The sequence below is a fragment of the Lactuca virosa genome, chromosome 8, assembly GCF_052849685.1.
Source record: "Lactuca virosa cultivar CGN04683 chromosome 8, Lactuca_virosa_CGN04683_v6, whole genome shotgun sequence".
NCBI lineage: Eukaryota > Viridiplantae > Streptophyta > Magnoliopsida > Asterales > Asteraceae > Lactuca > Lactuca virosa.
This window is the reverse complement of record NC_136433.1, coordinates 271,170,152-271,242,240: the sequence shown is the minus strand read 5'-3', so window position 1 is coordinate 271,242,240 and position 72,089 is coordinate 271,170,152. Positions and strand designations below refer to the sequence as shown.

General features: G+C 38.1%; 3 protein-coding genes and 1 non-coding gene across 5 annotated transcripts; 3 read left to right on the top strand and 1 right to left on the bottom strand.

Moving 5' to 3' along the window:
- Nucleotides 1–31,707: 31,707 nt before the first annotated feature.
- On the top strand, nucleotides 31,708–36,579 carry LOC145131517 (uncharacterized). Its single transcript, XM_079066191.1, has 2 exons — nucleotides 31,708–32,256; nucleotides 36,427–36,579. The coding sequence occupies exons 1-2, from the start codon at nucleotides 31,708–31,710 to the stop codon at nucleotides 36,577–36,579; spliced, it is 702 nt and encodes a 233-aa protein (XP_078922317.1).
- Nucleotides 36,580–40,159: 3,580 nt separating this feature from the next.
- LOC145129638 (putative protein phosphatase 2C 52) lies at nucleotides 40,160–44,109 on the top strand. 2 transcript variants are annotated; one of them, XM_079064406.1, is made up of 6 exons: nucleotides 40,160–40,385; nucleotides 41,632–41,722; nucleotides 42,056–42,391; nucleotides 42,491–42,608; nucleotides 42,694–42,917; nucleotides 43,509–44,109. In XM_079064406.1, the coding sequence occupies exons 1-6, from the start codon at nucleotides 40,306–40,308 to the stop codon at nucleotides 43,968–43,970; spliced, it is 1,311 nt and encodes a 436-aa protein (XP_078920532.1). In that variant the 5' UTR covers nucleotides 40,160–40,305; the 3' UTR covers nucleotides 43,971–44,109. The 2 variants fall into 2 exon arrangements, with proteins under 2 accessions (XP_078920532.1, XP_078920531.1); XM_079064405.1 differs by having other exon boundaries at nucleotides 40,163–40,385; nucleotides 41,425–41,722.
- Nucleotides 44,110–44,920: 811 nt separating this feature from the next.
- On the bottom strand, nucleotides 44,921–44,992 carry TRNAQ-CUG (transfer RNA glutamine (anticodon CUG)). The gene has a single exon. It is a non-coding gene; the product is annotated as a tRNA-Gln (tRNA).
- A 91-nt stretch (nucleotides 44,993–45,083) lies between these two features.
- On the top strand, nucleotides 45,084–47,199 carry LOC145133873 (Pentatricopeptide repeat (PPR-like) superfamily protein). The gene has a single exon (XM_079068828.1). It carries the CDS (start codon nucleotides 45,138–45,140, stop codon nucleotides 47,109–47,111), a length of 1,974 nt encoding a protein of 657 aa, XP_078924954.1. The 5' UTR covers nucleotides 45,084–45,137; the 3' UTR covers nucleotides 47,112–47,199.
- Nucleotides 47,200–72,089: the final 24,890 nt, after the last annotated feature.

Here is a 72,089-nt window from a genome sequence, read left to right as displayed (position 1 = left end):
ACAGGATCCTGGCCCAGGATCTTGATACTATAGATGAGCTTAGCGATCTTACCAAGATCTGTATCGCTGCTCATCAACAAAGGATCACCAAGGCGTACAACAAAAATATAAAAGTCAAATGATTCCAAATAGGGGACTTGGTACTAAGGAAAACATTCCAAAATTCCAAGGATCCTAATTCAGATAAACTATCACCTAAATGGGAAGGACCATATCTCATAGATGTTGAAGCAGGAAATGAGGCATATTGGTTGGCCACCATAGATGGAAATGTCTTGCCAAGATCCTGGAATGCCATACATCTCAAAGCTTATTTTATGTAAGTAAGAATTAGTCGTTTTCCAACACACTCAAGGTACACATGTTATTTTACCTTTATCCTTTATTACTATTTATTCTCTTCGAATACCATTATTGGCTTAAGCACCGAGGGGCGTTAGCTAGACTAACCCCCACCCATAGCTAATATTTACTGTACAAAGGAATTCATGATCCTAACACCCAAGGATCCAAACACATAAGGATCCAAACACGCAAAGATCCTGATATACGAGGATCCTAATAAACAAGGATCCTGGAAAATGAAGTCTATGGCACCTGTGAGTTCCATAAATACAGACGTTCTGTGATTCGTAACACAAGTATCCTAAAAATAGAGACTGGTCATCTCTCCTACGAATAAGGGCACTTAATCCCTTCTAAGGTTTAAAGAGTTAATGACTATTTCACACGAGTTAAGGTTTATACACCTCACTAGGATGCACGTTATCTAACTATGGGATGTGAATAAGGGGATCATTTCACGCTGCAGTGACTTGGAAACCCTCTTATTTCTGAACATAGGTTAAGATCCTAAAGATAATACATAAGTTTTATAACATTTTCATGTTATCTCAAATTGGTATTTTCCCCAGAAAACACACGGGGTTCATAACATTTTCATGTTGGGATCTTCCCCATAAAATGAATACAATTTATAACATTTTTTATGTTATCATATGATTTGGGATCCTCCCTATGAATTTACTAAGTTTGGAATTTTCCGAAGGTTTTTCGAATTACGAAACCAACGTATTTCTTGAAGATGGGATACTCCCCAAAAAAATATATAAAGTTTGTAGTATTGTAATGTTGCAAAAGTCCTTTCAGTCATTTTCCAAGTTAGAATCATTACTAGTCGGTTCCTTAAAGTTCACTAAGTTAAATCAAGGATCCTCCTTGACGGCTAAGGATCCTACCATAAACGAACCCTAGGACCCAGTAGAGCAAAAAGAATCGTAACTTTATGCTTCTCCCGAAAGTGGGTCCCAAAGGTTACAAAGTCCAAAGATAATAGGTTCTATCTATCCTTATTCTTATTAATATTTCTTATCGAAGATTTATCCTAAGTAGATCTCAACTATATTGGGATCCTAAATAGGCTAATAGTTGTTTTCGGGTTATTAGGATACTGAGAGTTCTTGTAAACCATGGACTACTTGAGATCCTGATTGTAAAAATTCTTGAAAATCCTACTACTACAACCACACAATCAAGCATGCAAAGAAATATTAAAACAACCATAACATTAAGGGGTTGTCCAACAACCCCACAAAAACAAAAAGAAGAAAAAGAGACGGTAATATTGTCTTACATCACCAAGAAAACCATAAACTACTTTAATCCAAATTTTTGTCGGCCTAAACCGTTAATTGGTTATCATTGTCTGTAACCTTCTCCACGTTATCCACATTTGACGGTTGCTCTTTGGGATCCTGACTAGTATTCACAAGCTTACCAGTTAACTTAGCTAAAGCTTCACGCCACCCCGCCAGATCCCAGGATCCTGCATTGACGATATCCTCAGCTAACCTGATCTTGGTTTCCCAAACAGCTATGGCAGCACTGGACTTCGCCTCCGCAATCACCTTCTCCATCTCAGCAACATGCTCTTCCTCTTTCTTAGCCTTCTCCTTGCTCATCAGATCGGTCCTCTTGAGGATCTCTTCATTGGTCGCCTTCCACTCCTTCTCCTGCTCCTTCAGGACTCGCTCAGCCTCCTCAGCCCGAATCCTTAGATCAACAACAGACTGGGGAACATGAGCAGAAACCTAAAAGGCTGAAACTACTATGGCGTTAAAAAAACAAATAGGAATCAGAAACTAGTGTCACACGAACACTCACAGCCTGGGAAAAGGAAAGCAACTTTTGAAGCATTTCCTCGGCTCTGATATTCTCCAGGTTCAGATCTGTGGCGTCTGAGGTCTTCCTCTTTCGATAACTCGGGGTCTTTATAGTGAGGTCAATGTGAGATTTCTTAAGAGGAAGAGGAAAGGCAGTTTCTCCCTTCTTGACTACGATCAGGCCGCTGGACATATCGTCCTCGAGATCAGATAAACCAAATCGGGCATTGGAGTGAGTGACCCTGGATCCTACACATCGTACAAAGATCCTCATTAGTTCAGGATCCTCAATAGTCTACGATCCTTGCTAGTTCTAAACTATTATAAGCAAAATAAGAACTCTGACCAGTAGCCATGGGTGTAGTGGCAGAGGAACCTTCTTGGAGACTAGAACAATCAAAATTGAAAGACCTATCAGCTGCAGGAATAGCAAGGAACTTCTCTATTTTCCCTTCGGTAACCCCAACAACGGGAATAAGCTCTTCAAACCTGAAAGATGCAAAAAAACAAACAAGATAATGAAAAGTGAATTCCAGGATCCTCGATACAAGAATGGATTATTCTTACCCTTTTTAACCCAGGTCTTCGGCAGGGAATCCCCACCAAGGATTGAATAACGCCTCACAAAGAATTATTTTTCTTTCCATGCTCCGTCATTATGTTTTGTTTTCAGAACGATAGAGGACTTGTGATATTTGAGTCTGAGAAAGAAATGGGAACTTCCAAAGGTGGTAAGATCGTACACATGATCCAACTCAGCCAAACCTATGTCTAGGCCTTTGGACTGGTTCAACTTATCGATCCAAAACAAGATCCTCCAAACAATAGGCATAGCCTGGATGAAGGAAATCTTAGTGACCTCAAAGAATTTGGAGATGATTCCAGAAAAGGGATACCTCAAACCTAGAGAAAAGGGGTATTCGGGAAAGCAGACCCAAAAAGAGGAAGCGAAATCGGGTTGATCCTTAGGGTTGAAGGGTTTGAAAACAGCATCATCGGGGAAAACACCGACCGATTTCAACGATTCTATATCACCATCATCGAAAGAACAAATCTCGTTGTACAATAGGATCTTTTGATCGATAAGATCATTCTCAGGAGGGGCGAGAATGTTCATATGAGAGATGGTCATTTTCTATCCCATGATCACTAAAAAGAAAACTAAGAAGAAGAAGTGAGAAGAATACCTTCAAAGATGACTGATAAACCCTTAGATGAAAGCTAAAAGACACGGGTAAGAATAACTATGATCGATTGCTCCTATTTGTGCCGATGACAGAAGAGAGAGAAGAGTCGATTTGATCGGTTCATGATGATTTTTGAACGGATAAATTCTATCTGTTAGGGTTTAAAATTTAAATTCCCTTATCATTTTTATTACTTTTTTATTTTTGAAATTATCCATTTAAAATTTTGGCAAACTAACTCCAAAATATTTCGTAGGGGCAATTGTTAGGTCTAGGATCCCGGAATTACATTCAGGATCCTCAAGGATACTTCAGGATCTTGACTTTTATCCTTTATTCTCCCTAACATTTATAACGATTATTATTAGAGCTAGGATCTCAGAACTACAGTAATGATCCTCAAACCTAAGGATCCTTAAACCCAAGGATCCTCAAACCTAAGGATCCTTAAACCTCAGGATCCTGACTATTATTTTTCTAATATTTATAACGGTTGTATATTCTCTTATCTTTCTCACATGTGCAGAAATAACGAGCCAAAGGCTTGTTCTCAACAAATAGTCGTCACAACCATGCAAAAGACCCGGAAGACCAAGTCAAGCAATGTCTATAAGTTGATCTCGGAAATTTCGGAGTTCTTGTTGCTTAGCTTTAGACTATAAAAATCACTTGTATTCATCACACTACACACGAAACTTAACAGTACAACAACACTTGTTCTTACACTCTTTGTATTTTCTCTGTAATAAACATTTTGATCAATAAAATCATCAAGACAGGTGATCATTATCACCTCCCAAGGTTTTATGTCGGAGATCCTAGCAAGGATCAAGGGATTTCCTTGTAAACAACTCGTGTCACTTTGATCTTCATTTCATACTTGCATTATTCTGAACATCACAGCCTCTCATACACTTTGGTCGATCCCACCGTGGGGGCGTGGTGTTCAGAATCCTCAAAAAACCATGTCTACTCAATCGACTCTATCCTCTTCCTCGATTCCTCCTGTTTCCTCCAAAAACCTTCCACCACCGCCGGTTGGAGCTCCCAAAAAAAGTCTTTGAAAGAACGAAGAAAAACACATCTCCGGTCGTTACCCCAGGACTCCAGGATCCTGCCGTGTTGATCTCTAACAACGAAATTTTTTCTATAATAAAAAGACTAGAACGAAAAGTCGCCCAGCAGCAGGAGGATAACAGGACAATTCTCAAGGAAGTGGAAAGAATGAGGACAGAAATCCACAAGCCTCAGGAGGCAGCGCCCTCGGTCTTGCAACCCAAGATCCTAAACTTTGATAACTCGGGATCCTCAGCGGTTCATCGCGATATAGGATCCTCAATACCGACTTATGTTCCCACTTGGGGCACGATTCCGAGAAACCAAGCCCATACGACCTAGGATCCCAACGAAACCTTTGCTATTCCTAATAACAAGGATCCTGGTAACCCGGCCAATAATAATATCTTTACTACTAACTCAATGGATCTTGATGCAGGTTTAAGCCCGATCATAGCTAAGGAACAACAACAACAAATACAAATGATCTCAAGCATACCCGGAGTAGTTCAACCTGTACCAGAAGTATCCCCCACAAGCCATAGGATCTCCAAATTCGTTCCATCAATAGCTGATACTAAAGTCCCAAAGCGCTTTCAGACCCCCAACATGAAGCCTTACGACAGAACTACAGATACTGAGGAGCACGTGGCACAATACAGAGAAAAGATGGGGATCATTCCCATCCCCACTCACTTGAAAGTAGCTTGTTTGTGCAAGGTTTTTGGTTCTACCCTCATAGGATCAGCTCTAAAATGGCTTCTTAATGTTCCCCCTTATTCGATTACATCCTTTGGTCATTTGATTAATTTATTTAACAATCAATTTTCTTGTAGCAGAACATTCAAAAAGATCACTAGCGATCTCTATTGGGTGGTTCAGGATCCTAAGGAATCCCTTGGGACTTTTGTGAACAGGTTTGGCATGGAAGCTCGAAGTATCCCCAACATCAACATCGCGACTGCATTTGAAGCCTTTAAAATGGGTTTAAAGAAGGATTATCCCTTCTATGAAGACCTCATAATGACTCCATGCAAGAGAATAGACGAAGTTAGAAGCAGGGCACTAAGATTCATCAAGCTCAAAGAAGATAAGGAGATCCAAAAAAGGAGCAACCTACCAAGCTCTTATGATCACCCCAATAGGAAGGCCGATCCCTCGGCCCAAAGATCCTATAAATCAAAACCTAACTCCAAACCTGACCATCACAGGGTTAATACTCTTGACGATGAGGGAGAAGAAGAATATTTTCCTAAGATTACTGACTATTGTTTTTCTGTGGATATTTCAAGTGTAATATTTTCTCTGTGGGATCTTAGAGACAAAGCGAGATAGCCAAGAGAAGGAGAAATCCACAGCCTGGAAAGACAAGTCCAAATGGTGTGTATACCATGAAGACTTTCGTCACGTCACAGAAGATTGCATAGCTCTCAGGAAGGAAATCAAATATCTCCTAGGTAAAGGATACCTCAAAGAAATCCTTGGAAGGAGAAAGGAGAGATACAATGAAAAAGAACAGGATCCTCAGAAGATCTTCAAAAGACCAGGATCCCCCCTGCTGACGCCAAGGTAATCAATGTGATATCTGGAGGATCTGACCTTTGTGGTACCTCTTACTCTGCAACAAAGAGGCAGACCAAGGTATCCAAAATGGAGAAGGAAAAAGGACCACGGGAGAACACATTGATCAAAAACAAAAATGAGATCACCTTCGACGAAGCAATTAGACAAGACATCCATGATCCTCAACATGACTGATTACTGATCACTCTCTACATCGCCAACCATTTCGTTAGAAGGATCCTCGTCGATGGAGGATCCTCGATTAACATCATACTCATGGACGCATTGAAGAGAATGAAAATCTCGGAGTCTGAGATAGTCGCAAGATCCTCAGTGCTGATTGGATTCAGTGACGAACCAAACATACCATCGGCGAGATAAAGCTACCAATCTACATACTGGGGGTAAATTTTGTACAACGTTTTTGTGTAATTGATACATTATCCTCTTGTAATGACATACTAGGTAGACCATGGATCCATGAAATGAAGGTCGTTCCATCCACGTATCATCAATGTGTAAAGATGCCTACCCCATGAGGGAAAGTGAAGATCATAGGAGACCAACAAGAATCCTAGGAATGCTACAAAACTTCGATGAAATCTTCAACAGTACCACGACAAGCATAGAAATTAAGGCTGGGGGCATGAGACGTGATAGAAGCAAGAGAGAAAGATATAAAAGAAGTGCCCTTGAACCTTGAGGATCCTAAAGCCAAAGTTCTCATAGGATTCTTAATGCCTAAACAAGTCGAACATGATCTCATAAAGTTCCTCAACGCTAGAAGCAAGACGTTTGCATGGAAGCATGAGGACATGAAATGTATTGATAAAAGCATAATAACCCATAAACTTAACATTGACCCACCTTTTAGGCCGATACACCAAAAGAGAAGGAATTTTGCACCGGAAAGAAACCAAGTTATACAAGAAGAAGTAGAAAAACCTCTCAAAACTTGCATGATCAGGGAGGTGAAATTCCTAAGATGGCTAGCAAATGTGTTCGTGGTACAGAAGAAGAACCGTAATCGGTGAGTGTGTGTGTAGATTACACAGATCTTAACAAGGCTTGTCCCAAAGATCCTTTCCCTCTACCACACATCGACTCCATGATACACACAACAACGGGTCATGAGTTACAAACATTCATGGACGCATCATTAAGATTCCTAGAGATCCAGATTGAACCTTCTAACCAAGAAGACACGGCATTTATAACTCCAACAGGTATCTATTGTTACACTGCCATGCCATTTGGTCTTAAAATGCATGTGCAACGTACCAAAGACTGGTCAACAAGATGTTCAAAGAGAAACTGGGGGACACTATGGTAGTCTACATCGATTACATGGTGGTCAAGACCAAAAAAGTTGAGGATCACCTCAAGGATCTCGAAGAAGCCTTCGACATCCTGGACCAATATAACAGGAAGCAGAATCCCTCCAAGTGCCACTTTGGGATGAGATCGGGTAAGTTCCTGGGATATATGGTGACCAAAAGAGGAATCGAAGCAAGCCCGGAGAAAATCAAGGCCATCCTTGACCTAAGATCACCATCCTCGACAAAAGATATCCAGAGACTAACAGGAAGAGTGGCAACCCTAAACAGGTTCATCTCAAGATCCTCAGAAAGATGCAAGCCTTTCTACGACATATTGAAAAAGAACAAAAGATTTGAATGGACCCAGGAACATGAAGATGCTTTCTAGAAACTGAAAAGGTATTTAAGTTCATCACCACTATTGGTGAAACCATTAGACCAGGAACCACTCCTTCTTTACCTCTTAGTATCCTCAAACGCGGTAAGTGTAGTATTAGCTAAGGATCTCAATGGGGACCAGCATCCCATCTACTATGTAAGTAAAATTCTCCTGGATCCTGAGACCAGGTAATCCCACCTTGAAAAACTTATACTTGCATTAGTAACAACTTCTACTAAGTTAAGACATTATTTGAAACACACCCTATAACTGTAAGGACAAATTATCCAATTAAGAGTATTATGAGAAAACCTGAAATGTTAGGAACATTGGCAAAGTGGTCTGTGAATTTAAGAACATATGACATAAAGTAAGAACCAAGATCTGCCATAAATTCCCAAGCATTGGTAGATTTTGTGGCTGAATTTAGTGATGATTTAAGATCTGAAGTTGAAATAGAAGCCAAACAAGTTCTAGAAGAAGAGAACATGGGAAGATAGACGCTATTCACAAATGGAGCATCAAACCAAAGAGGAATTGGCTTGAGGATCATACTAAAATCACCACAAGGGGACATCCTACCCCAAGTAATCATTTGTGAATTCAACGCAACCAACAATGGAGAAGAATACGAGGCACTAATCATGGGACTACAGTTATCCAAAGATCTTCAAGTCAAGGATCTTCAGGTATTCGTTGATTCTTGATTATCAACTAATCATTTTAGTGGGTCCTATGCAATAAAAGGAGAGAAGCTAGCACTATATCTCCAGATCCTCAAAAACCTGGCCTCATAATTCGAAACATTTAGCCTAAACCAGGTTCCTAGAGAAAACAATGTTGAAGAAAATGCTTTGGCCAATCTAGGATTTTCCCTAAGGATCCCGTCGCAAACCAGGATCCCTATAACCCATGTATTGATCCCAGAGGATCCTGCCAAGAGATTGAAGGATCCCAACAATCATGCAGAAACTACTGACGTCGCCACAATCGAAGATCCTGATTCGACGAATCAACATCAGGATCCCAACATCAAGGATCCTTCTCCAACCTCAGGATTCAGGATCCAACCCATTATGGAATACCTCCAGAATGGCACGATCCCTAAGGAAGAGAAAATCAAAAGGGCATTTAGAACAAGGATCTTAAGGTTTGTTATAATCCAAGGTAAGTTGTACAAAAAATCTATGGCAGGTCCATACCTTAGGTGCCCAGAAGATCATGAAGTTGTAGAGGTCCTAAAGGATATACATGAAAGAGACTGTGGCAACCACACTGGGGGAAGATCCTTATGCTCTAAAGAAAGGTTCCTTCCTTCATGCCTAGAAGTATGATGCTTGTCAAAGACATATCAACATCCTGCATCAACCAGCAGGAGTTCTATATTCTATCATCTCCCCTTGGCCAATCATGAAATGGGCAATGTATATAGTGGGCAAATTGTCAGTAGCCCATGGAGGAAAGGTCTTTATGCTAGTGATGACTGACTACTTCTCAAAATAGATAGAAGCCGAAGCCTTCGCCCAAGTAAGAGACAAAGAGGTAGTTTCCTTCATCAAATGTAACATCTTGACCAAGTTTGGGATCCCTGCCGAAGTTATATGCGATAATGGATCCAAATTCATAAGCAAAAGGACAAGGGAATTTTGCACGAGTTGGGGAATCAAGATGGTAAAGTCTACTCATGTCTACCCTCAAGCCAACAGCCAGCCAGAATCCAGCAACAAAATTATAGTAAACAACTTGAAGAAAAGGTTGGATGAGAAGAAAGGGAAATGGGCAGAATAACTTCCTTTTGTATTGTGGGCAGATAGGACCACTTCCAAGGTAGCTACGGGCCAAACCCCGTACTCATTGGTGTTTGGAACAAGAGAAATGATTCCCACTGAAGTGGTGATCCCAACAGCAAGATACCTACTTCAAAACCAAGATCACAACAATAGGATCCTGGCCTAGGATCTTAGGGATCTTGCTAAGATCCGTATTGCTGCTCATTAACAAAGGATCACCAAGGCATACAATAAAAATATAAAAGTCAGAAGATTCCAAATAGGAGACTTGGTACTAAGGAAAGCATTCCAAAATACCAAGGATCCTAGTGCAGGTAAACTGACACCTAAATGGGAAGGGCCATATCTCATAGATGCCGAAGCAGGAAAGGGTGCATATTAGTTGGCCACCCTATATGGAAACATCTTACCAAGATCCTGGAATGCGATACATCTTAAAGCCTATTTTATGTAATTAAGATTAGTTGTTTCACAACACACTTAAGGTACGCATTCTATTTACCATTTACCTTTCATTTTTATTACTATTTATTCTCTTCAAATACCATTACTGACTTAAGCATCGGAGGGGCGTTAGTTCCATCCCCAGCTAATGTTTGCTGCATGTAGGGACTTAAGGATCCTGACCTATAAGGATCTTGACGGATGAATATTCAAAGATCCTGACACTAAAGGATCCCTAAGGATCCTGACCTCTAAGGATCCTAACACTTAAGGATCCTAACCTCTAAGGATCTTGACAGATGAATATTCGAGGATCCTGACGTTCAGAAGACCACTAGTATAGAGGAGTTCCATGACTGCAAACATCCGACAATTCAAAATGTGAATTTCCCAAGAATAGAGACTGATCATCTCTCCTACGAATAAGGGTACTTAATCCCCTCTAAGGCTATTATATTTAACTACCTCTTTCACACGAGTTAAGGTTTATACACCTCGTGTGGATGCATGATATCCAACTATAAGATGTGAATGAGGGGATCATTTCACGCTTTAGTGACTTGGCAACCCTCTCATTTCTGAACATAAGTTGAGATCCTAAGGTTTAAATCTAAGGTTAATAACATTTACATGTTATCTCATGTTGGGATCTTCCCCAGAAAATTCCTAAGGTTTATGACATTTACATGTTATCTCAAGTTAGGATCTTCCCCAGAAAATACATAAAGTTTATAACATTTTCATGTTATCATACGATTTGGGATTTTCCCCAGTAATTCACTAAGGTTTGTAACATTAACGTGTTGCCTTGAATTGGGATTTTCCCTAGAGACTTGCTATAAAGTCGTAACATTAGCATATTATCTAGAGATGGGATACTTCCATGAAAGTAAACAAGATTTATAGCATCATCATGCAAAAAACTTTCCTCAAGTTAAAGTGAATTTCAATAAAGGATCCTTCCTGAAGTTTGCTAATATGAAGTCAAATAAGGATCCTTCCCAACAAACTTCCAAAGCGAAGATCCTTTCGCATAATAGCATGAGGACCATACGAAGATAAGGAAGTCATAACTTCAAATGTTTCCTAAGTCAAAAGATCACCAAGTTCTATCTATCCTTATTTTTGAAAAACTTTAAAACCTTTTCTAATTAATGTCCGAGGATCCCAAACTTTTCAGGATCCCAGACAAATATTATTTGATTATCAGACCTCCAATCTTTAAGCTGGATTTAAAAGGTTACTTATTAAAGCTGGTTTGTTACTTACGGAAAGAGTTTTACCTTGAGACTATTTACAGGAACCAAGTTTTTCAGGAACCTAATTATTTAAGCATCCTAGTACCATAATAGTCATACAAGATAATCAAGAAAGAAATATGAAAGATAAATACAACCACTGAATTAAAAAGGGTTGCGCACCAACCCAACAAAAATTTAATTGTTTTGGATTACTGATGAAACAAAAAACTAGTTAGACTAATTTCTTGCAGGCCTAGACCTTAGCCTGGTCATCATCGGCCGCATCCTTCTTTTTCTCCTCCTCTACAGGCTTCAAATCGGAATCCTCAGTAGCAGTGATAGGCTTGCCAGTTAACTTGATCTTAGCCTCCCATATAGCCACCGCAACATTCCAAAATCCTGAGTTCTCAAGATCCTCTGCCAGCTTGATCTTAGCCTCCCATATAGCCACCGCAACACTCGTATTTGCATCATCAATAACCTCCTCGATCTCCAGGATATGCTCCTCCTCCTTCTCATCCTTCTCTTTGATCAACAGTTTAATCCTCTTGAGGAGATCTTCTTTGGTCGCCTTCCACTCCTTCTCTCGCTCCTTCAGAACTCACTCAGCTTCCTCAGCCCGGATCCTTAGATCAACCACTAATTGGGAAACGTGATAGGAAACCTGAAATAAGCATGGAGTTAGTAAAAACAAGTAGGAATCAGAAACTAATGTCACACGAACAGTTACGACTTGAGAAAAGGAAAGCAACTTTTGAAGCGCCTCCTCGGCTCCGAGATTCTCCAGGTTTAGATCCATCGCTTCTGAGGTCTTCCGAGCTTGGGGTCTTCATGGTAAGATCAATGTGAGGTTTCTTAAGAGAAAGAGGCAAGTCAAATTTCTCCCACTTGACTATGAGCAGGCCGCTGGACACATCATCCTCAAGATCATACATAGCAAATCGAGCGTTGGAACGAGTAGCCTTGGATCCTACACATTGCATAAGATCCTCATCAGTTCCAGATCCTCATTAATTCAGGATGCTCATTGATTCTAAACTATCACAGACAAGACAAGGATTTTTACATGTATCCATGGAAACGGTGTTTGAGGAACCTTCTTAGAGACCGGAGCAATTAAACTTGAAAGACCTATCAGCTACAGAAACAGCGAGAAGCTTGTCTATTTTCTTTTCGGTATCCTTGGCGACAGAGATGAGCTCTTCAAACTTGAAAGCTGCAAAACATCAAAAAAACAATGAAATGTGAATTCCAGGATCCTCAGTATAAGGAAAAACTAGTCTTACCCTTTTTAACCCAGGTCTTCGGCAGGGAATCCCCACCAAGGATCGAATCACGTCCCACAAAGAAGTACTTCTCCTTCCAAGCACCGTCGTTATGTTTTGTTTTCAGAACCGGAGGGGATTTGTGTGGTTTGAGCCTAAGACGAAAATGGGAGTTTCTAAAGGTAGTAAGATCATACACGTAAGCCAAATACACTAAACCTATATCTAGATCTTTAGACTGGTTCAGTTTGTTAATCCAGAACAAGATTCTCCAAACAATGGGCATGGCTTGGATGTAAGAGATTTGGGTAACTTCAAAGAACTTGGAGATGATCCCCGAAAAAGGGTATTTCAGGCCCAAACCAAAGGGGTATTCGGGAAAGCATACCTAAGAGGAGGAGGCAAAATCAGGTTGGTGTTTTGGATCAAAGGGTTTGAAAACAACTTCATTGGAGAAAGCGCCGACTGTTTTCAGCGGCTCGATGTCTTCCTTATCGAAAGAACAGATCTCTTCGTATGATAAGATTTTTTGCTCGATGAAATCATCCTCAGAAGGAGCGAGGATGTTCTTACGAGATACGGTCATTTTCTTGCCCATTGTTAGTGAAAGGAAAAATAAGGAGAATAAGAGAGAAGTGTACCTTCAAAATACGACTGGTAAACTCATAGATGAAAGCTAAAATACGCGGGGAGGAATAGCCCTAATCGATTGCCTCTATTTATGTTGATGGCAGAAGAAAGAGAAAAATCGACCAGACTAGTTATGATGGTTCTTGAATGGATAAATCCTATCCATTATGGTTTAAAATTCAAAATCCCTTATCATATTTATTTCTTTTTATTTTTAAATTATCCCTTTGAATTTTGGCAAACTAACTCCAAAATATTTCGTAGGAATAATTTGGAGGAAATTGTTAGGGTTAGGATCTCGGAACTACAATAAGGATCCTCGAACCTAAGGATCCTCAAACCTCAGGATCCTGACTATTATTTTTCTAATATTTATAACGGTTATATATTCTCTTATCTTTCTCACATGTGCAGAAATAACCAGCCAAAGACTTGTTCTCAACAAATAGTCGTCACAACCATGCAAAAGACCCGGAAGACCAAGTCAAGTAACGTCTATAAGTTGATATCGAAGGATCCATGAATTTTCGGAGTTCTTGTGCTTAGCTTTAGACTATATAAATCACTTGTATTCATCACACTACACATAAAACTTTGCAGAACAACAACACTTGTACTTACACTCTTTGTATTTTATTTGTAATCAATATTTTGATCATTATCGCCTCCCAAGGTTTTATGTCAGAGATCCTAACAATGATCAAGGGCTTTCCTTGTAAACAAATCGTTTCACTTTGATCTACATTTCATACTTGCATTATTCTCAACATCACAGCCTCTCATACACTTTGGTCGATCTTAATTTGTTTGTTTTTTTTTTTACCAAAACAGTTATATGCTTTGTTATTTTTCCACATGTGCAGAAATAATCAGGCAAAGACTTATTCTCAACGAATAATCATCGCAACCATGCAAAAGACCCGGAAGACCAAGTCAAAAAACGGCTATAAGTTGATCTCGGAGGATCCCGGAATTGTTGGAGTTCTTGTTATTAGCTTTAGACTATAAAAAAACACTTGTATTCATCACACTACACACGACACATAGCAGAACAACAACACTTGTACTTATATTCTTCACATTTTCTCTACAATCGACCTTTTTAACCAATAAAATTAATAAGGCAGGTGATCGTTATCACCTCCCAATGTTTTATGTCGGAGATCCTAGCAAGGATCAAGGGATTTCCTTGTAAACAACTTGTGTCACTTTGATCAACATTCTATACTTGCATTATTCTGAACATCACAGCCTCTCATACACTTTGGTCGATTCTTGCTTGTTCATTTTTTGACCAAAGCAACAGGATCTCGAGATTTACTCATGCACTAGCTGATACCGAAGCCCCAAATGTTTCCAAACCCCCAACATGAAACCTTCCAATGGGACTACGAATCCTGAAGAACATGTGTCACAATATAGGGAAAAAACGGAGATCATCCCCATTCTCTCACATTTGAAAGAAGCTTGCATGTGCAAGGATATTGATTCGACACTCAGAGGATTAGCCTTAAAATGGCTACTTAATGTTCCTCCTTACTCTATTACTTCATCTGCACATTTAATTAATCTTTTTAACAATAAATTTTCTTGTAGTAGCACTTTTAAAAAGATCACTAGTGATCTTTACCGGGTAATCCAGGATCCTAAGGAATTCCTTAGGGACTTTGTGAAAAGGTTTAGCAGGGAAGCCCTGACTATCCCCAATATTGGTATGGCAACCACCGTTGAAGCCTTCAAAATTGGTCTGAAGAAGGACTCTCCTTTTTATCAAGACCTTGTAATGACCCCATGTAAAAGGATGGATGAAGTCAGAAGCAAGGCATTAAAGTTCATCAGGATGGAAGAGGACAAAGAGATCCAGAAGAGGAGCAACCCTCCTAACTCATACGATAACCCTAACGAGAAGGCTGAATCCTCGATCCAAAGATCCTATAAGTCAAAACCTTATTCCAAAACTAATCATCACATGGTTAATGTCCTTGAGGATGAAGGAGAGGAAAGTGATTTTCCCAAGATCACTGATTATTGTTTTTTTGTGGATGTTTCAGGTATAATCTATGCTATGAAGGACCTCAGCGACAAAACAAGGTGGCCAAAGACAGGAGAAAAGTCAATCGGATGGAAGGATAAGTCTAAGTGGTGTGCATCCCACGAATACTTTGGCCGCATTACACAGAATTGTATAGCTCTCAGGAAGGAGATCAGCTACCTTCTACGCAAAGCATATCTTAAAGAGATCATAGGAAGAATAAATGAAAGATCCAAAGAGAAAGATAAGGATCCGCATAAGACCCAAGAAAACCCAAGATCCCCTCCTACAGACGCCAAGGTAATCAATGTTATCTTTGAAGGTAATAACATTTGTGGAACTTCTTATTCGGCAGCAAAAAGCATGCCAAGGTGTTTATGACAGAAAAAAAAGACCCTGGAAGAATGCATCGGTCATGAACGATAAAGAAATCACATTCGATGAAGTGGATAGGGAAGGCATCCAAGACCACCACCATGACGGATTGGTGATCACTCTCTTCGTCGCCAACCACTTTGTCAAAATCATCCTTGTAGATAAAGGATCCTCAGTCAACATCATAATCCTAGACGCACTGACAAAGATGAATATCCCAGAATCTGAGATAGTTAAATGGTCCTCAGTGCTGATAGGATTTAGTGGTGAAACAAAGCACACGATCAGGGAGATCAGGCTACCTATCTACATCGAGGGGTAAACTCTATACAAAGCTTTTGTGTAATTGATACCTTGTCTTCCTATAATATTATATTAGGTAGACCATGGATCCACGACATGAAAGCAGTATGATCGACGTACCACCAATGTGTAAAGATACTCGCTCCTTGGGGGACAGTGAAGATCACAGGTGATCAACAAGAATCAAAGGAATGATACAGGACCTCGATGAAATCCTCAACAATACCACAACAGGCATAGAAATTAAAGTAGGGAATGAGATGTGCTAGAAGCAAGAGAACAAGATGTAAAGGAAGTGCCCCTAAAACTCGAGGATCCTGAAGCCAGAGTCCTCATAGGATCCTCAATACCAGAACAAATTAAGCAAGAACTAATAAAGTTCTTGAAAGACAAAAGAAAGACCTTCGCTTGGAAGCATGAGGATATGACAGGTATAGACAAGAAATTTATAACTCATAAACTGAACATAGATCCTTCTTTCAGGCCTATACACCAAAAAAGAAGGAAATTTGCACCCGAGAGGAACCAAATCATTCAAGAAGAAATTGAAAAACTTCTCAAGACAGGGATGATTAAAGAAGTGAAGTTCCCAAGATGGCTAGCCAACGTAATGGTGGTCCAAAAGAAGAACGGAAAATGGAGAGTATGTGTGGATTACACGGATCTCAACAAGGCATGTCCTAAGGATCCTTTCCCTTTACCACACATAAAATCGAGGATAGATGTCACAGAAGGAAATAAGCTACTAACATCCATGGAGGCTTCAGCAGGATTCGAACAAATACAGATGGAACCGTCTGATGAAGAGGATACTACCTTCATAACTCCTATAAGTATATATTGCTATATTGTCATGCCTTTTGGTCTTAAAAATGTAGGAGAAACATACCAAAGGCTAGTAAATCGAATGTTCAAGGACAAAGTGGGGGACACCATGGAAGTCTATATTGATGATATGGTGGTTAAATCCAAGAGAGCTGAAGATCACCTCAAGGATCTTCAAAAAGCCTTCGACATTTTAGACGAATACAACATGAAGCTAAACCCTTCCAAACGCCACTTTGGGATGAAGGCAGGAAAGTTTCTTGAATATATGGTTGCCAAGAGAGGGATAGAAGCCAACCCTGAATATATCAAAATCATAAACGATCTAAGGCCCCCATCGTCGACCAAAGAAATCCAAAGACTTACTGGAAGAGTAGTGGCTCTTAACAAAATCATTTCAAGATCCTCGGAGAGGTGCAAACGTTTCTACGACATCATGAGGAAGTAAAGGAAGATCAAATAGAACAAGGAGCACAAAAAAGCCTTCCAAGAACTCAAAAAGTATTTAAGTTCAGCACCACTACTAGTGAAACCATTGGATGGAGAGCCACTCCTCCTATACCTTTCAGTATCCTCGAACGTTGTAAGTGCAGTCCTAGCTAAGGATCTTGACGGAGACCAACATCCCATCTACTATGTAAGTAAAAGTCTACTAAATGCTGAAACCATGTATTATCATCTTGAAAAACTAATACTAGCTCTAGTAACAGCTTCTACTAAGTTAAGACACTATTTTGAAACTCATACCTTACATGTAAAAACTAACTACCTAATTAAGAATGTTATGAGAAAGCTAGAGATGTCAGGAACAATAGCCAAATGGTCAGTAAAGCTTAGCACATTCGATATAAAGAATGAGCTGAAATCCGCGATAAAGTCACAAGCATTAGCAGGTTTTATGGTTGACTTTTAGTGATGATCTACAAGCCGAAGTGGAGATAGAAACAAGACAACTCCTAGATGAAGAAAACATGGGAAGATGGACGCTCTTCATGGACGGAGCATCCAACCAAAGAGGAACCGGCCTTGGGATCATACTAAGATTCTCTGTCTTTTTCTTCTCTTCGGTTTCCTTCTTCCTTATTCTCTTCTTATTCTCAGCTCTCGCTAACAAACATCGATAGGCCTACCAGTCAACTTGGATAGGGCCTCACGCCACCCAGCTACGCCCTGGGATTCTATGTTCTTGGTATCCTCTACGAACTTGATTTTGTCTCCCAAACCACCTTGGCAGCACTGTTCATGGCCTCAACTATCACCTCTTTGATCTCCGACATATGCTCCTCTTCTTTTTCTGCTTTCTCCTTGACTAATTTATCCACCCTTGTAAAATCTCATTTTTGGCTACATCTTGTACCTTTAAAGCTTGTTCCGTTTGGCTAAGTTTGGCCTTTAGATCCTCAGAGGAATGAGAAATATGGCCATCCACCTGTAAGAGACAATGGTGAGAAAACTAAAGGCAGATATAAGAAAATAATAGGGTACTTACAAATTGCGAGAAAGAGATCAGTTTCTTCAACTCCTCGTCCACCTCGAGATTCTCTAGGTTAAAAACCTCAGCTGATTTCCTCTTTCGGGATCCTGGACTTTTGACAGTCAGTATATGGGAGCTTTCTTATGAAGGAGAGAGGACGAGGAATTTTCTTTCTTAACCACCAATTGGTCACTGGACATGGCAGAGTCAATATCAGGGAGGGTAACTCGAGCACCAGAACGTGTAGAGTTGAATCCAAAACATGGCAAAAAAAATTATCAGTTCAGGACCCTTCATAAAAAATGAAATAAAATTGAGAATCCTTACCAGCAGACATAGGGATAACGGCAGTTGGACTTTCTTGATGAATAGGATGATCGAGCTTGAATGATCTCTCAATCTTGGGCAGGGCAAGGAAAATTTCAATCCTTTCTTCAGCAGGAGGAACGGGCTCTTCAAACTTGAAAGCTGCAAAAAATCAAAAAATAAGGAGTCTGGATTCCAGGATCCTTAGTATTCCAGGATCCTTAGTATAATAATATGAAACCCTAACCTTTTTAACCCAATACTGTGGTAAGAGATCTCCATCAGGAATGAGAGTTACTGAAGAAGTATTTTCGTTTCCAAGTGCCATCATTATGCTTGGATTTCAGAATGAGGGGTGACTTATCAGTTTTGACCTTTAGTAAGAAACGAGAGTTCCTGAAGGTCAAAAGATCATAGACATAAGCTAACTCATTCAAAATAATAGTAAGACCCATGGAGCGGTTCAGTCGATCGGTCCATTAAAGGATCCTCTAAATCGTTGGCATGGCTTGAATATACGAAATTTTGGTAATCTTAAAGAACTCAAAAACGATCCCATGAATAGGATAAGAAAGATCTAGGGTGAAAGGATATTCAGGAAACAGACCCAAGAGGAAGAAATAAAGTCTAGCTAGATCTTAGCATCGAAAGGTCTAAAAATGGTTTCTGCATGAAAAGCCCCAACCGATTTCAGAGCTTCAATTTCGTTGTCATAAAAAGAGCAAGTTTTCTCGTAATACAAGGCCTTTTGATCCAAGAAATCATCATCAGGAACAGCAACGGCGCTCGTGCGAGAGCAAGTTGCTTTTTTGCCCATGATTAAAGACGAAGAAAGTTAAGGAGAAAAGAAACAAGGAAAGTACCTTCGAAGATATTCAATAAACGTCTGGAAGGGAGCTAAAAGAGTAAGGCAAAACCAAGAGATTGAACACCCTATTTATGTGAGAATCGTGGAAAGGTAGAAGGGTGATTTGACATATTACTATGCCTATTTCAATTGCTATAAATCTATCTATTGGGAGTCAAATTACCCTATCCGTTAAAACTTCAAAATCTTTACTTTTCTTTTTTTATTTTATTTTAAAATTATACCTTTAAATATTTGAAATTAACTTAGATATTTGCAGGTATAATTTGGGGACAATTGTTAGGACCAAGATCCTCAACCCTATTTAGGATCCCGGATCTTCAAGAACTTTTAGGATCCCGAACATATCTCGGGATCCTGACCATTATTATTATTATTATTATTATTATTATTATTATTATTATTTCCTAACATTTCTAACGAATATATGTATGGTCTTTTTCTCACATGTACAGAATTAGTGAACATAAGACTCATTCTCAACGAAGAAGCTCTTCAATCAGGCAAAAGACTTGGGAATACCAAGTCAAACCAACATGTTCATTTTTATTTGAGAGGATCCCAGGAATTTCGGACTTTTAGCTACATAACCTAGACTATAAATACACTTGTAAAACTCACACAACAGACACAATTAGCTGACACCTTAGACACCTAGACTTACTGCTACACTTGTACTTGTATATTCATCATTTCATATGTAACTCATATTTCAGTTAATACAAATTAACGTGTGATCTAAAGAATTGGCCAAAGCATAGTTCTTATGACAAAGGTATGCACATTTTAAGTTGGAGGTGGAAGTAGGCTTATGTTAATGAGAGTACATTGCCTAAATGTGCATATTGAGGCAAAACACAACTATGTAATGCAAAATGCAACCATGTTTTGGTGTCTAAGTGTTCAAAGCATGAATAAATCAAGTACCGTGCTATTTTTGGGTATGTTTTGCCAAAAAACATGATCATGATGTGGAAAACACGACGCGTGTAATGCTACCGAATCGTATAAATTTTGATTAAAGGGTATGTCGGTCATTCAAGCTCTAAAAACACTTTAAACACATCGTGAAAGTTCTATGAATATGGTAGAACAACTCTTTAGAGGCCATAATCCATCCACATATTATCAATGAGTGAGTATAATTTACCAATAACAACGCTCATTGAGGTTGTCCGTAAGTATACTCAATGGATGTTTATTTAACACAGTGACTTGGGAGGTAAATTACAATGTAAATAGCGAAATATTGTGTATTTTTTTAAAATGACAAATCAAAATGTTTCTTTTTCAAGGGGTTTACTGGTGTACTCACCTCGTATGTAGAGATGGTGTTTCAAAGGAAGATGTACAAGTCTGTCTAGTGGCATACAAGAAAGATGTCGTCTGAGATGCCTTCCAACATGTTTCAAGTAAGAATTTTTAGGAACACTTTTGTTGTAGATCTTCAAATTTGAACATGTACATGTGGGAAGTAACACAATCGTGGTATAGCGTACGGTCATGCTCTGGCGGCAACATTTTTTTAACCTACACAAACTTTTACCATATGGTTCAGCTGGATTGGAGGTCTAATGTATATCGAGTTTCATACCACACAACGATTGTGCATCCTCTGTCGCTTCCTTTTGAATGGGAAATACCAGACCCAATGATGAACGTTTTAACACCTAGGTAATCGAATATTTTATGTTTGATCGAAATCAATTATGTTTGGACTTGGAATTATGAGAGACAAGTATTATTGTTACTTCTTATTACATACCACAAATAACAAAAAAAAACATAAATTAGAAATACAAAACATCTTTTAAAATATTCCTTGTGTCAGTGTGCAAAGTCAGCCGTGACACTTTGGATTATGTATTACTCCATAGACGCCTCAAAAATTAAATATTCATCTTCATTCGACAATTCATTGTTGATATTGTGATAATTTTTGTTGAAGATATTTACCTCCATTGTTAAATCCTTAAAGTTAGTCTTCACTTCTTATTTTGTTTGATATGCTCTAGACTTAATTCGTAGCGAAACATATTTGTCAAACGGACCCAAAGTGATCCATACATCAAATGTAGGAGATTGGTAACAATAATATCATCCTTAATGATAATCGAAGACCGAACGCGTGCGGTCTCCTCTTCTAAAGTCCATGGAAGGGGTTTATTTGCTGCCATTTTGAGTTGTATAATTGAATAACTCTTAAGTCTTATTTACAGGCGATAAAAACAATTAGTATCAGTTTGACTACGAAATACACTTTGATTACGAAATTTAGATATCTAATAAAAATTGTCATTTCACCAAGTGACTTGACTTTCAATAGGGAGTTGTCGTGTTAATTTGACTACTTTGGACATAAAAAGTATATCTTCCCGACATCCACATGTAAAATTTGATATATGCATAGATAACCTTTGTTACATAGAACACAATGAAAAAAATCACCTCAAATGGACTTCGTATGAAAGAGTTATAAATGTTCAAAGTTGGGTATTATTTCATATTTTTCACTGAGGAGCCTACTTTGGAAGGGACAATGACTTAAAAGGGTAATATACTTTTCGATTTGTACACATTTGGTCACTAAGTTTTTTCGTCCATATTTGCCCCTTCAACTTGTTTAAATGTACACATTTTTTCCTTACAACCGGCAACTCTAGGTAAGCCGAAAAAAATGACTTAATAGGGTAATATATTTCTCACTTTGTACACATTTAGTCCTTAATATTTTTATACACATTTAGTTATTAATATTTTTTATTGCAAAATAAGTCCTTGTTGTTTTTGTACACATTCAGTACTTATGAATGGTTTCTTTAGGTTTTTCTCACGACTTCTTACATATGACAATCATTAATAAGATGTTTAGGGTTGTTTATGCTTATGGCCTCGATTGTTTGGTGATTCGGTCTTGTCTTCCGAACATTGTAACTTCTTCATACAATCTCAGATCTTAACGATATATCCACACCTTCGTATTTGAGTGTACTAAAATTTTCGTTTGGATTACTCCCGTTAAAAAATATATATATTTTTACTTGCGATTTTAGAAAAAAAAATTGTTCATACATTCATTCATAAAGAATGCATATAGATAAAGATCATAAGTAAAAATATATTACTTTTTAACGTGAGTAATCTAAATGAAAGTTGTAGTAGACTCAAATAGAAACATGTTGATATAAATATCGTTAAAATATGAGATCGTATGAAGAATTACGATGTTTAGAACACAAGACCTAAGCAACCAAACAACTTAGATTATTCCCTTTAAAAAGTATATATTTTTACTTACGATTAAAAAAACGTTCATGTATATATTCATAAAGAACGCATGTATATAAAGAACGCAAATAAAAATATATTACTTTTTAATGGGAGTAATCTAAACGAATTATAGTAGATTGAAGTATGAACGCGTGGATATACAGATCGTTAAAATCCTAGAACATATGAAGAAACTACAACGTTTAGAAGACAAGACCTAAGCACCAAGCAATCGAGGTCGAGTTGGCCATAAGCTTGAATAACCTCGAACTCCTCATTAACGAGTGTCCCATTTAGGATATCGTGAGAAAAACCTAAAAAAGTCGTTCATAAGTATTGAATGTGTACAAAAACGACTTATTTTGCATATATATATATATGTTGGGACCAGGATCCTTACTATATCCATGATCCTCAGCTGTATCAGGATCCAGGTTAATTACCATTATTACTTTTATCAATATTTATAACGGTCATATTTTGCCTATAACTAACACGTGTGCAGAAGTAGTCAAGGGAAGACCAATTCTCAATGAAGAATCATCTCAACTATGCTAAAGACCCGGAATACTTGGTCAAATAACGTTCGTGAAGCTGGTCATAGAGGATCCCGGGAATATCGGACATCTTGTTGGCTAAATTAGACTATAAATTGACACTTGTAATCTGCACACGACACACTGTTCTTTAGCTCAAGCTTACTCTACGAAATTCTCTACTCATTCATACTAAGAACTCATTGTAATCTTTACTTTATATCAATAAAATCACCAAGGCATGTGATCATTATCACCTCCCAAGGTTTTATGTCGGAGATCCTAGCAAGGATCAAGGGCTTTCCTCGTAAACCATCGTGTCACTTTTTGTGACATCCCCAATTTCACGGCCAGAAAAGACCGATTTGTTTATGCTTTGTTTTATAAATCAGAGTGATCGTTTAAAGAAAACGGTTGTGGAATTTGTTCCCAAAACAAGATATGATAATAACTTATCAAAACATTTCTCAAAGAGAATGTATTTTTATTTAATAATAAAACCTCGGGATGTCATGTTCCGATACAGAAACATAAGCATAAACATATCATACATTCATTTACACTAGTGATTTACATCTCTTTAAATCTTTCAGTGAAATGGGTCTTCGCATCGATACGTGTGATACAAAGAAAACTGAGTGGGTCAGGCTTGGAAGTCTGGTGAGCATATAGGGTTTTCAACCCACAATAATACATTTATTATATTCAATCATCAAACAATCAACCCAAACACCCATCCCCATATCTCCTTTATTTCTTAAGGGTTTACCCTAAGAATCAACTATCCTTCATCCATTCATTCCTAAGGATTTATCTAAGGAATTGGCACGAAGTCCATTGCTGCCAAAGTTTATCTATCAGGTACTAAATCCATAGTTACCAACATTTATCTCTCAGGTACTAAATCCATAGCTATCAGGCGCTAACTCCATAGTCACCAAGTTTCACTTAACAGTAGGCGCTAACTCCATAGTCACCACGGTTTATACAATAGGCGCTAACTCCATAGTCACCAAGGTTTACTTAACAGTAGGCGCTAACTCCATAATCACCAAGGTTTACTTAACAGTAGGCGCTAACTCCATAGTCACCAAGGTTTATACAATAGGCGTTAACTCCATAGTCACCAAGGTTTACTTAACAGTAGGCGCTAACTCCATAGTCACCAAGGTTTACTTAACAGTAGGCGCTAACTCCATAGTCACCAAGGTTTATACAATAGGCGCTAACTCCATAGTCACCAATGTTTACTTAACAGTAGGCGCTAACTCCATAGTCACCAAGGTTTATACAATAGGCGCTAACTCCAGAGTCACCAAGGTTTACTTAACAGTAGGCGCTAACTCCATAGTCACAAAGGTTTATACAATAGGCGCTAACTCCATAGTCACAAAGGTTTACTTAATAGTAGGCGCTAACTCCATAGTCACCAAGGTTTATACAATAGGCGCTAACTCCATAGTCACCAAGGTTTACTTAACAGTAGGCGCTAACTCCATAGTCACCAAGGTTTACTTAACAGTAGGCGCTAACTCCATAGTCACCAAGGTTTACTCATACCATCTTCCATCACACACCAACTATCCCATCTACCCATGTTCTACCTAACATTTTCGTAGATATAAATACTTACACAATTTAAATCATTTAACACTTATATAAAACATCAATTTCCACGCCCATCTCAAATAGACAAACAATATATAACACCTAGCACGTATCTCATAGAGAATAAATCATATCTATGAGTTAGAAGAAAGTGAATATGCATTCTCACATATAAACAACAATATGTACACATAACACGTATTTCATATGAAATACTTCATAATTATGTGATAGAAGAAAGTGACTATACACTCACTTGATCAGAAGATGATCGGACAACACTACGGCTTGTAGAAGTAGTATTGCTTCGGTGAAACTAGAAGATCTTCACACACCGGGCTTCTCGCAGGCAGAGTTTCGGCTCGGAAACTCTTTTCTTCTCGGGATCTTTGGGCTTCGGGACTTGCTTCGGGTCTCGGGGTTGATACCGGGGCTTCGGGGGGTTAAAATAGGGCTTAGAGAGTGTATCAGGAGTGGGAGAGAAGAGATGGAGCAACCATAATCAATTGGCCCTTGATTTCTATTTATAGGGCAAATTTCTTTCCACGTCGTGAACAGTACTTTCACATCGTGGGCTTGATCATCACTGCATGCGTCATCACAAGTTGGGTCTGGCAGACTCCAAGAGGTGTCAGAAGACATGCCACGTCGTGACCACTGATTTCACGTCGTGGTCTCTGACAGTTTTGGGGTTTCGCGCCCCGAACTTCAGAAATCCATAACTTTCGCATACGAACTCCTTTTTCGACGTTCTTTATATCGACGCATAGGTAAAAACAAGATCTACAACTTGCATTTAGAATTTGTCGGCTAATTTTGACTTTATTTTTATTATATTATTTTTATATTATTTTTAGTAGGCCGGGACAGGAAAACTCTGTTATAAACTCATAACTCCTTCGTCTGACGTCCGTTTTCGTCCGTCTTTCCGTCGTTGCACTACTATCGATGAGATCTTCGATTCTCATTTAGAAAGTTTTGTCTAAATATCGATCGATCCCATATTCGAACTTCGGGTTGTACACTGCTAAGCCGAAACTTCGAAAAATCATAACTTCCTCATACGAAGTCAGATTTGGGCGTTCTTTTTATGCACGCTCTCGGTTTAACGTATTCTACGACTTTCATTTAGATCGCTAAGGCCAAATATCGCTCTAACGTAAATTCACTATTTACGTCGCGATGTGTCGTGCCAGTTCTGTCGCGAAATTTCGACAGGTCATAACTTCTTCGTTATAACTCGGATTTCGGCGTTCTTTATATGTACAGAATCCTTGTAACATATACTACAACTTAGTTAAGATTAATCCTTTTAGATAATCTTCCATCAAAAAGTTATTTTTGATGCTTATCGTCTCTAAATTGACTAGCCCTGATCTACGGGCGTTACAATTATTACCCCCTTAGGATGATTACGTCCCGGAATCATCAACGAAAATAGGGGTTGTATAATGATTCCATACGTTATCTTTCCATCCTAAGTAATAACTGTGATGCTAAATCTTGCACCTGTTCTTCGTACTATGTTGGACTTTCATTTGTAACCTTCAAGTTACAAAATAAATCCTTATTGAGGACTCCTTCTTCTTCTTAGGATAAGTACTTTCCCTTATCTATTGTAACAGACCGATTGGTCATGTTCTAATGACCTCTCATCGTATGATGCAACGTTTAGACTCAGGTCTCTTAGAGTCAAATTCCAGAATGGAATATACCTTCCTTCATATTCTAATGCGAAATAATCACATTTTTGCATGTAGCATTTCTAGCTACAAGCTTCCTTAACAACGAGCGTGATGTCATCGATCGCATTGATTTCAATCTTCTGACTTAAGTCAGATGTTACATCGAACTTGGTCCTCTGGACCATGTAACCAACTCATCGTAGTCGGACTCAATTTAATATGACTACTAGGGTCGGAATAACCATCATCCTACTAGCCATTACCGAAACAAGGGTAATGACATATTTGAATAAAACGAGACCAATCACTAGCTTCTTGGTAACCTTGTGACTTTCCCTGATCCAAGCGTGAGTCCCGTGCTTCCAGTAGTATAGATCTCTACTACTATTCACACCTACTCATACTCGTCCCAAGTATTGTCTCGCAGTCCCCAAGTCCTAAAATCACCAAACAATTTAACACATACTAATGTGTCCAATTAATCAAAAAAAAATTCCTAGACTCTACTAGGACTTATTCCATGCACATCTTCACTCATCAATTCTACTTCAACTTGGTTGGTGATGGAAATTCCAGATTATGGGACAACTTCAAGAATTACACCAATCGTTCCATCATCCTGCCAATCAAAGGTATACTTCAGACGTACCATACTCCTCTAAACGTTCCGTTATTTTATCAGACATAAACTAAACGCAAGACACCACTCTTACGATATCTTCCGATAGGTGTCATTCACTATCATAAGCCTTTCATTTCCTCCATTTACTCAATTCTCTACGAGTCTTCACCATAACGTTTTGTACACCCAAGCAGACGATCGGTGTACCGGGCGAGAATTTAAGATAAGAAAGCTTTATTTACGATAGACGTATAAATCTCCTTATCACTCTGAAACGTTTACATGCTAGTTCTAATATCGTATCAAACGCTTAGAATCCTAAACACATAAGGTCTCCAGATCCGGTCGGCAACAGACCATAGATCCGAACAAATAATAGCATATATGGCAAACATATAACATTTAGCACATAAAAGCATTTTAGGCATCATTCCTAAAATATACTAGTGCTCGTGTCTTAAAATATGGTAGACACTCATCTCACAATCATCGCTTAGCATTCTAAGTTTAAGTCTAGAAATCCTACAACTTTCTAGTTCGCTTAAACTAATGCTCTGATACCAACTGTGACATCCCCAATTTCACGGCCAGAAAAGACCGATTTGTTTATGCTTTGTTTTATAAATCAGAGTAATCGTTTAAAGAAAACGGTTGTGGAATTTGTTCCCAAAACAAGATATGATAATAACTTATCAAAACATTTCTCAAAGAGAATGTATTTTTATTTAATAATAAAACCTCGGGATGTCATGTTCCGATACAGAAACATAAGCATAAACATATCATACATTCATTTACACTAGTGATTTACATCTCTTTTAATCTCTCAGTGAAATGGGTCTTCGCATCGATACCTGTGATACAAAGAAAACTGAGTGGGTCAGGCTTGGGAGCCTGGTGAGCATATAGGGTTTTCAACCCACAATAATACATTTATTATATTCAATCATCAAAAAATCAACCCAAACACCCATCCCCATATCTCCTTTATTTCTTAAGGGTTTACCCTAAGAATCAACTATCCTTCATCCATTCATTCCTAAGGATTTATCTAAGGAATTGGCACGAAGTCCATTGCTGCCAAAGTTTATCTATCAGGTACTAAGTCCATAGTTACCAACATTTATCTCTCGGGTACTAAATCCATAGCTATCAGGCGCTAACTCCATAGTCACCAAGGTTCACTTAACAGTAGGCGCTAACTCCATAGTCACCAAGGTTTATACAATAGGCGCTAACTCCATAGTCACCAAGGTTTACTTAACAGTAGGCGCTAACTCCATAGTCACCAAGGTTTATACAATAGGCGCTAACTCCATAGTCACTAAGGTTTACTTAACAGTAGGCGCTAACTCCATAGTCACCAAGGTTTATACAATAGGCGCTAACTCCATAGTCACCAAGGTTTACTTAACAGTAGGCGCTAACTCCATAGTCACCAAGGTTTACTTAACAGTAGGCTCTAACTCCATAGTCACCAATGTTTATACAATAGGCGCTAACTCCATAGTCACCAAGGTTTAATTAACAGTAGGCGCTAACTCCATAGTCACCAAGGTTTATACAATAGGCGCTAACTCCATAGTCACCAAGGTTTACTTAACAGTAGGCGCTAACTGCATAGTCACCAAGGTTTATACAATAGGCGCTAACTCCATAGTCACCAAGGTTTACTTAACAGTAGGCGCTAACTCCATAGTCACCAAGGTTTATACAATAGGCGCTAACTCCATAGTCACCAAGGTTTACTTAACAGTAGGCGCTAACTCCATAGTCACCAAGGTTTACTCATACCATCTTCCATCACACACCAACTATCCCATCTACCCATGTTCTACCCAACATTTTCGTACATATAAATACTTACACAGTTTAAATCATTTAACACTTATATAAAACATCAATTTCCACGCCCATCTCAAATAGACAAACAATATATAACACCTAGCACGTATCTCATAGAGAATAAATCATATCTATGAGTTAGAAGAAAGTGAATATGCATTCTCACATATAAACAACAATATGTACACATAACACGTATTTCATATCAAATACTTCATAATTATGTGATAGAAGAAAGTGACTATACACTCACTTGATCAGAAGATGATCGGACAGCACTACGGCATGTAGAAGTAGTATTTCTTCGGTGAAACTAGAAGATCTTCACACACCGGGCTTCTCGCAGGCAGAGCTTCGACTCAGAAACTCTTTTCTTCTCGGGATCTTCGGGCTTCGGGACTTGCTTCGGGTCTCGGGGTTGATACCGGGGCTTCGGGGGTTAAAATAGGGCTTAGAGGGTGTATCGGGAGTGGGAGAGAAGAGATGGAGCAACCATAATCGGCTGGCCCTTGATTTTGATATATAGGGCAAATTTCTCATTTTCCACGTCGTGAACAGTACTTTCACGTCGTGGGCTTGATCGTCACTGCATGTGTCATCACAAGTTGGGTCTGGCAGACTCCAGGAGGCGTCAGAAGACATGTCATGTCGTGACCACTGATTTCACGTCGTGGTCTCTGACAGTTTTGGGGTTTCGCGCCCCGAACTTCAGAAATCCATAACTTTCGCATATGAACTCGGTTTTCGACGTTCTTTATATCGACGCATAGGTAAAAACAAGATCTACAACTTTCATTTAGACTTTGTCGGCTAATTTTGAATTTATTTTTATTATATTATTTTTATATTATTTTTAGTAGGCCGGGACAGGAAAACTTTGTTATAAACTCATAACTCCTTCGTCTGACGTCTGTTTTCGTCTACCTTTCCGTCGTTGCACTACTATCGATGAGATCTTCGATTCTCATTTAGAAAGTTTTGTCTAAATATCGATCGATCCCATATTCGAACTTCGGGTTGTACACTGCTAAGCCGAAACTTCGAAAAATCATAACTTCCTCATACGAAGTCAGATTTGGGCGTTCTTTTTATGCACGCTCTCGGTTTAACGTATTCTACGACTTTCATTTAGATCGCTAAGGCCAAATATCGCTCTAACGTAAATTCACTATTTACGTCGCGTTGTGTCGTGCCGGTTCTGTCGCGAAACTTTGACAGGTCATAACTTCTTCGTTATAACTCGGATTTCGGCGTTCTTTATATGTACGGAATCCTTGTAACATATACTACAACTTAGTTAAGATTAATCCTTCTAGATAATCTTCCATCAAAAAGTCATTTTTGATGCTTATCGTCTCTAAATTGACTAGCCCTGATCTACGAGCGTTACACTTTTCTTTTACTACTTGCTATTACACAATCTGAACATCACAGCCTCTCATTCAATTTGGTTGATTAGTACTTGTGTAGTTTTTGACCAAAACAATTTGACGCCCACCGTGGGGCCGTGGTGTTCAAAATCCTCGAAAAATCATGTCTACACAACCGATCCTCTCTTCGTCCTATGTTCCTTCCATTCCAACCTAAAACCTACCACCTCCTCCGAGTGGACCCCCCACTCAGAGGAAAACGCCTGACACTTCCAAGAAAAGCACCCCCACAATCGCTAATCCAGGACGTTTGGGATCCTTAGGGCTCCAGGATCCGACTGCCTCAGTCACTACTGTAGAACTTTTCGCTATGATGAGGAAAATGACGCAACAGGTGACCCAACAGTAGGAGGAGAATAGAGCACTACTCAAAGAAGTGGAGAGGATGAAGGCAGAATTTCAGAAATCCCAGGAAACTACGCCCACAGTTGTGCAACCAAGGATCCTGGACTTCAATAATGCAGGATCCTCAGAAAAATCGCCAGAAGGACACAATTCCTACCACTGTGGCGTCACCCCGGGAGGCAACTATGGACAACCGAGCGTCCATGATCAATGATCTCAATGAGCCTTTTAACACTCCTAGAAACATTGACTCTAGTAACTTCTTAAACAAAAATACTATTAATACTAACTACACTAATGTTGATGCAGGAATAAACCCGAACATGGCTAGGGAACTTCAACAATTAAGACAAATGATCTCCAATGTACCCGGAGTGGTCCAACCAATACTAGAAGCATCCCCTACAAGCCACGGGATCTCGAGATTTGCTCCGACGATAGCCGATACCGAAATTCCTAAGCGCTTCCAAACTCCCATCATGAAGCTATACGATGGGACTACAAATCCTGAAGAGCATATAGCCTAATACAGAGAAATGATGGAGATCATTCCCATCCCAGGGCACTTGAAGGAATCTTGCCTATGCAAAGGCTTTGATTCGACCTTTACAATATCATCCTTCAAATGGCTACTAAACGTTCCCCTATACTCTATTACTTTATTTCAACACTTAGTCAATATCTTTAATAACCAGTTTTCTTGCGACAGAACCTTCGAGAAGATCACTAGTGATCTTTACCAGGTGGTTCAGGATCCTAAGGAAAAACTTAGGGACTTTGTTAACAGGTTTGGTAGGGAAGCTCTGTCATCCCCAACATTGACATGGCCACCGCTGTGGAAGCTTTTAAAATGGGATTAAGAAAGGATTCACCCTTCTACGAAGACCTTGCGATGAACCCATGCAAAAGATTAAATGAAGTCAGGTGTCGGGTGTTGAGGTTCATAAGGCTCGAAGAGGATAGAGAGATCTAGAAGAGAAGAAACTCTTCAGATCAATGTGAGAACCCCAACAGGAAGGCCGAATCCTCGACTCAAAGATCCTACAAATCGAAGCCCTGTTCCAAACTGAATCATCACAGGGTTAATGCCCTTGAAGATGGAGAAGAAGAAGAAGAGCTTCCTAATATCACTGACTATTGTTACTCTATGGATGTTTCAGGTATAATTCATGTTATAAAGGATCTTGGAGATAAAGCAAGATGGCCAAAGAGAGACAGCAAGTCCACCGCTTGGAAAGACAAGTCTAAACGGTGTGCTTACCATGAAGACTTTGGTCACATGACAGAGGACTGCATAGCTCTGCGAAAAGAAATAAACTACCTCCTTAGCAAAGGACACCTCAAAGAGATCCTCAGGAGAAAAAGAGAAAAATCCAAGGAGAACAGCCAGGATGATCACAGGATCCCGGAGAAACCAGGATCTCCACCCTTTGACGCTAAGATAATTAGCATTATCTCAGGCGGATCTAACATCTGTGGTACCTTTTATTCTCAGGCTAAAAGACACGCCAAGGTCTCCAAAATAGAAAAGGAGGATAGGCCACGAAAGAATACCATGGTTAGCAGTGAAAAAGAACTTACATTTAACGAGACTGACATGGAAGGAATTCAGGATCCTCACAATGACAGACTCATGATAACACTATACATGACCAACCATTTCGTTAGAAGGATCCTCGTTGACGGAGGATCCTCGGTCAATATCGTACTCCTAGACACGCTGAAAAGAATGAACATCCCAGAATCAGAGATAGTCAGAAGATCCTCAGTCCTCATAGGATTTAGCGGGGAAACAAAACACACAGTTGGAGAAATAAAGCTACCAATATATATAGAAGGGGTAAACTACATACAATTTTTTGTGTTATTGACACCCTGTCTTCTTATAATGTGATACTAGGTAGACCATGGATCCACGAGATGAAAGCGGTTCCATCAATATACCATCAGTGTGTGAAGATGCCCACTCTGTGGGGGGACAGTGAAGATTATGGGAGATCAACACGAATCGAAAGAATGCTACAAAACCTCTATGAAATCTACGACCAAACCCCAGAACAAATAAAAGCAATCATGGAACTAAGATCCCCGTCTTCAACAAAGGACATCCAAAGGCTAACCAGAAGAGTAGCAGCACTCAACAGGTTAATTTCAAGATCCTCAGAAAGGTGCAAGCCCTTTTACGATATCTTGAAAAATAAAAGAAATTTGAGTGGAAGGAGGAACACGAGAAAGCCTTCCAGGAACTGAAAAAATATCTAAGCTCTGCTCCACTACTAGTGAAACCTATAGATGGAGAACCACTTATTCTCTACCTCTCAGTATCCTCAAACGCAGTAAGTGTCGTTCTGGTCAAGGATCTTCATGAGGAGCAACATCATATCTACTATGTAAGTAAAAGTCTCCTGGATCCTGAAACCAGGTACTCTCATCTCGAAAAATTAATTCTTGCCTTAGTAACTGCTTCTACCAAATTAAGACACTACTTTGTAACACACACTATACATGTAAAAACTAACTATCCTATCAAGAATGTCATGAGAAAACCAGAAATGTCAGGAAGAATGGAAAAATGGTTGGTGAAGTTAAGCACATTTGACATCAGATACGAACCAAGATCCGCCATAAAATCACAAGCATTAGCGGACTTTGTGGCTGACTTTAGTGATGATCTACAAAACGAAGTAGACATGGAAGCCAAGCGACTCCTAGAAGATGAACACCTAGGAAGATGGACGATGTTCACAGATGGAGCTTCAAAATCAGAAAGGAACAGGCCTATGGATCATACTAAAGTCGCCACAGGGGGACATCATACCCCAGACAGTTAGTTGTGAATTCAACACTACCAACAACGAAGCAGAATACGAAGTACTCATCATGGGACTACAATTAGCTAAGGACCTTCAAATCAAGGATCTTCAGGTATTTGTTGATTCTTTATTACTAACCAATCACTACAATGGATCTTATTCAGTGAAAGGTGAAAAATTAGCATTATACCTAGAGATCCTCAAAAAATTAGCTTCTGATTTTGAAAACTTTAGCCTAACCCAAGTTCCTAGAGAGGAAAACACAGAAGCAGATGCATTAGACAATTTAGGATCCTCCCTTAGGATCCCACCAGAGACGAAGCTTCCTATAACTCACATAATAACCCTAGCTATAGAAACCCTCTCCGACAAGTCAGAAGATCCTAAGCGTCCGACAAGCATCGTAACTATTGAATATCCTGACCCTAGGATCCTTCCTCAAAGGGATCCCGACGAACATGATCCTCAAAGAAGTCCACGATCATGAACCCAACCCATTATGTAATATCTCCAAAATGGCAAAATCCCGACAGGAGAAAAAAGTGAAAGAGCGTTCAGGACGAGAGTCTCAAGATTCGTGTTAATACAAGGTAAACTTTACAAAAAATCTATGACAGGTCCATACCTAAGATGCTTGTAAGATCCTGAATCTACAGAAGTCTTAAAGGATATACATGAAGTAGATTGTGGCAATCACATCAGGGGTAGATCCTTTTGCTCCAAAATACTGAGAACATGATACTACTGGCCAACCATGAAGAAAGACTCCTTTCTACATGCTCAAAAATGTGATGCTTGCAAAGACACAGCAACATCCTGCACCAACCGGCAGAACCTCTACATCATATTATCTCCCCATGGCCATTCATGAAATGAGGGATGAATATTGTAGGAGAATTGCCAGTAGCCCCAGGAGGAAAATTCTTCATGTTGGTGATGACTGATTACTTCTCCAAATGGATTGAAGCTGAAGCTTTCGTCCAGGTGAGAGACAAAGAGGTAGTATCATTTATTAAACACAATATCTTGACCAGGTTCGGGATCCCGACTGAAATCATATGCGACAATGGATCCCAATTTATTAGCAAAAGAACAAGAGACTTTTGCACAAGTTGGGGATCAAAATGATAATGTCCACTCCTGTTCATCCCCAAGCTAATGGTCAAGCGGAGTCCAACAACAAAATCATAGTTAACAATTTGAAGAAAAGGTTGGACAAAAAGAAGGGAAGATGGGCAGAAGAACTCCCTCTCGTTTTATGGGCAGATAGAACCACTTCCAAAGTAGCCACATGTCAGACCCCCTATTCCTTGGTGTTTGGGACAGAAGCAGTAATCCCTACTGAAGTAGTGATCCTAACGGAAAGATACTTGCTGCAAGACCAAGAGAATAATGACAGGATCCTAGCATAGGATCTTGACACTATTGACGAGCTTAGGGATCTTGCCAAAATACGCATTGCTGCTCATCAGTAAAGAATCACCAAGGCTTACAATAGGAATATAAGGATCAGAAGGTTTTAAATAGGAGACTTAGTATTAAGGAAAACATTCCAAAACACCAAGGATCCTAGTGCAGGAAAATTGGCTCCCAAATGGGAAGGACCATATCTTGTAGATGCTGAAGCAGGAAAAGGAGCATACTGGCTAGCAACACTCAAAGCAGACATTCTGCCAAGATCCTGGAATGCCACACACCTTAAAGCATACTACATGTAAGTAGGATCGAATGATCCACAACAAAACCAAGGTACACATGTCCTTTACCTTAAAACTTTTATTATTACTGATTTTCTCCTCGAACACATTACTAACTTAAGCATTGGAGGGGCGTTAGCTAGACTAACGCCCACCCTTAGCTAACGTTTGCTATGCAGAACGACATACAGTTAAGGATCCTCAAGAGTGGAGATCTTGAAACATCGGAATCCTCACAATCGGAGATCCCGGAACGTCTGGATTCTCAAGTTTGAACACCCCGAAGCATAAGGATCTTGACACATAAAGATCCCAATACTTTGTAAACTCCATTATATTTAACAATATAATCCCTAAACTATCATGTACACAAGCTAGAGACTGATCATCTCTCCTACGCCTAAGGGTAGTTAATCCCCTCTAAGGTTTAAAGAGCTAATTACCTCTTTCACACAAAGTAAGGTTTATACACCTCGCTTGGACGCACGATATCTAACTGTGGGATACGGATAAGGGGATCATTTCACGATTCAGTGGCTTGGAAACCCTCTTATCTTTGAACACAAGTTGAGATCCTTAAGGTTTATAACATTTTCATGTTATCCAGAAATCGGGATCCTACCCCAATGATTACTCCAGGTTTATAACATTTTCATGTTATCGGGATTTTACCCCAGTAACTACTCAAGGCTTATAACATTTTCATGTTATCAAAGATTGGGATTTTTCCCCAGAAATTACACAAGACCTATAACATCTTCATGCTGTCACACGTTGGGAATGTTCCCCAGAAAATCCGGTCAGATTGTAACATTTTCATGTTACCTACCCAATGAATTATATCTCAAGTAGGGATCCTCCCCAGAATATAACATTAACATGTTATCTATTTTGTCTAAGTCTATAAACATGTTATCCTAAGGATAAATTTCCCTTACAAGATCCAAAATCTTTAGGATCTCTGATGGTAGGGATCCTTACCCTTAAGGATCCTCATCAACCTTTGTTGGTAAAGGACCTCGTTCCTAAATTTGAACCAAAATTCTCTCCTAAGTTGGAATTTACCCTCAGTAAACTCTCAAAGACTTAAGGAGAAACCCGAAGACAATCAGGTTCTATATTTCCTTAATTTTGAAGTTTTAAAACCAAGAATCCTGAATTTTCCAGGATCCTGAATTAATCGCTGACATATGAACTTTCGGAGTCATTCGTTATTTTCACAGAAGTTCCAAAAGCGTAATAGAAACTTTTATGAGTTGCAAATTAATCAATAAACTTGTACAAGAAACTTTTAGATTGTTTAACAAAGTCGGTTATTGTTTGACTAATCATTATTGATCCATTTTGTTTTTTTAGGATCTTAAACATGCAAAGACCTTAGTATTGTGTTATGCAGGAAACAGAGAAAGACAAAAAGAAATAAACCATTATATTCAAAAACAAAGAGGCCTACAGCCTTACAAATGCCATGCATTAACATCAAAAGATTATACTGCCCTAATCACCTAAAAGGCCTAGACCTGAACCTGGCCATCGTCGGCCTTCTCCTTCTTCTTCTCCTCTTCCTCCCCTCCTGGCCACACTACATGATCCTCAGTGATGGTGGCAGGCTTGCTGGTTAGCTTGGCTAATGCCTCACACCATCCTATCACGTCCCAAGATCCTGAATGTTCAAGATCCTCACCAGCTTGATCTTAGCCTCCAGGATAACCACAGCAACGCTCGCCTTCACATCCGCTATCACCTCCTCAAGGCCTGCAAGGTGCTCCTCCTCTTTCTCGGCCTTTTGCTTGCTCAACAGCTCTACCCTCTAGAGAAGATCTTCGTTGGTGGCCTTCCAGATTTTCTCTTGCTCCTTTAGAGCGTACTCGACCTTCTCAGCCCGGATCCTAAGATCGTTCGTGTATTGAGAAGTATAAGTGGAGACCTGGAAGAAACACAGAGATCATCAAAGGAAGAAAAACAGGTATGAAAAATAAATTCTTTCATGCATGAAACTTACAGCCTGGGAAAAAGAGGTCAGCTTCCCAAGAGCATCCTCAATATTGAGGCCCTCTAGACTGAAATTTGTGGCCCCAGAAGTCTTTCTCTTTCGGGATCCAGGAGTCCTTACAACCAGGTCGAGCTGGACTTTCTTTGGAGGAACCACAACAGAAGACTTTTCCTGCTTGATTCTAACCAGGTCACTGGTCATATCATCCTCGAGGTCAGCTAGAGCGAAGCGAGAATTGGAGTGAACGGTCCTGGAACCTGCACATAACATAAGGATCCTAATAAGATCAAGGATCTTAAGGCAACTACTTGAAGTCAGAAAGTAAAAAGATGCGTACCTGTAGCCATAGAAGCTATGGTGGAAGATTCTTCTTGGAGACTGAACTGGTTAAGTTTAAGAGATCTATCTGCCTCCGGGGGAGAGAAAAAGTTGGCAATCTTATCCTCTGAATCCTTAGCAGTGACAACAAGCTCTCCAAACTTGAAACTTGTAACAAAAAAACAAAATAGGCATAAGATTTCAGGATCCCAAAGGAAAATATTGAAATCCTACCCTTCTTAACCCAATCCAGGGGCAAGAGATCCCAACCGGGAATAGATTCACGTCTCACAAAGAAGTATCTTCCTTTCCAAGCCCCATCGTTATGCTTGGTTTTCAGGATTAAAGGAGACTTGTAGGTTTTGACCTTAAGGAGGAATCGGGAGTTTCCCAAAGTTGTAAGATCGTATACACAGGCCAGCTCAGAGAGGCTTATATCCATGCCTTTCGACTGATTTATCTGATCGATCCAATAAAGGATCCTCCAAATAAAAGGCATGACATGGATATATGAAATCCCGGTCAACTTAAAGAATTTAGAGATTATTCCCGTGAAAGGATACCTCAAACCTAAAGAGAAGGGGCACTTAGGAAAGCACACCCAAGTGGGAGAGACAAAGTCCGGCTGAATAAAGGGATCAAAGGGTCTGAAAACGACTCCGGAAGGAAAGGCTCCAGCGAGTCTTAGAGACTCAATATCGTCGTCACCAAAAGAGCAGGACTCCTCATAAGAGAGGATCCCCTGATCAACGAAATCATCGTCAGGGAGGGCCAAAATGCTTTTACGAGACACCGCCATTTTTCGACCCATGGTAGAATAAAAGTCTAGAGGAAAAATTACCTTCTAAATCGCAAGACGGCACAAGAAAAGCAAAGAAGAACGGATACGAGAACATGAAAATGATCCCTCATATTTATACATAGTCGGTTAATATGATTTGACTGCTAACGGCTAGACGGCTAGTAAACTATCCGTTGGAATTTAAATCACCTAGCCGTTATGGGTTAAAATTGAAAATTACTATCCCATATTCTCTTACCTATTTACTTTAAGTTATTCCTTTAATATTTACGGAACTAACCCATATATTTTCAGGAATAACTTCGGGGTAATTGTTGGGACCAGGATCCTTACTATATCCATGATCCTCAAACATCCAGGATCCTCAACCGTATCAGGATCCTGGTTAATTACCGTTATTATTTTTATCAATATTTATAACGGTCATATTTTGTCTATAACTAACACGTGTGCAGAAGTAGTCAGGGGAATACCAATTCTCAACGAAGAATCATCTCAACTATGCTAAAGACCCGGAATACTTGGTCAAATAACGTTCGTGAAGCTGGTCATAGAGGATCCCGAGAATATCGGACATCTTGTTGGCTAAATTAGACTATAAATTGACACTTGTAATCTGCACACGACACACTGTTCTTTAGCTCAAGCTTACTCTATGAAATTCTCTACTCATTCATACTAAGAACTCATTGTAATCTTTACTTTATATCAATAAAATCATCAAGGCAGGTGATCATTATTACCTCCTAAAGTTTTATGCCGGAGATACTAGCAAGGATCAAGAGCTTTCCTTGTAAACCATCGTGTCACTTTTCTTTTACTACTTGCTATTACACAATCTGAACATCACAGTCTCTCATTCAATTTGGTTGATTAGTACTTGTGTAATTTTTGACCAAAACAATATATATATATATATATATATATATATATATATATATATATATATATATATATATATATATATATATATATATATATATATATATATAAAGGACTATATGTGTACACCCTATTAAGTCATTTTTCCGACTTACCTGAACCAACAGTCATAAGGACTAAATGTGTATAGTTAAACAAATTAAATGATCAAATGTGGACGAAAAAAAAAACTCAGTGACCAAATGTATATAAATCGAAAAATATATTACCCTTTTAAATCATTATCCCTACTTTGAAACTAAAAGTTATGCTTTTCTGGTATCCAAGATTGGAGTGTGATATGTCTATAAATAACATTTTTTTACATAGAACACCATGAAAAAAATATTCTTCTTAAACGAAATTTGTATGAAAGGTTTAAAGTTAAGAAAAAACTATATTTTCATAAGACAAAACTACGAAAACCTATATAGGGCGTGTTCGGCACAGAGCGTTTGGGAGCGTTTGAGAGCTTCTAGCTTCTAGCTTTTGACAAAACGCTCCGTATTGAACAGAAAGTCTCGTTCGCTACCAGCTAATTTTGCCGTTTAGTTTAAACAAAATGCTTCTAGCGTTTAGTTTAAACAAAATGCTCCAAAATGCTCCAAATCCAAATGCTACTTCATGTAGCGTTTAACAAAATGCTACAAGCTACAAGCTACCCGCTACAAATCACCCGCTACCAGCTAATTTTGCCGAACACGCCCATAAATTTCTTGACAAACCGAGCAAAATGACATCCCTTTGCTAAAAACAATCGTAGTAACACACATTTTTGCAAATAGTTATCTGCAAAAATACTAGCTATTAGATTATTTTCTATTTTTGGCTGCTTTACAGTAAAAAAAAATTAAAAAAAGTTATTACGATTATTTTCTTATTTGAAAAAACTTTATTGTTATAAAATAAAGAATGATTTTTTTTTTTCATAAAAGATATTGAAAAACTCCCCTGTATCGTTAGATGCTCTAAATCATTAACATAATTTAAAACATTCCATTAAACAATTATAAAGAACATGGTGGCCTCGAAATCAACAAGAATCACGCTGCAAATCAAACACCATGAGCCTGGTTTTAAACTTTAAACGTAGACTTGGACTTGACATTTATATCCCATCCCATCCATCCATTCATCGCCATAGCCTTTAGTAACTGTAAACAAAGCTTAGCCTCTCTCTCTCATCTCGCTTTTACAATTAATGCAACTGTCCATCAACCAGCAATGCTTTCCCCTCTTCTACTTCTTTTTTCAACACCCAGATCGTAATCGTTCACAAAGGTACCTCTTTCCTCCCAAAATTTCATCTTTTTCTTACCTGTTTTTCGTAGTTTAAGTTGATTTGAAATCCCCTTCCCTTTTTGTGAAAAGCGGATTCTTATTTCGCTGAATTTGTATCATTTCAGTAGTTTAATCGGTGTATATGACCTGGGTTTCTTAATTTACGCTTTAATTGTAGTGGGTTTTCGATCAAATATGAATTTGAGCTGCTTTCTGTGTGTTAGAAGGTGTACAGAAATGGAAAAGTCGATAGCTTCTTTTACTTGAAGTGATTCATGCTTTAATTTATGCCCGATTTGGTGCTAACTTTTGTATGTTCAATGGAAAGATCTGTCGATTGTTCGAGTTTATTCTCTCGTTTTTTTTCCTAAAGCGTTGCACTCAAAAAACTTGATTTTGTATGGTGGAAATACATTTGAAAGAGGGGAGAAGCGTGACAAGATTGAATTTTGGTATTCTTCTTGGATTTTATATCATCTTGAAAGTTTTAGGCTCCAAAAATTGAGCATTGTTGCTGATACCCTTTTTTATTTGTGCTTTTTCAAGATTATTCTTCAGGGGATATAAAAATAAAATGCGCTATAATCAACAGAAAGAATCTTGGTTATCTCTTTCTGTATGCATTACAATTATATAGTAATTCTTTCACTTGTCATAACATGTTTGAACTAAACACAGTTATTGGATAAGTTTTGTTCTTTTCTTTTTTATATTAATTATTAAATAAGATACCAAGAATACAACTTTGCTTACCTATGCGTTGGTCAATTGACTATTTTCCATGATTTTTGATCATATTCCCTTTATTTCCTTGCTTTTCTTGTCGTCTTCACATGACTACATTTATACCCATAAAAATTTCCCAGTTGTTATATTATAATAAGATTCTTTTCAATCGTCACATGATCTATGCATTATCTAAATCTTGTTCACATGCAATTATTCATTATATAAATGTATTTTGTTATAAAGTAGTCATTTGTATCTTTGACGTAAGTTCAAACTGATTCCCACACCATTTTCTTGATTGTCGTTTCAGAAGTTTCTGACTTTTGACCAAGTTTTCCGAATCTTTATCTAAATTCACAACAAGTTTTTGCTTCTTTTGTTGACTGGATTTCGAAAGATTGAAAATGGGGTGTTGTGCCTCCACGGGTAGTAGGGGTAGTGGTGGAAAAAAGAGAACAAGAAGAACATTTTCCGATCATGTGAGTGCCTTTCACCACACTTCTTCTGTACCCAATAGGATTTTTGCAAATGGGAAGAGCCGAAGTTCTTGCATTTTTACTCAACAAGGTCGTAAGGGAATAAACCAAGATGCAATGATCGTGTGGGAGGTAAATTTGTCTTTTTTTATTGTTCTGTTATTTTTCTAGTAACCCTTGAGCTGATACACTCTGTCCCAAAAACATCATGTCAGATATAAATCAATAAGGTACACTGTGGCCCACTAGATGACTGACATAACATGTCAATTAATAAGGTACATTGTAGCCCACTAGATGACTGACTGACATAATATGTCAATTAATAAGGTACACTGTGGCCCACTAGATGACTGACATGTCAGATAGCTCAATCCACAATGGAATTGAAACTCCCACACTGTGGTTATAGCTATAGCTGCTGAGACTCGAACCTGTAATTTATGGTTTGGAATCTTTTTGTAGGATTTTATGGCGGAGGATGTGACATTTTGTGGGGTATTTGATGGGCATGGGCCCCACGGACATCTTGTTGCGCGTAAAGTTCGTGATACGTTACCCGTAAAGTTGTTTTCGTTTCTTGATTCATATGAATCAAAGAAAAAAGGGTCTACTACTTCTATTTGTTGCAATGGGGAAAATCATGGATTAGAGGCGGATGATTGTGAGGAGGAAAAACCGGAGTTATTATGGAGAGAAGCTTTTTTAAAATCTTATAAAGCAATGGATAAAGAGTTAAAGTCTCATCCCAATTTGGATTGTTTTTGTAGTGGAAGCACCGCTGTGACAATCGTTAAACAGGTATCGTTTTTTTCTACAAAATTAATGTTTTTTTTTATTATTTAATGGATTTGATGCCGATAGGTCTTAATAGAGTTTTTTGAACATTTTGAATTTAAGGGATTGAATCTTTTTATGGGAAGCATCGGAGATTCACGTGCCATCATGGCATCTAAAGATACCAACGATTCACTCGTAGCAATTCAGTTGACCATTGACCTAAAGCCCGATCTTCCAAGTATGACAAAAAAAAAATAACAAATCTTTTTAAATCTTTATTTAGTCAATTTTTTTACTACACTAACTTGATTTTCATGTTATAGGAGAGGCCGAAAGGATTAAAAAATGTAAAGGGAGAGTTTTTGCATTACAAGATGAACCGGAGGTCCCGAGAGTTTGGTTACCATTTGATGATGCACCGGGGCTAGCAATGGCACGAGCTTTTGGAGATTTTTGTTTGAAGGAATATGGAGTCATATCAATTCCTGAAGTCTCTCATAGGATTCTTACAGAAAGTGATAAGTTCATTGTTCTTGCTTCCGATGGGGTACATAGACATTTTTTTTAATCAAATTCATTGCTTCCTTTTTTTCTCTTAAACATAAACAACTTTTGTCTTGTACTGCATTTGGCGTGCATTGAACTGAGACTGTGACTCATGTCAATAGAATAAATATCACATTTTTTGTCCTACACTAAAAGGTGAAACAATACGGGACAAAGACTCGATCTTGATATCTTGTCTGTGTAAAAAGACGTGAATGCCCTCCTCATTCGCATCATTAAAAATAGCCCTAGAAAGTTTGTTAGGTAAATCTTGTACCATGTGACAAACGCAGCAAGGCTGCGTTTGTTGCATTATATATGATGGATTGGACAGACTTTCTAAGGCTATTTTCGATGTGGCGAATGTGGAGGGCATTCATGTCTTTTTACACAGACAAGATATCAAAATCGAGTCTTTATCCTGCATTGTTTCACCTTTTTGTGTAGGACAAAAAATGTGATATTTATTCTATTGACATGAGTCACAATCTCAGTTGAATGCATGCCAAATGCAGTATAAGTTGGTTTTGTTTTGTTTTACCCTTTTGATGATTGAACTCGTGCCACGTTGCTGACGTTACGTCTATTGTAGATTTGGGATGTTTTGAGCAACGAACAAGTGATTGAAATCGTATCCACATCTCCAACTCGGTCAACAGCTGCCCGGATGCTGGTTGACTCAGCTGCCCGTGAATGGAAATCCAAATACCCGACATCCAAAATGGACGATTGTGCGGTTGTATGTTTGTTCTTAGATGGAAAAATGGATTCAGAATCCGATAATGAAGAACACGGTTTCTCTTCCGCCACACTCCAAAGTAATGCTGGTGAATCGGATGATGGTCAGAATCCTGAACCCGTTTTGCAAAGAAATTTCACAGTGAGATCGGCGGAAGAGAGTAGAAAAGACCAAAACGACGTAGTTTTGGAAGGGAATGGGGAAACTGAAACGGGTGTGGTTGAAGATCAGAACTGGTCGGGTTTGGAAGGGGTCACGCGAGTCAACTCGCTTGTTCAACTTCCGAGATTTTCAGAGGAGCAATCAAGGACTTAAAAAATATTTCTTTCTTAATGTTAGTTATGATTTGATTTTGTGTTTTTTGGGAAGTTGGAAAATGTATAATATTTTCGCTAGGGTTGTTGGCATTGCGTGGGATGTGGATTATTTTATCATATAAAAGAGTTTTCAAATTCGTGCTTTTGCTAATTGCTCATGTTTTAATACAGTTAATTATTTTTAAAAGATAATAACAAATTATGTCAAAATTTTCTACAACGGTAAATCAGTAATGTAGTTTAAATTTAAAACAAGCTATTTACATTCTCTTTCCGTTTATAGCAATGAATTTTAAAATTTTACTTAATAACAATGTACTTTCATTAGATTTCTAATAAGCTTTTCAAGATGGTTTAACTCTTGTATAAGTCCAAAATCGTCTATTTGGGTCATAATCCCCAATATAAATCCATTTTTCAACAACTTTTATTTCTTTTTTAATATCGGCAACTCTTTTATTCATTTTTTTGGATTTCTGCTACGAGAGCTCTACGTGCAATAATTATCGGACACATTACCGAGTTCATTTTTTTGGTCATCTTCAGTGCCCTTCATAGCTTCAAAAATATAATCGGACGTCTTATATGAAAATAGTTCATCATGATAGAAATCCGGTTACTCTGGGAGACTGGGACAACATAGTAAATATTTTAAGAATGAAATATGGACTTTCTTCATTTCCATAATGATAACCAACTTTATTGTTATCGAATGATGTTGCATCTAATTTTATTTTCTTTGATTTTTTCATAGATATTTTTTATAACAAAAAGATAGGCAGGTGAATGAATTAGTGTGAGCTTTGGTGTAAAATAATGTTATGATTTTAGTATGTTTATATAGTAGTTAGATAAGATGGTATATGAGGATTCATAAAGAGGTTAACATGTAGAAAAATAGGTGGTTAAACAAGAAAGGATTTTACGTGGCTCAAAAATTATAACATTAGGTCCTACCGAGATTTGAACTCGGGTTACTGGATTCAGAGTCCAATGTCCTAACCACTAGACCATAGGACCAATTGATGATTTCAAAGATCCACAATACATATTTAACTTGAAAAGTATATTTCGAAACCCTCATAAACCCCTGATTACAGGTTTCGAAACTTCAATTCAGAGCAAAGTCGATGCAATTTCAAGCTACAAATTCAATTTTAACGCAATGAGAAAAACCCTACTGAAATCCCTCTACCCCATCGCAACCAACAGACCTCACTCTTCGTCCATAAATGGCAGAAGAAAGATTAATCACCCACTTCACAATTCATCAAAACCCGACCCGAATCCACTTCCCATCTCAAACTCCAGATGGGTTTTCACCACAACCGCACCCCCACCACCGGAATGGGTTCAACCCATCAACGACACCTCCGATCTCATCACACTACACCCCAAACCTTCACCATGGGTTGACCAGATCCTCAATCTTTTAAACGACGATTCATCCCAAATGGAACCCAAATTGGATGAGTTTTGTCGCATATGGTTCATCAGATTATCACCCAATTTCGTTTCCTACATTCTTAGTTCTAGTCGGGTCAAAAACCAGCCCGAATTGTGCCATCGGTTCTTCAAATGGGCAGGTAAGCAAAAGGGTGGTGGATACACTTACTCTCATAATCTTGAATCTTATGCTTTCTTGATTGATGTTTTATCTGTTTCTAAAGATTTAAATAGGGTTAAATCTGTGTTCATTGAGCTTAAACAAAAGGGTTTCTTGATGAACATAAAGTCTACAAATTTATTGATCAAATCATTTGGGAATCTCGGAATGGTTGAAGAATTATTATGGGTATGGAAACAAATGAAAGAAAACGGCATCGAACCCAGTTTGTTTACTTTCAATTTCTTGTTAAACGGTTTGGTTAATTCAATGTTCATCGAATCAGCCGAACAAGTTTTTGAAGTTATGGAAACTGGGGCCATTAAACCCGATACTGTAACATATAACACAATGATCAAAGGGTATTGTAAATCCAGAAACACAAAGAAAGCCAAGGAGAAATTTACAAAAATGGAGGAAAAGAACATAGAACTCGATAAGATCACTTATCTAACTTTAATCCAAGCTTATTATTCAGACAACGATTATGATTCTTGTTTGAAACTTTACAACGAAATGGAAGAAAAAGAACTAGAAATCCCACCACACGCTTATAGTTTAGTAATTGGAGGTCTTTGTAAAGACGGAAAACCAATGGAAGGTTATATGGTTTTTGAAAACATGATCCGAAAGGGGCGTAAAGGTAATCTTGCTATTTACACCGCTTTAATGGACGGATATGCGAAAGCCGGACATGTAAATGAGGTGATACGAATTTTCGAGAGGCTAAATAATGACGGTTTTACCCCTGACGAGGTCACTTACGGTGTAATTGTGAACGTTTTATGTAAAACCGGACGATTATCGGAGGCGTTACAATATTTTAATTTATGTCGCGAGAATAAAATCGCGATTAATTCGATGTTTTATTCGAGTTTAATCGATGGATTCGGGAAATCCGGGAAATTATTAGAAGCCGAAAAGTTATTCGAAGAAATGGTTGCCAATAAAATTACTTGCGATTCGTATTGCTATAACGCGATTCTTGATGCGTATATGAAGAACGGGAAGATCGATGAGGGATTGTCGGTTTTTGAAAAGATGGAAATCGACGGTTGTAATCGAACGGTGTACACGTACACAATCGTAATGGATGGATTATTTAAAAAACATAGAAACGAAGAAGCTTTAAAGATTTGGGATTTGATGATTGATAATGGAGTAACACCGAGTTCGGGTTCGGTTAGGGTTCTTTTGACCGGGCTTTGTTTATCGGGTAAAGTGGGCCGGGCGTGTAGGATTTTGGATGAGTTGGCACCAATGGGGGTAGTTGTGGAAACGAGTTGTGAAGATATGATTAATGTTTTGGTCAAAGCGGGTAGAGTTGACCAAGCGTGTAAATTGGCGGATGGGATTGTGGATAGAGGGAGAGAGATACCCGGGAGGGTTCGTACGGTTTTGATTAATGCTTTGAGAAAAGTTGGGAATGCTGACATGGCGATGAAGTTGATGCGTAGTAAGATTGGGATCGGGTATGAGAGGATGGGTACGATTAAGAGGCGTGTGAAGTTTAAGGTGCTTGTTGACAAGTGAGGTGTTGTTTCTTTTTTTACTCAAAGAAGGGTAAAACGGTCATTTACTTTTACTCATTAAATCGAGAAAAAGAAATAGTCTTTGTTTATGTAACACTTACTCTTGACAAATATCATTTATCCATCAAGTACTTTATCCATACACGGGAATAAAGAAAAGCCATTAATCTGCTAAGCTATATTTGAGTATTTCTTTTTTACTAAACGCAGAAAAAATGACTTAATCGAGAAATTCAAGGGAACGGGGTTTTATTTAAGTCCCAACTTTTTACAAATTTGCATACATTTTCTTTTTCTTTCATTTTTCGAAGTGTGCCCGAAAGTTTTTCAAATAGGATTTAGGGCTAAATGCAAAAATAGCAATGTACTTTCATATATTTGTTTATTATAGCATCCTACTTCCGTGTTATTCTATTACAACATTGTACTTTGAAAATTCTACCCAAGCATAGCAATTTAATAAAAATACAAAACAATTTCATTGCTTTAATGGAGCACATTTTTCAAAGTACAATATCCTGATAAGAAAAAAATATATATTTAAACTACAATGCTATAGTAGGGAAGTCTTTTATGCTATCCTGAATGATGAGTATGGGGAGGACATTTATGTCTTTTACACATATAAAAGAATTGTTGTTTTTGTTTTATTTAAATCAGTTTCACGGTCACGGTCTACCGCACACTAAACACAAGATAACTTGTTTTACCGTGTCTTGTCTTATGTAACAAATGGGGCTTTATGGTTTTCTAAGTTTTTACATGCAAAATGACTAATATACCCCTGACATTGTTCCCAACTTTACAGTCAAAAACATTATCTGAGCAGATTAGCTTACCCTTCTTTTTTCTATCATGTCAAAATTTGGTTGTTGCTCTCTCCTTTTTCTCCTGACATGTCTAGTCTTTTTCTATTTGTCTAGTCTTTTTCTATTTGTTATGCTCAGGACAACCCTTGTGAAATGACTAATGCACCCCTAGTGTCATGCGGATTAAAGATGCACATACTGGAGAGATGCGTATCAGCTAAAAGTGATTTTATGTTAGATACGCGTGATGTATAGGTATCTTTTAAAGCTTGGGTTTTGTAAATATATAGAAATTAGGGCTAACTAATTTTACGAAAGATGAAGATTGTATTTATCTTTTTTTCAAGTAAACAGAAAAGTATTGTAATTTCTTTTTAGACAAATGAGCTACTTGTTAGTATTGTTATAATGTAGTGTATAGATAGTTATTAAAATTTATTATTGATTTTAATTAATCATAATTAAATAATTAGCAATTTAGAATTACTAACCAAGACTAAAAACGGTAGTTTAGACTTGATATCTAGATAGTGTTTGGATTTATTTTTGTTATTTGTAATTGTAAAAATTAAATAATCAACTTTTTAAGTAAATTCTGCGATTATTCTAAGAACCAATTGATAAAATAACCAATGAGAACTTATTATTATTATTATTATTATTACTAGTTGTGAAACCGATATATTACATGAATTAATTTAAAAAAAAAGTTAAATATAAATGTCAAAATATTTGAAAACTTTGAATTTATAATAAAAAAAAATAAATAATTATTATAATGGAAATGTTTTTTATCTTTTAAATTTTAACAAATAATTTAACTAAATAAACAAAAGAAATTAATGGGTTTTAATTTTGGGAATTTTGAAATTAAAAGGTAAGTTCATTAATAAAATTGATATTCATTTATTACTAGATTTATTGTAATTATTATATTAAAATATTATGTAAAACTTAATAAAATAGAAAAACGGGAAATCTTCAGAAAAGTCCCATTATTTTGGGAAAAGTTACATTTAAGTCCTAAATTTTTTTTTGAACAAAAAAACCCAAGAAACCGGTCAACTATGCTATATAGCATGCACATCAGCTTTTAAATGCATAAATCGGACTTTATTTAGAAAATGTGGCGGGTGGGATTCAAACCCACACCTCACACATACAGCCAAACACATTTTCCACTAGGCTAGACACAATTTCTTGATTTTATCCCTTAAAGTTTATATATAATGTATTAAATGCTGAAGCTTTTCATTAAAAATGAAAAGAATGGGATTCGAACCCACAACCTCCCACTAACAATTCTAACCACTTTCCACTAGGCTATCAACTTTTTGTTAATTGTTTTCCTCAAATTTAGATATAATGCCTTAAAACGCTGAAGCTTTTATTATTATTGTTATTATTATTATTATTATTATTATTATTATTATTATTATTATATTTACGTAAATATATATAAACTTCGAAAAAAAACAGTAATATATACGTTTTTAATTTTACAAAATACATATAATCACTATTAATTTTTAAAATCGTGATTATATGTAGAAAAATATATTATATGTAAAAACATTTATAAATGTGTGTATTTTTAATAATAATAATTATAATATATTAATTAATAATAATAGAAATAATAAATGTAATTCTTTTTTTTCGAAGTTTACATATATATTACTGTTTTTCGAAGTTTATATATATATACGTTTTTAAATAATAATAATAATAATAATAATAATAAAAGCTTCAGCGTTTTAAGGGATTATATCTAAATTTGAGGAAAGTTATTAGTAAAAAGATGATAGCCTAGTGGAAAGTGGTTTGAATTGTTAGTGGGAGGTTGTGGGTTTGAATCCCATTCTTCTTCTCATTTTTAATGAAAAGCTTCAACATTTAATACATTATATATAAACTGTAAGGGATAAAATCAAGAAATGGTGTCCTGGTGGAAAATATGTTTGGCTGTGTGAGGTAGTGGGTTCGAATCCCAACCACCTCATTTTCTAAATAAAGTCCTATTTTTGCATTTAAAAGCTGATGTGCATGCCACATCAGCCCTTGTCCTGGCATGCCACATGGCATAGGTGACCTGCGCAGCAGGTCAAAAAGGATTAAAGTGTAAGGTTTATCCGGTTTCTTTGGTTTTTTTGTTCAAAAAAAAAAATTAAGACTTAAATGTAACTTTTTCCAAAATAATGAGACTTTTCTGAATATTTCCTATAGAAAAACTATTAAAATGACATATGAAAAAAAATTAATTCAAAATAATAACAAAATAACATTTGGCAAATTGAATGAGAGTGTGATAAATGACAAAAAAAAAAATTCATTTATTAGATTATTATTATTATTATTGAAGAAAAAAAAAGTAAGAAGATCACTTTGATAATTGTTGATTTGATTCTCACTTTGATTGAATCTCATCGGATTCATCGGATTGAGTAAGATCCCGTCTTAACCGTTTCAATCTGATCGTTTCAATTAGATTGAGTCAGATCCAAACTTTTACAATTCATTTAATCACTAAATTTAGTTTAAATAATAAAAAATCATTGAAATTGTTATTTATTTATTTTGACAAAAGTTAAGCCATCAAGAGACATTTGCCGAATCAAAGGGTTTCTTTAACAAACAACTCATTTACTCATTAAATTTAGTTTAAATTATAAAAAATCATTGAAATTGTTATTTATTTATTTAATTATTTTTTGACAAAAGTTAAGCTATCAAGAGACATTTGCCGAATCAAAGGGTTTCTTTAAGGAAGACAAGTTTGTAATTAAGAGTCGGTTTTTGACAGAATATTTCAACAAATAAGATCAGAATTTTAACATTGCTACTTACACATTACAGAATTTAGAAAATAAAAAACTAAATTCCTAAAAATAAATACATTTTCACGTCACATCATTTTTTTTTCTCTACAAAAAATTCTCCAAGTCAAACGGAACGAAAACGACCTCATCATCATATGAAACGGTGTCGTTTCAGGAAGATATTTCATCCCGTGTTACAGGAATATGAAGCACTCCAACGAGACACGGGGATTCTCCAGCGATTCACATGTCCCCGGCTCCGGCACGCCACCGCCACCGCCGTTAATCTTCTTTAAGTTAACATTTCCATTATTCTCCGCCATGTTCACCGGTACCCGGTTGCCGGACTTCTGAACTGGACTTCTCTCCCTAACTTTCGTAAGTTTTCCTGCTTCCCCCCGCAACGCCGGCGATCTCGATCTCCGAGCTGGAGGTTCACGTCGGATGACACTGGATGGTACCACGTTTCCGTGGCGTTGTGCAGTGGTTACATTTCTGGACGGAAAGTGGGGATTTTTATCCGTGGATGGAACAGCTGATCTTTTAGCCGGAGGCCTAATACCTCTTTCTTTCCTAGTGGCGCGTTCGCCGGAATAGTTCGTCGGCTGTCTTCTCGACACCATCTTGGCAGGCGGAAGCTTTTTTACTTTCTGGGTAACTTCTCCATCTTCATCTATTGTTCCGGTTCCGATCGTCGTCGTCGTCGTTGCAGCGGAAAAGCTCGCACTGTAAGTATACATCTCCGACGAGATCTCAGAAGCATTTTCTTCAATTGGGTTCTTGGTCAACTGAACGACAGCGTTTTTAGACTTAAAATCTTGTTCGGGATGAGGAATCTGTTGGTAGTCGGCGGTGATTTTTGTTGGGGAGGAACTGATCAACGGCGATGGTTTTTTGGAGGCGACTGGAATTTCTGAGAGGACTTCTTTCACTGTTTCTTCTTCAAATGGCAACGATGGAGGAGCATCACGGAGTTTTGAGCTGGTTTTGGAGTCGTGTGCGGCAGCGGCGGCGGTGGTGGCGGCAGTGGTGGTTAAACAGCAACCCATTTTTTTGTGAGGTTGATTTTACATGGAAGGTAGAATGCAAAGTGAATCTGGGAGCGGTTTGAATAATTTTCGCAATATGTGACCATGTGGGCTAAACCTTCGATTTATTATTGAAAAAATAGCTCACTTTTTAAAGGTTTAAACGGATATTAATTAATTAGACAAAATTATATAAATGGTCCATGTGTTTAGAAAAAGTGATGAGTTTTGTCCTTACGAAGATTTTTTTGCATATATCCCATTTTATGAAAACCCTTGCAATCATGGTCCCTATGACATTAGATTTGTCATGTTGATGAGTAAGTTGTGCTCCGCACGTGAGGGCATTTTCATCATTTCGGTTCTTACTCTATCGTCATAATTGAGATCAATCATGATTTCAAGTATGGTCCTAACAAGAAATTCTTCATCTTATATTATTTCTTCCTCGTTTAGCTCGATCGTCCTCTTTATTTGTTTTTACATTTTGTCCTTATCAAATCAATTATATTTTTCTGATTCATTATTACACGTTTAAGGGTTATGATCATTATTTATTAGTATTTGTGTTGAGTCTAGGAGTTGCGTCATTGGGCTTATTAGCTTAGTCCAGTATTATCACGGTTTGGGCCTGTCCAGCCGTGTTTTTGTCATTAGGGTTTAGTATTTATGATTCATGCATGTATCGTCTTTTGAACGCTTCTCAATTATTATTTCCTTTCATCGTACTGTAACCCTAACACACCTCTACAGTAGAAGTTCTTCATCGAGCTCTTCTGAGGTGTTGCAGTTTTAATCATTCAACACTTGTTTGATTCATTGTGTGTTCATGCTTTTATTCACTTTCTGATTTACTTGTTAAGAATCTAAACGATCTTAAAAGAGTTTTCAACTCATCAGTTGGTATCAGAGCAGGAGGCTATGTAAATCATACGCATCTCTTCTGTTTGAAGAACATTCTTAGGGTTTCCGCTTTTATTGGATCTGTTGAGCCGTCATCCCTTCATTGACGTTGCTCATAGATCTCGATATTACCCTAATTCAATCTTTACAAGTCTGGTTCTTGACATATATTCAAAACAGGTCATCATGTCTCACGATGATTCACAAACAAACCCCATCAACATATCCAACAGCATCGGATCTACTACGAGAATCCCGATTTTATATACCCAAGATTATGAAGTCTGGACGCATCACTTTGAAGACTATGTTCTTGGTTCAGATGATAATGGCTATCTAATCTGGGAAGCAATCACTGTGGGTCCTTTTTCTCATACTGGAACCGAAAGAATCATCAAGACTCAAAAGGAGTATAATCAGCTGATGATTGACGTGAAAGATGTTGCTAAAGACGAGAAGGACAAGCTGCTTTGCAACATTAAAGCTATGAGGATGATTAGATTTGCCTTGCAATTGGATACTTTTCGTCTAGTTAGTTCATGCACAACGGCAAAACAAATCTGGGACAGGCTTAAGGAGCTATACTCCACCGATGAGGATCTGGAGCATTCAATTCAAACTCTTTTGCTTTCGGAATTCGGTGACTTCAAGCAAAAGCAAGAAGAAAAACTCATTCAGGCGTTCGATCGGTTCAATCATCTTCTTAGCAAAATGATCAAGCACGGAATCAGAAGAGAAGTGATCGAACAGAAGGTCACTTTTATGAATGGCCTAAGACCCGAATGGATGACTGTGGTTTCGACTGTGAAAGCTCATGAACAGTTCAAAACCTATTTATTGGCGAAGCTTGTGGGAATACTCAAGTCACATGAAAATGTAGTGACTAAGGAAACGAAAGTGGTGTCAAGTATGGGATCTTTGGCCCTTCTCTCAAAGGGCAAGAACGTGGATGAAGAAGAAGAAGAGTTGGATCTCTCTGAATGTGATCTGACAAATGATGAATATGCTTTAATGGTCTCTAATCCCAAAAAGTTTGCTCGCAAAAAGTTCCCTTTCTCCAAGAACCGAAACTGGCAAGGGAGCTACAGTTCCGAAAAGGCGAAAGAGGAGATTAAAAACGCTCCTCAGCATGAAGAAGCGAAGAAGGAGAACAAGCTTGTAGGTGACTCCGGATATGACTGCAATTTCTGCCATGGCAAAAATCACTTCGCTAAAGACTGCATGTTGAGGAAGCTGGCTGAGAAGAAGGATGGAGAAGATGATGAAGCATACCATTCACGCAAGCTGGAGGAAATAAAGAAGAAGAAAACCTCTAACAATTCTATGAATGTTTTGATTGTGTAGGAGAACCTAGTTGATGATGAGTTCGGAGGAGTAGAGGTCTGGTCTACCGACTCTGAAGATGAAGAAGTTCGCAAACCTACGCATGGTAGGGCTTTTGTGGCGAAAGAAGATAATGCTGAGTTTGCTGGAAGGTGCTTAATGGTGACTGTTGGAGTATCTCAAATGAGAGGCTACACAATGGATGGCGGATCTGATGAGGCGAAGGAAAGAGAAGACAGATGCTTCGCTGCTAAACCGATGGGTGAACAGATCAACGAATGTGATAAGTTGATCAAGAAGGTACAATCTATCCTCGAATCTCTGAAAATACAAGTTAATAACTATGAAAAGGAATTAAAGGATTTAAAATTCAAGTTTTCTAGTTTAAGTGGTAGTCTAAAACAAAATTGCCTAGAAAATTCTAACCTAACTGATCAAATCAGCAGGGTGTCTTCAAAGAGTGAGGAAAGAAGGATATGGATATAGCAGAAGGAAGTAGAGTTAGTTAGGGCGAAAGACGAAATAATTTATTTGCAACGTGATAATTTGAAGCTTTTGAAACAAAGAAATATTTTTTGCTTGATTGCTAAACGATTATATTCAAATATTACTCAATTGCATTTAGATTGTGAGATAGTCAAAAAGATTCACAAAATGATTTTTCCCTTCCTTGAATTAAAAGAGGACGAAGTCGATGTCGATGGTTATAAATGTGAATCTATTGTTTCTTCGGATGAGATTTCTGATGGCTACCGAATCGGTCTGGACAAAATCGAGTCCTTTATCAAGTCCAAAGACCATAAGGACATGCTTAAAAACCTATTAGACGAAAACGATAAATTAAAAATCAAGACCGAAACCATGCAGAAATTTGACTCATTGAGTACCAAGTTGAGTTCAGAAAACAAGATAAATGCAGAAAACACTTTTGAATTTGACGAGGACAGTGATATGAGTGAAATATCTGTAGAGGATGTGGTTGACTGTTCAGAATTTGTCAAAAGCGAATCTACCAAAGGTCTTATATCTGAAAATTCAGTTGAGTTCGCTAGGATATCTCAAAGACAAAGTCAAAGTTCTGAAAGAGAAGGCTGTGGTATATCAAAAGGTACAAACCGTACCAAATCAGGTATACACCACAACAGGAGTTACTCGGAAACACACCGCCGAACTTACAGCCATAGGAAACGAATACAATGCAGGCGGCTGTGATGATTATTTTTGGTCTGCTCCAATTGAGAATGCAGACGAAACTGTAGGTTTATCGGAGAGAACCTCATGGAGAGTCAAGGGCAGATATGTGGCAGAACCACTTAACAAGCCAACAAGCTTTGATGTACCAAGCACAAGTGGTACTAAAGATATTCAAAGAGAACCTGTAAAGGCAGCAAGCGAAACCTCTTCATTGAAGAGTGAAACTCATGCAGAAAGACCGAAGCCGAAAGCAAACATTCACAAGTCTCAAAAGCAGTTGGCTGAACAAAAACGCCAGCAGAATAGAAGATATAAAAAGAATCTCAATGAGCGAAAGTAGTTTTGGCAGTCCGAAAACTCCAATTATGTTCGCAAGGAAAAGGTGTCTAATTCGAAGGTGAAAGTAAGTTCACAGAAAAACTCAGGTCAATGCTCACACTGCAAATCTTGTAGTCAGATGAACCGAGGAAGCAGTTTCGGTCCCAGATCTAGCAATGACAAGAACCGAAAGATGAGTTTCGGTCCTAAATCCCATCTTCCTCAACATCAACCGAAGCCGAATCCAGTCAAGGACATTAAAGGGAAGGGAAAGTTAGTCTCGGACTCTGAAGAACAAGTAAATAAGACGTCTGCTAACCCTAGGAAACACGAGAACAAGTTTGTTAAGAATCAAAATAAAATTCCACAATCTGATTTAAACAAAATGAAAGCTAACAAAATTAAGGTTTTCACCATCAAAAGGAAAGACGAAACCACTTTAATAAAACGAACATATATGGTTGATCTTTCTATTGCTATTCCATGTTCTATAAAAGGCTCACGTGCACCCAAGCAACTTTGGGTTCCTAAATCTGCTTAATTTTTGCAGGTTATCAGTGACGAGCAGTTCGACGACGAATGGTATATCGATAGTGGCTGCTCGCGTCACATGACAGGGAGACGGGAAGAGCTGAGGGAGTTTCGGGCTCTAAAAGATGGTGGATGTGTCAAGTATGGAAACAACTCATATGGCACAATAAAAGGCTATGGAATGATTACCAACGGTGATTTTTCCATTCGCAAGGTGGCCTACGTGGAAGGATTGCAACAGAGTCTCATAAGTGTCTCACAATTGGTTGTAGGGACTGGCCTGAAGGTCGCATTTGATGATGAAGGATCCGAGATCATTGAAAAGAAAACTAAGACGGTTCTGTTGAAGTCTCGGCGCAAAGGCGAAATGTATCCTTTGAATCTAAACCCGATACGAGGGAAACCTGCTGTATGTCTTCTAACGAAAGCTCATTCCGATGAAAGCTGGCTGTGGCACCGAAGACTCTCACACCTTAATTTTAAAGATATCAACAAGCTAGTTCTTGGTGATCATGTGAGAGGACTTCCACTTCTCAAGTTTGACAAGGAACATTTGTGTGCTGCATGCGAAATGGGAAAGCAAAGCCGGAAGAGTCATCCCACACGTATTAACACAAAGATCATCGAATCTCTTGAGCTTCTACACATCGATCTATGCGGTCCATCGGCCATAGAAAGTATCGGTGGTAGTAAGTACATTCTTGTAATAGTTGATGATTTTTCACGTTTCACCTGGGTTTACTTTCTTAAACAGAAATCAGAGGCGACTCCTAAGCTCAGAAACTTTATAAAGCAAGTGGAGCTTCAACTGCGAAAGGTGGTTAGAAATGTCCGAAGTGACAATGGGTTGGAATTCAAAAACCAAGAGTTTGAAGAATTTCTTACTGAAAAGGGAGTGTCACACAACTTCTCTGCTCCCTATACTCCACAACAAATGGTGTAGTTGAAAGGCGAAACCGTTCGTTGTGTGAAGCCACCCGAACTATGCTCAGCTTCGCTTCTTTTCCACTGTATTTCTGGGCTGATGCGATTTCTGCTGCCTGCTACACCCGGAACCGAACCTTCCTCAATAAGCGATTTTCTATCACACCGTATGAAATTCTGAATAATCGCAAGCCTAATGTTAAATTCTTCCATGTCTTCGGTTCCAGGTGCTTCATCTTTAACTCTAAAGAGAACCGAAGTAAGTTCGATGTAAAGGCAGACGAAGGAATTTTTCTTGGCTACTCTCTTACCTCCAAGGCATATAGGGTTCTGAATAAAAGATCAAAAAAGATAGAAGAAACCTATTATGTCACATTTGATGACGATTACGTGAACAAACTTCAATCCAACGAAAGTCCAATGGAGGAGATCTTTCCACAAACAGGTCAAGTCACGGTCCCTATATCTAATCTGTTTGAAGAGTACATGTTGCTCTTTGATGAACTAGAGAATGCGATTCTCTCTTAAGCGAAAGCAGATCATAACAAGGTTGACAACCTGACGAAGATAATCAATGAATCTGCAAAAGCTATGGAAAGCGAACCTCAAGGTCCAAGCGAACCTCAAGGTCTAAGCGAACCTCAAGGTCCAAGCGAACCTCAAGTTCCAAGTGAAACTACACAAGCACGCTCCACATTCCAGGGGGAGGGTTCGTCTACATCAAAGCGACCTGATTTTCATTTCCAAGGGAGAACCCATCTCTAACAATGAACAATGAAAGTCCACTCGAGGGGGAGAATTCTGAACCTGATGTTGAAATTGTTTCATCATTCGAGGGGGAGAATGGTAATACGAATGATGACGATATTCAGTCAGAACTTGAAGAAGATGTCAATGCCGAATTGGATACTGCTTATGATCCTAACTACCCTCCTCTCACTAAATGGACAAAAGATCATCCAAAAACTCACGTTATTGGTGAATCGTCTGAGGGGGTTCTTACACGCTCTCAACTGAAAGCGAAGCAAACAGCTCTATTCTCTCAAGTGGAATTCTGCATGTTTAATTAGTTTGTCTCCAAGATTGAGCCGAAAACAGTTAACACTGCACTTGATCACTCTGATTGGGTACAGGATATGCAAGACGAACTCAATGAGTTTGAGTGAAACCGAGTCTGGAGACTGATTCCTACACCAAAGGATGCATCTGTGGTTGGATTAAAATGGGTATTCCGGAACAAGATGGACAAAGAAGGGAACGTGATACGCAACAAGGCAAGGCTGGTGGTTAAGGGATATTGTCAGGAAGAAGGTATAGATTATGAAGAAACCTTCGCTCCTGTAGCAAGGTTGGAATCAGTTCGGATCTTTCTGGCATACGCTGCTCACAAGAATTTTGAAGTTTTTCAAATGGACGTCAAGTGTGCATTCTTGAATGGAGAACTAGAAGAGGCTGTATATGTGGAGCAACCACCGGGTTTTGTGAACGAGAAGTATCCATATCATTGCTATATTCTGGACAAGGCGGTTTACGGTCTGAAGTAAGCCCCGAGAGCCTGGTATGAAACACTAACTCGCTTTCTTAAAATGTCAAAATTCAAATAAGGTTCGGTTGACCCAACCTTCTTTCGCAAGAAAGAGGGTAACCATTTAATGATCGTCCAAATCTATGTCGACGACATCATCTTCGGTTCTACGAATCCTAGCTTAACGGCTGAATTCCAGAAGTTGATGGAGACTAAATTTGAGATGAGCTCAATGGGTCCGATTAACTTTTTACTTGGGCTGAACATAAGACAGGGACCAGAAGGCATATTCATTAATCAGGAGGCTTACACGAAGACCCTACTGGCAAAGTTCGGTATGATGGGAGATTCTAAAGTAAAGGTTCCAATGGCATTCGGAACGAAGCTGACACCATCTCTGGAGAAACCAGGTGCTGATATGACCCTCTATCGTCAAATGATAGGGTCTCTAATGTATCTAACGGCTAGTAGACCAGATATTATGTTTTCTGACTACTATTGTGCCAGGTTCCAAGCTAATCCATGCGAACCTCATATGGTAGCTGTGAAAAATATCTTTAGGTATTTGAAGCGAACCTCATCTCTCGGTCTTTGGTACCCGGCGAAATCTGGCTTCTTTGTTCAAACATTCTCTGATGCCGATCTTGGAGGATGTGATCTAGACCGAAAAAGCACAACTGGAGGATGTCAATTCCTTGATGGAAAACTCGTTAGCTGGCAATCCAAGAAGCAAACGTGTGTGTCTCTTTCTACGGCCAAAGCTGAATACATCGCAACAGCATCTTGCACTTCACAAGTCATATGGATACAAAGTCAACTTAGAGACTATGGCCTAAACATGAAGAAAATACCCCTCTATTGTGACTAGAAAGCGCTATTCGGATATGTCACAACCCAGTGCAACACTCCAAAACGAAACATATAGCACTGAGATACCACTTCATCAAGGATCACGTAGAAGATGGTAACGTGGAAATCCACGTTGTTCGATCCGCTGATCAATTAGCTGACATTTTCACGAAAGCCTTACCTGAAGCAAGTTTTAATAAAATACTCCAAGGCTTAGGAATGATGGAAGCTGAATCAGTACCGAAACCCTTTTGCCTCATTAAAATTGGACAAGCGAAATAGAGCGAACGCTCGGTCCATTTCGCTTCATTACTTCTAAGGTGAAATTTCGGTTGTATACTTTGTACACTATGTATATCTTTTCTCAATTCATTTTATGTTTTTCATTTCTTTTCATAAAATCCAAAAATATTTTCTTTTCTGCTTTTATTTCTTTTTAGAAAAATCATAAAATCCAAAAATATTTTCTTTTCTGTTTTTATTGTTATTTTTCAGAAAAATCAAAATGATCAAAAATATTTTATTTTGTGTTCAGTTTTATTTCCTTTTCAAAATAAAATCAAAATACCAAAAATATCACACAGAAATGTATCATGGACGGCTTCCAATGATGGAGCTGGGACAGGTATAAATCACTTTATCTTTGTACTAGCTATGTGTCCCTTAGAAGCATGTTGTTGCATGTTGTCCTAAGCCTCAACGACTCTAAGTGAAGCATTACTGATTCAATATATACAAATTGTTTCTTCCCAATAAGGCTGCTAAAATCACTCAAGTCATGAGCTACCTTACTCTTCTCATATTGAGTTAAGAGTTTTCTGCTCGGTCCTTACTATATAGCAGAGGTACTTTCGATTCTTTAACCACCTTCACACTTTGCTCCATCACATTTCGGTTCATAAACGTAACCCTTGAGACTCTCAGAATTTACTACTGAGGTTTATGGTTACACAACATCTGTGTTCATGATCATAGTTTCGTTTCACCACGTACTATGTGAAACCCAAAATCCAACACCTACAATGAATTGACGGTAAACAATCAAACGTTCTAGTTTTCACCCAAGTATTAACGAAACCACTTTAGTGGGAGGTACCAAGAAATCTCTTTTTATTTTTTGCGTGATCTTTATGAAATTGTCTAAAACCAAGGCTTTTCTACCCAAAAGATCCAGTTTATTTTTGTTTTTGAGATTTCTACTATATCACCAAGTCACTGAAAATTGATCAAACCTACTTGTTTTATAGACTACACCGGTCTCACAAGTACTTCATCCAACTTTCGGTCTTATATCAAGTTCCGTAGTTTGATTGAAGTGAAAGTCACCCTAATAGCCTTATACTGAAAAGATGCCTTTCAATGCTTCTTAATAAGCATTTGATCGTATTTTGACGGGAAACCACACAGACACTTCTAAGTCTCTCTTGACTTTGAAGGAAGAGATTCGTGCCCGGGATCCACTGTTTCGTGTCTTAATGACATCACTTAAATCCCACAAATAATTTGTTTTATTTCTTTCTCTTTGGCACACTCTTGCACGAAGATCTTTATGATTTTCCATAAGACTTGATCGTGGTACTAATGGCTAGTTCTCAGATATAAAGTTCGGTTCAATAAGCTGTGATGTTACACTATGTTGGAGCGAAGGCTATTTAATATGAAGCGAAAGGATGAGTCAACATTTCAACGGGAATTTAAACCGTTTCAAAATTCAAGAGAAGGTGAATAGATAAGATTTTAAAAGGCGTCACTTCAGAGGATCGTACAATCATCACTCTAGATTTTTCTCTCTCATGGTAATCGTATAAAGAGTTTTCTCACCTCACTTTTGTATCCTTACCACTTACAAAATCCTCTCGAGCACTAAACGGCGATTTCTCTCTACTGTTCATCTTCTTCACTTCAAGCTTCATCAATGGCAGACTCATCATCCGTTCATGAACAAAGTGCACAGTCCTCGCTTCTCACCATTAAGCCAAATCAAAACCTGATCATCGAACTCTCTCCTTTCCAGTATGATCCTTACATGGTTCAGGTGGTTGAATGCCTCAAATATTCACCACTTGTGGTTGCCCTCACCAAGGTGGAGTTTGTCCCGATGTCTCTCCTTTCTCAAGTGTACTCATCGGTGTCATACGATAAAGCCAAGGAGAAAATTTTCTTTGAGATTTTCAATCAGAAGACTTCGATTTCAAAGGTTAGGTTCTGCACCTTGCTAAGGCTAATCCTCAACGATTCCATGATCAACCCAGATTCGATCACCACGACTCAGCTATTCACCATGTTTTACGATATGGGGTACACCGAAGTTCTTACAACTGTGACGAAATTCAAGAAGTCATGCCTTCCTCCACAATGGAATGGTTTATTTACTCTTCTTTTCAAGGGCTTATCAGAGAGAGTTGCAGGGTCTGATGGGGCAAGCAAGGCATTTATAACTCTCCTATATAGTCTTTACTATGGGGTGAACATGGATTATGGGTCTATTCTCTGGACTCAATTGGTACAAAGCCTAAACTCAGCTTCTCGCTATTCTGAAATCTCATGTGGCAGGTTTTGGACCCTCGTTACTCAATGGGCAATGGAGAAATTCCGCATTCCAACCATGGCAGACTCTTTGATGTCATCTATTGCCACTTTTCACACGACAAAGATTATTGTCGCCGATCCAACCAAATTATGTTCATCAGCTCTGTTCCTGAATCTATGTACAAGTGTGTTTCTGGGGAAAGAAAGCTCATTAATGAATACAAGAAGCTTCCTCCTACGGGGCCGAGGCAGCTCACCCCTGAATTGCAAAGCTCGCTGGTTGCTGCTGATAAACCAGCGAAACGAGGGAAGAAGGTTGATCAACGAAAAAGCGAGAAGGAAGGACCCTCATCTAAAGTTGCTATGCCTAAAAAGCGAAAGTCAGAACAAGCAACTCCTTCTGCTCCTAAGAAGCGAAAGATCAAGAAGAAGGCACACAAGCCAAAGGTGTTGGATTAATGTCTAAGTCCATAACTATAATTGGTAAGACTTGACCCGACCCGGCATGGTCCATTTGGGTTGCATGGCATCATGCATTTGGATAGACTATAATGAGAGAAATAACACTTAAGGTTGGTTAATATATTATAAGTTCTAATATATTAATAAGGTTATTTAATAGTATTGATCAAGAATTAATTTGGAATTAATTAAGTGATCAAAAGGAGACTAATTAAATATATGGGTTGATTGTGTAAATCATTCATTCTTATATATGTGGGCTTGTGATCCAAGATTCCTTATGTTGGACTAAGTCCATGGGGTGACCCATGGATACTCCATGGAGGTTAAAATCCATGGAGCATAAGGAATGGGTAAAGTTATGAGTTACATGGTGTAACCCTAATAGCCACCATATAAAAGAATACCATGGCTCAAGAAATCGTGCACTAATGTGTGAATATGAGGGCTAGACGATTTCAAGGAGTGTTCCATTTCTCTCAAGTCATTTCATGTGCATTTGGTGTTGTGTGAACCATTTGAGGTGTCACACTTGGGGCACTAGGCACTCAAGCTTCATGGAGACAAGCTACATCAAACAAAGGTATGTATTCTATCCATTTGATTACCCAAGTATCAAGTATTGTATGCTAGATAGGGTAATACCTTGGAAAGTTCATAATTGCATGTATAATAGAGAAAACATAGATCCAAGGTATTTAGGGTTGCATGTACACTTAGGAGTGTTAGAATGCTCAAAACCCATCAGTGGTATCAGAGACAAGGCTTGTTTTCTTGTTATACTTGAAAAAATTTGATGTGAATTATCTTTGTTCATATGAGTTTATTAGATTAATAGAAAAGTTAATTGATTATGTGTTTTCAATCCATTTTAATCTAAGAGTTGATTCTAAAATGTGTTTTTGTAACTTGTCCTCAAGTTATATGAAAAGTCACATTTAAGTTTCATAAAACTCATAAAAAGTTGGCAATGGTTACAAAAATGAAGAGTCTTGTCCTCATTAAATGGTTTTATGACTCCATAACTTGTCCTCAAGTTATGGAGGTTCAAGAGTCACTTCATTAAATGATAAAATGTGTAACCTTAATTAGTTCCATAAGTTACAAAAATAAAGAAAAGTTACATTCTTTTATTAGTTTAAAGTCTTCCATAACTTGTCCTCAAGTTATGGAACTTGAAGAGTTTTTTTTTTAATTAAAACTACTTTAAACACATAAGTTATGGAATTAATTAGTTTTGAATATTTTCAAAAACTTGCCCTCAAGTTTTGGAATTTGTAAAGTTTTCCCCATGAATACTTTAATTCCAAGTTAGCCCTTAGAATTTTAAAAGTTAAAATTCAACCCTTATACTTTATAGTATTATAAGTTAATAATAAATATATGTATAAGAGCAAGTCAGTCTTACCGTTAGTAGGCCTCATTCACGAAGCCGGTCTATAAGGGGGGTATAAGGTTACTGCCTATAAAATGGCAGTTTAATGGGTGTCCACTCTCACCCACCGCTTCCTTGACTGGTGGAGGGTCGTTAGCCGAACGGGTAGGACAAGGACTATAATTCTCCCTTCATTAAAAGTATTAATGATAAATACTAAGTAACTAAACACTTATAAATTCCCAATCTTAGTTACTTAGGAAAATGTGAATAAGGTGCTAATCCATGAAATTACACTTTGCACTTTGTTTAAACCGTTAGTGGAGCGTGTGTGGTTAACCGGCACACTAACCTGGATTTAACAAAGTAGGCAAAGGGTAACTTAATATTTATCATAGTATCGGTGGAGCTCGTGTGGTTAACCGGCACATCGATTGAGGGGTAAATATTAAGGGTACCAAGTATATTTGCATGGTTACTTCACACCTTGTTTTGTGATCCTCGGCATCCCAGTCACAAAACCTGAAGGGCACACTCGAGATTGAAACATGCCATTGAACAGTTCAATGAATCTCAAAAGAATCTAGGAGTTTCAAAACCAATTAAAACCTAATAATACATTTCGTTTATCTTGGTGGAAATTGGTGAATCGTCATTCACCTACCTTCAAATATTTTATAGCTTGGATTACGGCATCCCTCTTCCAAGTTATAAAAGTATTGTGTTGGGTCCTAGCCTTAATATTTCATATTGGGTGTTATATTAAGGACTTTAAATCAACAATCTTGAATATCTCCCAAAAGATGATCTTCCCAAATCTCTTGAAACAAGTTTTCCTAAAATGAAGATGATGTCCCATGGAAATCATACTTCTTTCACCTCCTCCAATTATTCTCCCTAACCCACAAGTTCAAGGTCACTCAAGCCCTAATGGCAAGCAAGGTCTATGTGTGATCACATCTTAGAGATGAAGTCACATATTGACAAGCCGGGAGAGTTGGGTGTCAAAGTCTTGAGAAAGTTGGATGTTTAATCACTTTCTAAGTCACATAGTGAGTTCCTTTGGGACTACTATGAAACAGACTATGACATGAACCTTAATGATCATATCTATTTGCTTGGTGCTGCTGAATTAGCAATGATTTGGAACGATAGTAAAGCAAATTTGATTAGAAGATCAACTTCCCAAAAACTTTATGGACAGTGACAATGGTGACACTGGAAATCCAGAAAAAGCATTCTCTTCCCAATAGAAAGGGATTGGCCATAGTCAACCCGGTTGACCAAATGGTAAAGAGAAAGGCTAAGTCTAAGATAGTCCCATTACCAAAGGGTCCATATGTTTATTTTGCCAAAGGAAGGGGCGTTGATTGCAAAGCTGCCAAATTTACCTAAGGATGTTAAAGTCAATAAGTTTGACTCTACATCAGGTAGAGCCCATTATCTAACTCTGTTAAGTTCTATTCTGAGATCCTCATTACATGATGTGACTGGGTCACATGTTGATATTTTAAGAATCAAAGAATAGAGAGAAATCTTAAAGGAAGTATATGTTGATTCTGATCGCGAAGGTGGATTTCGATCGCATCAGAATTTTGAGCAGTTGCTTAAGAAGTTATGATATATTGCTAAGGAATAGATAACAATAATTTTCCATGTGGATTGTAAGGATAAGTTTTTCCGCAAAGTTTTAAAATAAAAGAAAATTGTTTAATTTTATTTATTTGAAGTATCCTTACAATGGCATTTGTGGAAAATTGTTGCTTATATGATTCCACTGACAGCAATATTGGAAAATGGATTTGATTCTTTCATTTGTGGTAGTGTCTAAATTTACCAAATCAGGAAAGTTCCTCATCGCCCAAGTTTCAATTGGACCGAAACTTGGAATCATGCAAGTTGAATAGTATGATGAATGAGAACTTTCAAGCATTGGAAAATCAAGACTAATTACTTGTTCACATGGATGTGTGAGTCAAGTTAAGGACTAAAGGGATCGAGTACACATTCTTGTGCACTGGTCAAGTCCACCACAAAGCTCGTTAAGACTATTCGTCATGATTTACTAAATTTTAGTAAATATGGTTATACTTACAAGTTTAAGTATAATTCTGAAACATTGGAAAAGTCTCAATGTATGGCAGAACGAATGAGAAGAATCAAATTAGGCAGAAAGATAAAAGTTTTCTCAAATCTGAAAAGATGGGAGAGTACTTTAGTATCATGTTTTGTGATCATATTAATGATTTAAGAACCACATCACAATTGGTCCTCTAAAGGTCATCTTAGTGCATTATTATGACTAAGAAGAGGAGTCATGAATTGTTGAAATGGTTAGATCAGGAAGATGAGTCATACTTCGTTCCAAAACAAATCTTAGAGACATACTCCAAGATTGTAATTTGAGTGACACATCTTAAAGAAGGTTTATAACACTTGTCAAATGTAAGAGTAAAAGTTTTCTACTCTTGTACATTTGAAATTGGTAAGTTGTGATGTTTTGGATAAAACAAAGACCAACTAAGGCCAATTGTGTGAAGTGTTTGTCTTGATAAAGAATCTGCACTATCTCTTGAATATTTGGCAAGATAGTCTTATATGTCAAGAGGACAGTGGGAGTCTTAAAGATCCTAAAACGAATTTCAAGAACTAATCAAGAATAAAACCTGAGGTTCTTCACTAGCACACGACTTGAGGTTTATAACCTATCATGTTGAGATATTCTGTGCCCATTCCAGTTAAAGTTGGCTTTGCATAGGAGTTCTGAAAGTTCTCAATTGGTTGCATAACAACTTGGAAGCAATGGCAGGCCCTGTACTGCCAGGTGGCAAGAAGTTAAGATTGCATAAGTTCAGTCCATATGAGTTTGGATTTGTCATTCCTTGTCTTATGACTATGGTTTTGACGATTCACATGGATAAGAACACATACACCATAAAATCTAAGGGTCATAAGGTTTCTCTCCGATTCATGAAAATGATGGTGAGGAAACACTTCCACCAAGTAGATTTGAAGCAGATGGCAAAAGGTCTAAACAATTGAGACTATGATTACGACATCCCTTTTCATAGTTCTGAAATTGTTTAGACACACATGCATGCTATCTAAGGAAAGGTGTATGATTTTGATAAAGTTTTATCAAAGCATCTCGTATCAGAAATCTGAACTTTGGTAAGAAAGTCAATAAAGTATTAATTTCTAGAAGTCCAGCTGATTTTTGAGTACATGTCAAAGCTAGTGGGAGCATAAGTGTTATGCTAATAATCATCATGTTAGTGGGAGCATAATAATTATTGTTAGTGTTGCAAGTTAGCAATGTTAATTATAGAAAACAAAAGTTTCAATTCGTGAGGCTGCAGGGATTGAAAAAGTTGTTTTGCTATAATTAAGGGAGAGGATATACTTCATTTCAGTTCTAAAGGCTTAGATTGAGACCTTAATCATCTTTAGTCAAGAATATATATATGAATTTCATGTTGGATTGGTTCAACTTAAGGAAATTCTATATATTGCGTTCTCAAAATTCGATTATGATTACGGCATCCCTCTTCATAGTCAAATTTTGAAAACATGGCAAATAAAAATATTGTAGCAAAAGACTGGTCTAGAATCATGTCTTTATGTGAGACATCATGAATCGTGTCCCATTTGCTTTGGGTACAGGATCGACTGCATGTGCTATAATATTTGTTATTTCTAAATTTTTCCAAATGCCCAGAGGCATTAAGAAGGGAAAAGGTCTAGAATTGGATATGACTAAAATGATTAAGCAATTGTCGAGGACAATCTGAGGTTTACTAAAGATTGGTTGCTCAGGGACAGTTGGAAGTATAGTGCTAATTTTGGAAGGACCATATTGACATATTCTGAAAAGAGGCATCTCTTATTCAGAAGTGATAGTCAAAATGAGAATATGGAGTTGTCTCCATAGGTGGAAGTTATCTGTGTAAGATTAGAAAACTTAATGCAAGAAGCATGTCCAAAGCAATGTACTTTGAATATGAGACTTAGTTTCCATGGAGTTGATCTCCATTGGAATACCTTATAATGACTGTTGACAAGTCTTTGTGACTTTGTACATATTCATTACAGGAGGGTCAGTGCATATAAGTTTAAAATCTAAACAGATTTCGATAAATGATAGGAATTTGAAATTCTCACATTTTTCGATAAGGATTTGGGAGTGTGAAATTAGAATCATTGAAATTATGTTCAATTGGTTTATTTCACAAAGTAAGGATCATAGACAAACATAAAGTGCATACTTGGTGTATGGCAAAGCTATTGTTTAAGAAAAACATAGTGTACATGCTTGGAGCATGGGACAACTAGTGTTTTTAATTCAAGTATAAAGTTGATAAAACCGAAACAATGAATAATGAGTAATAAGTATGGTGATAAATAAAAGTGTTTATTTATATTCATAGGGTTTGATACCATATTTGATTCATTTATTCTTGTGTTTCACTTTGCATGTTTTGACTTCCAGAATAACTAAGTCGCTCTTCCTGAATGATTAAGTTATTCAAACCATCCACAGTCGGTCATATGTTGGAAGTAGATATGAATCAAGACTGTCATGGGTTGGTTTGTAGAGGTCCAAGTTGGTGGACAAAGTGGTGCTACAACACTCATGAGTGCTCATAAGTTCTGAGTATTGGATTCAACCCGCGCTCATTTGAATCACTTCATGGATTTTATCACGAGTGATCATGAGACGATAATATCTTATATTCTTCAAACCTAGAGATATGAGTTGTTACTATGAGTTGGTTGTACATTGATTGCACGAAAACGCATTCGGTAACTCGATGTTATAAAACGTGCCTTTGTGTATGATTCAACAAGTAGTAGAACAAGCCATATGAGTCGAAGTTTATCCATTCCTTTTACCTTCAGGATAAAAGCGATATTTGTGGGCCCCTCGATGATTTAAAGATGATACATGTGAGTGCTTGGCCAAGCCAGGACTGATTTGATTTGTTCAATCAGTCAGTCATCATGAATCGGAAATCGGGAAACAACAAATGGACAGAGAGAATGATTGATAATCCATGTCTCAGTCCATATGATATCTAGAATGGAGGAATATATGATCCCTTATCTAATGGACAAGTCATTGACAAAGGTCAGAGTTCATCGACAAGGTCAGAGTTCGACAGAAGCTTTTGAGAGCAACGATTGCTGATCGGTTCCTGAAGTCATACGCAATAATAGTTTTAGACTTATCCAAGTGGGAGACTGTTGGATTAATGTCTAAGTCCATAACTATAATTGGTAAGACTTGACCCGACCCGGCATGGTCCATTTGGGTTGCATGGCATCATGCATTTGGATAAACTATAATGAGAGAAATAACACTTAAGGTTGGTTAATATATTATAAGTTCTAATATATTAATAAGGTTATTTAATTAGTATTGATCAAGAATTAATTTGGAATTAATTAAGTGATCAAAAGAAGACTAATTAAATATATGGGTTGATTGTGTAAATCATTCATTCTTATATATGTGGGCTTGTGATCCAAGATTCCTTATGTTGGACTAAGTCCATGGGGTGACCCATGGATACTCCATGGAGGTTAAAATCCATGGAACATAAGGAATGGGTAAAGTTATGAGTTACATGGTGTAACCCTAATAGCCACCATATAAAAGAATCCCATGGCTCAAGAAATCGTGCACTAATGTGTGAATATGAGGGCTAGACGGTTTCAAGGAGTGTTCCATTTCTCTCAAGTCATTCCATGTGCATTTGGTGTTGTGTGAACCATTTGAGGTGTCACACTTGGGGCACTAGGCACTCAAGCTTCATGGAGACAAGCTACATCAAACAAAGGTATGTATTCTATCCATTTGATTACCCAAGTATCAAGTATTGTATGCTAGATAGGGTAATACCTTGGAAAGTTCATAATTGCATGTATAATAGAGAAAACATAGATCCAAGGTATTTAGGGTTGCATGTACACTTAGGAGTGTTAGAATGCTCAAAACCCATCAAAAGGCTCCCTCTTCCAGTGATTCAGAGTATGTTCCGTCTGACCAACAACCCGAACAAGAGTCCAGCGATAGTGAAGCTTCTCAACACGAGAGTTCGCTCCGAGGTAACTCGCCTCCACCTACACCGACTCATCAGGTTAACCGAAACTCACCTCCTTCCTCTCCTACTCACTCTGTTCCTATCACAATTGCTCCATGCCCTCCTCCAATCTCTTCTCCAATTGTAGCTTCTATACCAATACCAACCCCCTTATTCACCGAAATTACCACCACCACCACTACTTCAACCGAACCTCCAGTTCGTGTCAATGTATCTGATACGGGGGCACCTACTTCAGGCACCGAAACCCCGATTACCTCTAAACCTCTATCTCCACCCCATTCACACGAATCTAACACCGTTGTCGGCGCAGCGAACATGGAGTTTAATTCCTTCTATTATAGCCCCTACAGAGTTCAGAGCGATGATGATGATGATGCTCCTGTAACGAAACGGCATTTAAAGGATCTTAACGAAAAGCTTGACAAGTTACTTTCTTCTTCCTCTTCCACTCCAAGCGAGACTTACTCAGAGGTTGCTATCAAGGCTATGTTGGCAACTTTTGTCAAGGAGCATGACTCCTCTATTTCCAACGCTGCCAAAGCCATTGAAGCTTCCACCTCCTCTTGCCAGAAAGCGACCATCGTTGTTGAAGAATCCACAAACGCATGCAAGAAGGCGACCGAAAACGTCGAAAAACTAATTTCTGATGCTAATCTTTTTCTCGATTCTCTTCAGGCGGCTGCTCAAAAGAACGCTGCAACTGTTAATACCACTGTTGAAAATCTCAGCAAAACGCTTCAAGCTGAGATGAAGCATTTTGAAAAAGTACGCCAAAGCATCAAGTCTGACAACACCGATCTTCATACATCAATCCGTGCCCATCTTGATAAACTCCAGGCTGATCTTCCCTTGGAAAACAAAGTCATGGATGAAATCGCCCTCAAAACAACGAAGGTTAAGACTCAGGCCTTGAAGCTTACTCAGGCGACCAAAGAAATTGATTATCTCAAGTCTGAGCGAGCTGTTCTCAAAAGTTGTGTTGGTGATGTGCACTCTCTTCTCTCAAATCTCCTGGAAGCACATGATTCAGTCCTCACTCTCACCGTTCGAAGGCATTTGGCTGAGAAGCTACGACCAGCTCTTGACATGCTGAGCCGTATTGAAGGTGTTCCGAAGACTATTGTCCATCCGAAACAAGGGGGAGAAGCAGGTCAGGGTCAACCACAACAACCTCCAACAAGCAATCCTACCTCACAACCGAAAGTCACCACTGAACCGAAGGTTAATGAAGCTTCAGATTGTAGTGTGAAGGACAAAGGCAAGAAGATTATCGATGATAGTGATGAAGAAGAAACCGAAGAAGATGCTCTCAAAAGAAAGCAACATGACCGAGACCGTGATGAAAAGCTTCACATCGCAAGAGAAAATAAAGAGAGGGAAAGAAAACGAAAAGAGGCTCACGCCGCATTGGAAAGAAGAAAAACTCTTTTTCCTTTGTGGTCGTTGGAGAAACTTTTAAAAGAAGCAATCGAGTCTCCTAGCACTCATTGGCTCGAACCGGTCATCTCGTTTGATCGTGAAAATTCCAAAGACTCTCAGTTCGACATGCCGATCACCCGAAAGGCGTTCGTATTTCATTGCTTTGAGCCAATCGTTGCTATCCCCTCTCCTGACCCGAAGGTTGATCGAGAATTAATTGACTACTATCCCGCGTTCTCTCAACAACAATACTTGACGTGGAGCGCACAAAAGATCACAACAATCAAGGTATTGAAACCAACTTCAGCAGGGAATTTTATTAATGTGAAATTCAAGGTGACCCGAGGCTCTGACAACTCGGTTCATATGATCTCTCTTGCTGATCTGCCGAACTTAAACCCACATGACTGGATCCTTCTGAACAACATTTTGCTAACTAATCCACTTCAGTACGAGCCTATCATTGATCACATCAAACGAATGTTGGTGTGCTACATTCTTGAAGTTGCCAAGATGGATCAAGACATCGCCTCTGCCTTAAGGAAGAAGCCTACAATCAAACCAATTGAGAAGGCAAGCGACGTTAACAAGATGCAAATGGGACAAATTGAACCGATATATCACACAGTCATGTTTACCAGAGCCGAAGGCCAAAAGTGCATGTTCGCTCTTGATGATAAACACATGTTCTCCACTTCTTGTCTGGAGCACATTCTTGACATTATTCACAGGTGTAAACAAAACAGTGAAGCTGATAAGAAGATTTTTTCGGATATGCTTCGGTGGTATATTGACTTTCGTCAAACTCTTCTCGCCATCATACCGAAGCTATTCAAGACTGTGAAGAAATCCACCCTCACTCAA

Bases quoted from the DNA above. Each gene is read 5' to 3' on its own strand.
- LOC145131517 (XM_079066191.1), top strand. From the start codon at position 31,708: ATGGATGTTTCAGGTATAATTCATGTTATAAAGGATCTTGGAGATAAA. The intron at 32,257-36,426 runs GTCAATATCGTA...TTGTTTTTTTAG, and splicing joins TCGTTGACGGAGGATCCTCG to GATCTTAAACATGCAAAGAC.
- LOC145129638 (XM_079064405.1), top strand. From the start codon at position 41,519: ATGGGGTGTTGTGCCTCCACGGGTAGTAGGGGTAGTGGTGGAAAAAAG. The intron at 42,392-42,490 runs GTATCGTTTTTT...TTTGAATTTAAG, and splicing joins CTGTGACAATCGTTAAACAG to GGATTGAATCTTTTTATGGG. The intron at 42,609-42,693 runs GTATGACAAAAA...TTCATGTTATAG, and splicing joins CCTAAAGCCCGATCTTCCAA to GAGAGGCCGAAAGGATTAAA.
- LOC145133873 (XM_079068828.1), top strand. From the start codon at position 45,138: ATGAGAAAAACCCTACTGAAATCCCTCTACCCCATCGCAACCAACAGA.